The sequence below is a fragment of the Lonchura striata genome, chromosome 1 (assembly GCF_050655825.1).
Source record: "Lonchura striata isolate lonStrDom1 chromosome 1, ASM5065582v1, whole genome shotgun sequence".
NCBI classification, from domain to species: Eukaryota; Metazoa; Chordata; class Aves; order Passeriformes; family Estrildidae; genus Lonchura; species Lonchura striata.
This window is the reverse complement of record NC_140703.1, coordinates 62,517,510-62,578,457: the sequence shown is the minus strand read 5'-3', so window position 1 is coordinate 62,578,457 and position 60,948 is coordinate 62,517,510. Positions and strand designations below refer to the sequence as shown.

Sequence of the window (60,948 nt, the reverse complement as noted above, 5' to 3'; positions counted from 1 at the left end):
TGGAATAATTATTTGGAAGAAGTCACAGCTGCATCTGCTCCTGCTGAAGTAACAGTTTGTGCTGCTGTCTCCTAGACACCTTAAATTCCCACTCTGAAAGAAAGACCTTGCTTTTTAAAACCAAGGCTTAATTTCCATGCTGATTCAAAATGGGTGTAATTTCAAAGAGCAATGGGACTTATTAGTGGTTTAAGGACCAATGTAAGAAAACAGATTAACTGAACCAGTGGCTGTTGCAGTGACAGCCACTTTGGGAGGAACCAGAAGCGGCTGTTATGAAAAAATCAGCTCTGCACAGGTAACACCTCAGCCTTCATGCCATGTTTGAAAAGAACAGAAATGCCACATTTGTGTGAGATACTATTGTGGGTCACTACTTCCCATACATCTGCCAAAGCTGGAAGCATCAGAAAAATGCATTTCAGAGCTGGCACAACAATAGGGAGCTGCAATTGTGTTGCTCATCCATCTTTGTGAGCACATGAGAAACATTTGAAGAGTGTCTGAAAGACACTGCAGAATTTGTTAAGTTTTTTTCCCCCCAGCATATAAACCATTGCATGCAATTCATAAGGACAGGAAAACATATGCATGTCTTTTATTTGAGAATTAGGCAATTATGCAATTAGAAACTATATGCAATGCACACAAGGTGGGTGTGCACATGCACAGAAAGTTTTCAGATTCTGATTTTTAATGCTATATGACTCTTAAATCAACATGTGACTTGTAATTGGCTAGACAGAAATCATAACAAATTTACATTTCAGAAACAAAACAAGTCCCCAAGCTCCATTAACCCAGGACTCTTGGAATCTTCTGGAACTTTTAAAATCTTCTTTTATGTGAAAAACCCCCTTTTCTACTAGACAGAAATATATTAATGTTTCATCTCAGTGTTTCTTTCAAAAAAAAAAATTTCTATAATGCCATTTTGGTGCTATCAATATGATGCCATCAAAGCCCTAAATAAAACACATTTCTATTGCCATTGATTATTTGGGAAATGCATTTTATCCCAGGAAAGCCAACATGCACAGGACATCCACCAAAAATCAATTCTGCAATAGCAAAATCAGAAAATAACTCCACAAATAGTTGTTTACATTGGAAGAGCATAGACAGAGATTTTACCCAGGTATTACTGTATCACATTCTAACAAAATTTTCCATCTCAGACAGCATGGTAGCTCAACATATTTGTCCTGAAGAGACATACAGAGCAATCAGGAAGTTTTCTTGAAATGTCTATACAGCTCTTAGTTGTTACTTGGTAACAGCAAACTCAAAGATTGTTTTTTGGTTCCTTTCCCTTTCTGTTTTGTTACTAACATATAACGTTCCTTAAAATTCCTTTTAAACTCCCAATTTATCATATGCCTACCACAAAGCCTTCTTTTTATTGACTATACTATGAATTACACACCTATTTAACATTTCAGAAGAGGGAGACCTCACTTTTGAGCAGAAATGTTCAACACCAGTATAAATAAAGGACGCCTAAGCCAGCCCAAATCAAAGGCAATCACACTAAAATCTAGGCTGGTAGACTTTTACATCCAGGAAAACTTCTCTGACATTTTTTTTTTTTTTTTTACAAAACAGGATTTCCTGATATGCCTGGAGTCAGTATGGTGTGACATGGGCTGGCACTGCAGAATAGCAACAGCATAAATTAAATCCACGTTGAGAGCTGCTTACCAGAAACACTGCATAGTAATTATGGTGAAGATTCTCAGTGAAATAGATTCTGGTTTTTCAAATAAGATTCTGAAAAAAAACACCTCCTAACATTTCAGCAGAAAAGCTTTACAACTTGTCCAAATTGTAGAAGATGTCTCATCTTTTCCCATGAAAGCTTACAGAGCTTGTAATTTACTGAGTTAATGCTTGTTCTAATGACTATTTGAGGGGATGGCTTGGCATGAGTAAGAGATGAAGTTGTGTATGAATTCAGTTCAAAGGTTCATGCAATTTACACAAAGTAATGAAAAGCTTAACTTGAACTCTCAACAACTCCACTTTCCTCCACCTCAAGTTCATAACACTGATATCATCAAGTCTTTATGAAGCTGCCGCAGAGTGGGGGAAAAATAAGTCAAAAACAAGCTCCCAACTCGCACCAAGGCTACATGAACTAGAACCATGGGTCCCACAGATGGAAGAGTAGTGCACAATGGCAAAGGGGCTGCTGCACTCCTGTCAGGAGCGCCTCCTCTCAAACATGGCCTTGGATAGTGCAGGAGACCATGATGGGGCCAGGCAGGGCAGACAGCAAACAGCAGGGAGCCGACTGGATCTGGCCATCTGTGACCGCTCCTCCCACCTCAGTTTGGAGGAGAAGGGGCCAAAGAACAAAAGTCAAAACAGACAACAGAACAACAACGTTTTTATACAAGAAGCCCTCATCCTTGCTCCAGACTTTGAATGAGCAAGGACTGCACGATGCACTCATCAAGTAATTTTTTTTCAGCTGTGAAGAGTTAGCTAGTCATACCATGTTCACCCTGTCATCACTTTAGTTGCCTAAAAAAATCCCAGACATTTCTAATACTGCTTCTCCAATAAAGAAATCTACATTTGCTCAGAAAGTAGAATCTTAATGAGGCCTTGCTTGCTGAGTTAAAAAAAAGCATGAGGCAAGAGAAGTCTGTATTAGGGGAAGAAAAATACATAGCCCTTATTTAATCCTTCCTCTCACCTCAAAACAGAAGGCCCAGAAACTGAAACCTGATAAAAAGCAAACACAATACAAAATCAGTCTCTCTTTCTCCTGAAGGTAGCAGGTTTTTCAACTGGCAAAATAAATTGCCCATTAGAAAAAAAGTGGTATCTAAATGCATTCCACATAAGCAGTCATTTGCAACATTTTAAACTCTCCAAGACTGGGCAAAAGCACAGGTCTAATTGTAAATAATTAACACAGAATCACAGAATCATTTAGGTTGGAAAAGGCTTCTAAATCATTGACTCCGGCCTTTGACTGATGACACTGTGTAGACCAAGCATCGAGTGCTATATCCAGCTGTTTCTTGCACACCTTCAGGGACGCAGACTCCACCACCTCCTTGAGCGGCCCACTGCAAGGTTTAACAATCCTTTCTGCTGCTAACCCACAGAAGAGGTAAAGAATTCTAAACATGAATGTAGACTTTTTAAAATGTCAGATTTTTTTCCTTCCTTACAGAAGAGCTGTTCTGGTCTGCAAATTAATGGACGAAATAAGCCTTATTTTGAGTCTCACATTGTATGTGCTTAAAAAAAGATGGATTTCTGATGACAATCACTACAAATTGAAACTCAATTTTTCTCTTCTCATATTACTACCATGTTACAACTAACTCTGAAAATCTTGAGGTTTTACTACTCCTGCTACTCCTAGCACTTCCTGCTACAGTACAAAAACTATACTGCATACACATAAACCTGTATTTATGTATAGACATATCACAGAGATAAAAGCACTGGGCAAATGTAGAAGCTACTATTTGAGTTTATACTCCCCAGCAGAAGCTCCAGTCAAGCAATGTGCCACACACAAAAATGGGATTTTTATAAAATCCTGTAAAGAGGATTTTTCCATGGCCTTCAGGTCAGGCTCAGAAAGAGTATCTTAAGCATGACAGGAGAAAAAGGAAAACTGCCAACTCAATTACAAGATTAAATCTAGAGCTCCTTAAAAACTCACCTATTTTAATTAATTATTTTTAAGTGAACAACAAAAAAATATATGTATCAAAGTTTCAAAGTAGCAAATGTTTATTTTTTGTATATCAGGACTCTCCCTTTAGTTTAGTTTTAGTACAGATGATCCTCCCTAAGAGAGTATTTATAAGAGTATTTACAGACAAGGAAAAATAGTTAAACATCAGGATATTTATTTTGCATACAAATATTTACAGAAAAATACTTACAAAAATTAAGTATTCAAATTTTAATTGACTTCACTTCAAAAAAGCTCAGTGCTTTCATCTTATAAAAACATGTTGCCTTTACTGTGCTCAAATTTACTATTCAGATCTCTGGATTTTTTTATAAGAGCTTTCTTTTGTGCTTCATCAAAGCGATTGACTTTGAGATCCTGCTCTCGGTCAAATGGCCTTCTTTCCTGAGGTTTGCTCTTTTCTTCAGATGCTTTGCTCTTCAATTTTTTCTGGTGTATGTCCATGAGAGACTCTGACCTCTTTGACTCCTGGAAAAAATGGGGAGGAAGAGAAAGTAAAGTATTAAAGAATATCAACAACAACATACAGAAAATCCAAATGGAAAGACTGGAGTCAGGAAGGCTAAAAATTCCAGGAAAAGAAGACAGCTTAGCAACTGGATATAGAATGATAAATATAGCATACATGGAGTATAAAGTGTGAGCAATCTTGGCTAGGCTATAATACTAATAATTCACTGATGTAGACAGCCATAATGTTGTAGATAGCCATGATGTTGTTGAATCTCCACAGACAATGGAGATAAATTATAAACATAATGATAAAGAAATATAGAAGTTGCTCTGACATTATTGGCAGAACGAAGACACCATGTCAAAAGAAATACCTCAAAGTACAGGCCCAGTTTCCTATACACATCCCCTGAGCACCTGGATTTAGTCACTGCTAGGGGCAGGAACAAGTTAGACACCCTTTTAATCTTCCATGTACTACAGTGGGTTTTTAAATGTGTGCTCCTAACTTTTAATCATCTGTTGAAAGCCCACAGGACAAAGCCACAGGTTGGAGCTGGAGCATGTGTTTTGCCAGCTCAAGGGCTTTAGCTGCATTTCTTAGAGAGCATGATCCAGCTCAAACACAACATAAAACTTCTGCTTATTTCACACAAGAGCAGGATTAGCTCTCCCAAGACTATGAGGCCCCTCATTTACTCAGGTACAGTGCATTTGTGTATCTAAACCAATTTTCTGATCAAAAAGTGCAAAAGTTGAGCAGCTCTGTTTCCTCATGATTTTCCTTCACTTCCTGTGCAAACACTTAGTACATCACACATGCAAATAATAGCTTATGCATGAGTTAAGAAAAGATTCTTAAGGAAAACAGGCAATACTTATTCACGATGTAATGGTGTCAGCCTTGACAAAATTGCACCAGAGAACGTATGTTGTATCAGTATTGAAAGAAGAAACTACTTTAAGAATGAAATCAGTTCTAGTGAAGTATTCTTAGTAAATGTCAGTGGAGAAAGAAATAGGAAAGAATAGAGAGATAAACTTTAAAAGAAAAAGACCTACAACCTGAAAATACGTACCTGAAAATACCTACCTGAAAATCAGAGAAGAGCTGATTTAACAAAGAAGAAAAAACAGACAAAGCAACCCAAGAAACAGTGTTCTTAAACTTTAAGACAACTCCATACATCTTTGAAACAGCAAAGTGCTATGTATGTTTTATTCTACCAATGGCAGAGAGCAAAACAAATAGTTTTACATGAAAAATTATTCTACTATATTCATAGTGATAGTAGAAACAGACACTAAAAAGAATGTTAAGACAGAATTTTAATAGCTCTGGATTTGCAAGTCTCCAAGTCAGGAGAAACGTATGATTTAATGAACTACAAATAAATTATCAGAAGTTAAATTAATTATCAGATAAACATGTAAAATAAGCCAAAGCTGTGACTTTCAAGTCAATTGTCCTCTCAAGAGACTTCCGTAGGAGTTCAGGCCATACATCAGGGAAGAACTGGAAGTAAGAGCTGTAAGGCAGGCAGTGGTCCACACACTTTGAGGAACAGGGATGACTGACAGAAAAGTGAGAGGAAATTTGACATGGAGTTCAGATTTCTAGTAATCAACATCTGTCTGTCAACATTATTTGCTCCTATAGAGATTGAGAAAAACTACATGTGGTGAAGTTCCTGTAATGAGCAGTTAATGTAATTAATGACAAAGGATAATTAATGCGGTGACCTGCTTAGCCCATCAACCCTTTTTTAGGTTAGTGTATATGTTGGCCTAAAAGTTAAACCTGCATTGCTGTTTTATTCTTGGGATGTCAGTAATTGGGTGAAGCAAGCTAATATTTGAACTAAGGCCCCAGCAACCATGTCCTGGCATGAGGATGACTGAAGGAAAGCACCATCTAAAACGGGGGCAATATACACAAACCCAAATTCTGTCACTTCAGAGAGGGCTCAATCCTGCTCTTGTTGACGTTAATGCCTACTATTCTAATATCTTAAAACAGCAGTAGGTTTGGGCACTAAAAGGGAAAATTGTAGTGGCATCACCATGGAAACCAGCAGCACTAGAAATGAGAACCAGAAGAAGGGTGAGGAACTAAAGGAAATAGAGGAAGTATTTTGTGATTACACTTACATTGTATGAAGTCACCTGCTCAATAAGCCTCTTGTCCCTCCCAGATAATACCATTTCTTCATTATCTTTACTGCTTGACTTTTTTGCCTCTTCTCTTTCCTGATGAGTAGAAGGAAATCACATGCTATAGTAGTCAGAATGTCTGAAGAAAAAAGCAAGCAAATCTATATCTACTTTAATTAAATCTGGAGGGTAAAGGCCATCAGACACTTTCTGCTCAGCTTGATGGAAGAACAAACTGGACATGCTAATTGGAAAGCCAATGAGCTGATACAGAGTATCTGACTACTGCAAAAAAGGAGCAGAAATAAATGTACGTCAATTATATTTAATGTTACTTCATTGCCTTTATCTTTAAGCTTGAATTAGTAAATTTTAATAACAAAGAAAAATCTGGGAAAGAAAATTTCACCGAGTAACCCACAGTATCTTTACTTTGTTTTCACAGAACACCAGTAACACCTACTGCCTGCAAGTGTATATGAATGAATAAATAAATGCTCACCTTAGCTTTTCTCTCTCTGTCAGCTGGAGTATCTGTCCAAATAGATCTATCACCTGATTTGTCATCAGCTCGTCTCTTGAATGTTCTTGGGCCAAATCCAAAGCTTTTCAACTCAGGTGGAAGCTCTGTCATCCATGATTCCCTGGTAACTTGTTTGGGTTCATCCTTTGGAAAAAAAGTAGGGGTGGAGGGAAGAGTGAAAAAAGCATAATCAAAAATTACTGTCTGAATCTCTTGGCTTCCAGCAGAAATCATAGACTTTTTTTCTTTAAGACCTGCATACACATAGCATCCCAAGTAGAACTGCAACTAGGTTTACAGAGAAATAGGCAAAAAGAAAGACAAATACACTCCAGCAACAAAATACTAGAAATTAAGAAATCCAACTTACACTGTCTGTTGAAGTAAGCTTTTCTTTCATTCTCTGAGCTCTGCGTTCAAACTCTTCAGCCACATCAGACTCCACTGGTCCTTTTGCAGGCATTGGGCCTATTAAATTGTCTTCATCGTCACTACTATCTGTCAGCTTCCAAAAATAAAACATTTCATTCAAACACATGCTCAGAGCATCAAGGAACACTTTAGCTTTATAGAATTAGAATGACTTTGTCTAGAAGAGCACATAAACCTAATGCAACGCACGTCCCAGGCAACAAAGACCTGGATTAAAACTCCAGATTAGAGCAGTTCCAGCACTTGAACACGGATACTTTGTCTACATTTTGCCAGAAGCAGCATCTCTCGTCTGAGGCAAGACTGCTGGTAAAGGCAGTGGCAGCACACAAAGCCCTGCTACTTTACATTGCTCTGCACACAGCCACGCAGCCTCTGTGGCTGTGGGTGAATTTGAACGCACAAGCATACAACATTCATATTTTGGGCTTTACCATCACCAGCAATATTTGGATGCATTTCCCTAATAAGGATCACAATTTCACACTGCAAGAACTATCTCAAGCTCAGATTCCATAAGGATGTCAGAAAGAATAAAGTGCAAGGTAAGGGTACTGGTGGCATGCATGGTACTATGCCCCTGTGAGTATAGCATGTCCAACTAGTCCCTTGGCTCTGTCATTCACTTCTTCGATCCCTCATGGATCCCTTCAGGAAGAATTTCTTCACTGCAAGGGTTATCAAGAATTGGAACAGGCTGCCAAGGAAGTGGTGGAATCACCATTCCTGGAAGTGTTCAGAAAATGACTGGATGTGGCCCTTAGTGCCATGGTCTAGTTGAGAAGGTGGTGATGGGTCAAAGGTTGGACTCAATGATCCTGGAAGTCTTTTCCAACCTAAAAATTCCATGATTTTGACATCACATTCTAAGCAATTTTTTGGAGAAGGGCTAAAAAAATAAAATTGCTAGGGACTAGATGTCAGTAAAAATCTTCCTACTTGCCAGGGGTTGTACAGAAAGCTCACTGGTGCCTCCCTCCAAGTTCAAACAGTACAGATGCGTATGGAAGCAAAACTAGACAGAAAATGGTGATGCCACAGTGCCCTGGGAACAAAGCTAAGGTGTCCAATACCTACAAAAGTGCAAAGATTTTGCTACAGTCTGACTGTGTGTGATAAAGCAATGGGAGTAGGATGACAAGGCTGTGTAGCCAGGAAGCACAAAGCATTACTTGAGAATTACCAAGGTGTTGAATCATTAGATTCACTAAAGCAAAGTGAAGAGTCAGCATGCCTCTAAAAATGTACTTGAATACAAAATAATTAAATAAAATTTTTAAAAAGTCAACAAGAAATTACTCATATTAAAAAATAAGAAAAAGAGTATTATTAGGAAGAGGTAATAAAAAGATAACTATTAGGAAGAGAAAGAAGGCAAATTCTCTAATACCTGCAAAAAAGCTGATGCTAGAAGATGTATTTATGAGAAGAGAGACTTTTTTGTTTGCAAAATATAAAAGCAGACAGCAGACATTTCTGCCTCAAGAGATTTGTCACTATGATAAATTGCTTAATCATTATTTGGAGTTATAAGACGATGAGTACCTCAGAAATGCCAGATAATGTTTCTGCACGATGAATTACAACACCACTCACTGTAGGAGGCTGGAGAATTATATGCTTTGCAACCACTAAGCAAAAAAGTGAAGATTCAGAGCAGCCTTTGAATCCTTCCTTCCTAGCGTGTCTAGCATCTCCCATAATGTCTGGGAGATAAATGTAAAAAGGTAAGTATTTTTAAAATAAGCAGAATAACCATTAATTCTCCCAAGGAATTAATATTCAGTTTATCACAGCATGAGAGAGATTCACGTGCCTAAGAGCTGGTATCCAGCACCATTTTCTGGCTGACTTAAGAAGTGCTGCTCAAGAAGGGCACAACCTTCTCTAAATGTGCTGCTCCCTACCTGCCAGGCCCTCCCACAGGCAATTTGGATCCCTCAGAACGGCCCATGTTTAGGGAGTTTAACCTTCCCCATAGCCGTATTTTATCACATACCTTGTTCCCGAATGTTCTTTAGTAGCACATGCATTATTTTGCAACCAGGGAGGGCAGACCACAGAACTTCTACCTAGTTTTTACCTAACATTACCAGAGAAGTCAAAAAACGTGAAACAAAAAGGTAGGTCAGTGTTACTGTCCTGCACCTCACTCCCAGTTACAGGTATCATCCTGCAATTGCTAAGAACAATTTAGTGAATTGTAATGCCATTCTTGATTGTATTCTTTTGGATAAACTTATTTAAAGGTTGTAGCCACTAATAAACATCTGCCTGCAGTTTAGGATGCCAAGATTGCTTGTGTTCAGTGAGTGCACCGTCTATTTAACAACAAAAGCACAACAAACCAGGCCAGTCTTTTTGGTTTTTTAAGGCTTATTTATGCTCCAGTATTTGACTCCAGCAAAAATATGCCAGATGCTTTCTGGTCCAAAATTAAACTGTCATCCTGAGACGTGTCTGGCAGTCTCTTTCAGGATGCAACTTGTTTAACCATTTCAGATAGCTTGTGCTAAAACAAAAGGCTTCCCTTTGCACAAACCTGGGGATGGGATTCTGATGAAACAGATGGTCCTATGAAACTTCTGCTACTCCTGGTGTCCTCTGAAGTTTTCCTAAAGCCAGGTGGTAGTGCAGGACCTATAATGGGCCTTGACAGCAGAGGAAAAAAAAATTGTTTTTTCAGTTGAGGGGGAAAAATATAACAGATCAATAAAATAAAAATAAAAATAAAAAATTGATGAGAAGTATGACTTTCCTTCCTCCCCACGCCAAGTGTGCCCCTGTGCACACATACTATAGAAATAACTGAGTAAGAGTGTCTCCATTTTCTAGGAGGACCTGTGCTGACAGTTTTGACACAAAAAACCCAGGAAAGTTGCAGCATGTAGTCATGGAAATCCACTTTTTTCTTCCCTAGCTTCCTTCACCAGATTCAAGAGCAATGAAAAGTGATAAGACAAATATACACTCCTTCACAATCAACAAACTCAATTTCGTTCTTCTTGTCTTGCACTTCAGTTTCACTGTCCTTTAATAAGCAGAAACAGTGAACTGCTCTGATTTTATGTTACCTTGAAGTGGGAAAGAGAGAAGAAAAGTTTTGTGAGTCCAGGTCACTTCATGGATTGGTTTGTAAGCAGCAGCTCTGCAAGAAATGTTAATCAGCTGTCTCCACAAACACAGAAAGGTGAAATCTCTTTTCAGTGGTGAAAAGAATACTACAAACTGAGATCAAAGAAACTGTGCTTGCTGTATTGAAAGTCTTTTGAATGGAGTTCCTCTTAATAATCCACCATAATATTCTTTAATGCTAATAAAAAATAATTAAAAACTTAAACAACTGTCACCTGAAGATATATCCAGGTGACAGTATTCTCACACTTTAAGAGCATACTGTTTATTATGACCCTCAGTTGTGAGATTTAGGTTATTAAATGTAACAACACCTGAATTTAATTTAGTAATTATGACCTTTACTCAGTAATCTCACTTAATCTAATTAGTACAGCCCAGCTGTAGTGATATTTTGCCAGGGTTTAAAGAGGGGAAATAAAAGACACAAAGTCTTGCTGAAGAACCAACCATGGATACACAGATATGAGCAATAAATATGAGTTCAGGCCAGGACAAGGGCACTGGTGAGGTTTTAAACACAGGCAAGAAGTCTGGGTTAATTTTGAAGTTCCACCTCCACCTAGCTGCTAGAATTGTATGTTCCTTCCTTCCTACTTTCTTGTTAAGACCATGTTTTAAATTCCTAATGTAATTTAAAGAGTTTAAACTTATACAGACACAGCCAAAAAAACCTTATATTTTAGTATACAAATACCTTTATTCTGCACAGAGAGACAGATAAATAAACTATAAAAAAGCTCTCAACTGAAAATAGATATATGAACATTTCTCATGTATCTCTGCAGCCTGTGAAAAAGAACCGATCTCAAATGCTCTGTCTTGATTCTGTCACAGCTCAAAGGCTCTTTAGGGAACAGAAAAGTAGTTCTCATATTCATCCTTCCCATGCTTTCCATTTCTTTTGCTTTTTGTTTTCTCTCACATGAATATCTCTTCAGTCTTTTCTTGGCAGTACGCAGGTGATGTGATCCTTGACAGTTTCCTGGATGTCCAAAGGGTCTCTGAACAGGTGAATTGAATCTAAACACTACTAATATTTTAACTCTGATAATATATTTACTCTAATAATATATTAACTACTAATAAATAACTGGAAAACGTATTTTATTACTGTAGGCAACTTCTGTACCTGTACATGTCAAAAATACCCCCCAAACTGATAGACTAAGTATTAATTTAAGAATTATTGCATTTCATATATGGCAAAGGTTGTTCTCCTGTTGTTGGACTTGGAAGTCCTTGCTAATGCACATTTTGAGATGGGTGTTTCAGCATTCTTCTGATGTATAACATAAATATTTTTAAGATCACCTTTGCTCTTAACCTTGATGTGTGAACACTTCAGAAATATTTATGAGTGGTGCACTTCTATCTAAAATTGATAAACAGTAATATAATCTTCAAAGTTGAAGGAAATATTTTCACATATATATATATGTTATGCTGGAATGATTCAAAACATTTTCAACAAGCTGTAGATTGCCACATGAGCTGCCCCTAATCATGAACATATTGCTTTGACAAGTCTGGAAAAGATGTAAGAGAATAAAAGCTTTCCTAAAAGAATGAATATGTCACACAGAACTGATAAACAGCCTGTCCATACACTGAAACAAACGACCTGCATTTCTTTCAATTATTCATGGCTCAGTTGGCAGCTGGCAATCTGCTCAAGGCTAAGGGCAAAGCAGCAGGCAGACAGCAGCATTGTGTCTGTGCCCTGCATAGCTCCCACGCCTCCCAGACTCCCAGGTGTGCGGGGGTGGAAGATAGACAAGGCTCTTCCCACACATCTCACTGTTCCCACCTAGTCAGGGAATCGGGCTGGGTGCAAAGCAGCTCTCCTCAATCTGCTTTCTCAGAGTGTGCTAGGAGCAATTGTGTGGTGAGGTAGGAAAAAACAATACAGTGAGTGCCAAGTGCCTTCGACTGCTTTAATCTATCACAGACACAGAGCACACTCTTGCCTCAATGTCACAGAATATTCTGGGTTGGAAGGGAACCACAAGAATCATCAAGTGCAACTCGAGTGAATGGCCCCTTCCTCTTCCATTTTATCACAAGTATTCATGTCAAAAATCCAGAAAGTAAGAAGGCTGCTTCTGCTGATATTAGAAGTTACAAATATTTTTTTTTAATAGATAACACATTATTTTAATGACCTGCTAAATTTTATAATTAAAATAATACTTAGTGCATATAGAACACAAGAAAAAGGAAAACAAATTGTTTGTGGGAGCATCTAAGCACCAAATGATCCCACTGAGTATGATACCCACAACTAGAAGAGTTTTTTGATTACAGCAAAGTGTAACCAAATGTACATGAGAAAGATACTTCCAAATAACCTTAGTTACATAAATTCTTGCTTAGTTACATAAATTTTATGCTGCCAAGCATCATAGAAATGTATGCAAACTAAAAATAAAAAAATTAACTTCGAAATTTATTTTGAGATGGTGTATTACACACACAGCTCAACAGTAAATTGAGTCACTTTTCTGGAACTGAAAACTCATACCTGACAGGCAAATATTATTTATCTACCAATTCTTATTGCTCTGAGAAAGATAAAAGTGATCAAGAGACTTTTGTACTTCTTATCAGGAAGTATCCCCTAGAAAGCACCAATTCTACTATGGTCTATAATCTCAAATTATACAAGAAGTGCCCAGACTGATGTAAAGACTAAAAGGCTGTGAGACACGGTTGAGTTCTGTATAGAAAATCCATATAATATTTTGAGGGGGGGAAGTATTTTATAATTGTAAGCAATCAAATGGAAAGCTTCGTGATGGAGACCATAAATAATGTTTATTTGTGTAGACCTGACAGCCTCTTTTCTAGAAACCTGCAGTGCTCAGAGTAGTTTTGTACCTGGAAACACGTAAATAATAATCCTTGATGCATTAGCAAAGGACATGGTATTGCACCACACATGAGGTAACTGCCCCAGGCCTTCACAGACCTGAAGGAACTACAGAACTACAGGGTCCTTGTACCTGTAATTTGTTTTTTCTCCACTGATCTATCAAAAGCTATCAAAAGAAATGAAGGAAATTTGACATTCAAAATACATCTCAGAAAATTTACATTAGTTCTTTTACTCTCCTTCCAACCTGGTCTAAGAGGGCTGGTCGTCTGTTTCAAGGGAATGCTTTTCTTGTTCTCACAATGCGGACGAAGCATTACCTCTAATCATCTCAATTTCAAGTGCACAACTGAAATGTTCTGTAATAGTGACACAAAATATTTAATCTAAAATAATTGTGTTTTAAGGAAAAGAATCTGAATATATTCCATTTTAATTACCTCTCTGGAGAATCATCCTGTTTTTTAAATCCAGGGGGAAGAGCTGGCCCAAAAAAGCCATCATCATCATCATCATTGTCTTCATGAATTCTTTTTGGCTTTCTGCAAATACAGATTTCACTTAATAATTACCTTGACAAGCATAGCAATTATCTACATTTTAAAAAGGAAAAAAAACGACATAAAATTATTTCATAGGGTCTTCTGTACTAAATATCCTGCCGTTACCACGGAAACAGTGCAAAAGGATCCAAAATGATTTGAGGCAATTAAAAAATTGGGAGTATAAGATTCACTTCAAAATGTTCTGACATTTAAAAAAGAAAAAAAAATAAAAAACAACATTAAGAATGCTTCTGCTGTAGAAAGAAGTTTAGTATTATGTTGAAATACCATTTTCTAGTCACAAAGTAATTTAAAATTCAGTACTTCTTTCTCCATTTTTATACACTCTCTGCATTTTGAGTAGTATTTTTCCCTTTCAATTCTAATTAGCTGAAAAACTGTTGACTAAGAAAACAAGAAAAAATTGAATAAAAATTACTCTAGCACTCATTAAGATGGCATAATGGCCATCAAGTCTCTTATAAGAGGCTTAGAGCAAACACACACAAATTCTTAACACAGCAATTGTGAGTAATCAACCCAACAAATGAGAGTATCTGCAGACTGCTGTTACTTGCTAAACAATTCAGGTTTTTCTCATTAGAGTTGACTTAATTGAATGCATAAATTCATGTCCATAAACAGGTCTTAAGGCCTCTCAAAGAGAGTTAGTATACCAAAACCAGGGCAAAAACTCAAGTACCAGATACTTATGTACATGATAAGTGGTGTCTGTCCTTAGCATAAACATGCAAATTTGCAGAACTAAAATAATACATATAAATGCAGAGATCTGACTGCCCCAAATAATTTAATTCCACCCTAGGGTGTCAAACAGGTCAGCTGAACATTCTTGGCCATGAAGAACATGCAGAACATGTAATCAAAAGTTTTACACAGGTACAGAGTTTACCTTTTTTTATACAACATTATCCCTTATTCATAGGTTAGACACATTACATTTGCAATACAATTTGTAAATATACAAATAACAAAAAAACATACTCACTTGGGTGCTGGATCTCCTTCTGTCTCCTCTTCAGAATCTCTATTTGTGTCTCTGGGTAGAGGAAGACATTCTGAATCGTCATCACTGTCAGGAGTTCCTGAGCTACAGCTGCTTTTGTAGTCTGGAGGAAGTGCTGGTCCTGCAACTGAACATCCAGAGTTATTTGGGATCATAAACTCACAGAACGGTATGGATTGGAAGGGACCTTAAAGATGATCTAGCTCCAATCCCCCTGCCATGGGCAGGGAACCTTCTACTGGACCAGGTTTAATAAGGATACCTACCAAATGTTTCAAATGAGTAGGGTCTATCATGTCATTTCCAAAATACATATTTACTTGGAATTAAGCTTATTTAATCACTGTTCTCTCTAGCATTTAGAGAAGATATCTAAACAAATTTCTAGTAGTTACTTCTTTCAGCACCTTATTTCCGTCAACAACCTACCCTGAACTGTTCTGACTTAGGACATTACTAATCCTTTACTATGTGAGCATCCTCTGGAACAGAATTAGAAAGCCCCGTTTTGTGTAACAATTAATGTACAATGGATGTGGCATAAACCAGTATATTTAAAATAAATACTTTGATAAAGAATTTGAAGCTTACTAGTGGAGAAACACATCATCTGTACATACCCAGCGTGGGAGACCATAAATTATTAAATGGGACCATTTGCAACGATAAACTATTAAATTAATTGCCAGCCTGCTTTGGGAATGGTTTAATAATTAAGGTTATTCCCAGTACAGCTAAATGTGAACAGCACAGACAGATTTAAATACTCTGCTGAAAAAGGGATGATTTAGGCATTTAGAGAATGAATTCAAAGAATTTTTGCTGTCAGAAGGCCAGGGCAGTGGATGGAGCCCTCATGCCCCAGTAAAACCTTCATACTCTGGGGTAATACCTCAGCAAAATTAAAATTCAGACACTAACACTGCTAACAGGCCTGAGCTGCTTCTGGCACTGTGCCCACCAGCAGACATTGATCTTTATAGATTTATTTGGCTACAGTACCATGTGCAGTGGGTCCAGAAGCAGCTTAGCCATTGACCCTAACAGCAAATGCCCTCCAAACAGGACCCCTAAGACAGATACCCTCACAGGCTCGACCAACAAGGAGTCAGCTGGAACAAGCAAAACCCAGCAGTGGTCCCAAGGTAAGAGGCCTTCCCAATCCAGAGCAAGGCACCCATTTACACTAACACAGTACGAACAGCCCATGTTCCCATGTAATGGAGATTTGATTCTACTGATGATTTAGCATCCTGAGACACAGACACCACTCCTCCTCTTAATATCTCCAGCACTGAGTACAAGACTTGCAGGACAGAGAGGTGCTTTGGTGTGGAAAAGACATTGTTCCCTTTATGAATAGTCAAGGGTCAGATGAAAAGATAAATGGTACCAGGAAATTAGATCTCCACTTGAAGAACTACAACTTTTTGATAGTACAAAACACAACCTGATGCATTTAATGGTTCCATTGTTAGCTGACAAAGGCTAGGCAGAACTCAAATCCTTCAATTGAGCATCACAAAGCTTTTAATCATCTTTAACACAAAACAGTCCACTAGTTACAAAGCATCCAGATAGATCTGCCACTTCTTTGTTTCCTGTTTTAATGGAAAAGACTTTAACCGGGACATACAAATCCATTTCAGCACTAGGAAGGAAAAAAACCAACCAACAAACCACTTCTCTCACACCGAAAAAACCCAAACACAACGCCCTAGCCTATAAAGGTAAAATAAGTTCAAGATGAAAGGAAACAAACAGATGAATGATAAATAGGGATAAAAACTGCTATCAAGAAGTCTCCTCTTCTGGTACAAAAAGCACCACTTGAATAAAAGCACTTAAAACCCAGACAAAACCTGCACAACTGCTTTCTTCAGCCACCTGGCACCCTGACATCATGCAAGCAGACTTCATTTGCTCTAAATGCAAAAGAAAAGGAGTGGAAGGAACAAACTCAGAGATAATTTGATGAGTCTGATACTAGAGAGGGAGGGAGAAATTAGGGGAAGTTTTGTGAGCTGCACAGAACTAGTAAAACCAAAACTACTTAAGGAAGGAGACTGGTCCCACTGGTATGTAGTTCAACACCAGGGCTAACACAGATACTTTTATTCCAATTCCTCTCCATTATGTTGGCAAAACTGCTTGCATGGGCTATGCAATAAGCTGGATCAGGGAACTTAAAAGGCATAAAATTAACACTGCAAACCACAGCACTCCCCTGAAAGAACTGTTTGTTAGTGGAACTGCATCCTAACCAGGACAAACAGAAATTAAACAGAGACTGAGACTGACTAATGAAGGGAAAATGGCATTTAAAGCCTAAGGAAGAAAAAGTCATTGGACACAGTGAAAAGAAATGCAGGGGAGACTTGGGATTAAAAATTAATATGATCATGGTACTGACTGAGGCTAACAATCAGCACAGGCAAATATACAGCTGTGGATTAGGATGGTTTGGGGAGCCACAAGAAAGAGCAGAAAGGTAGGAATGGAAATTGTTAAGTGTAAATTCTGGGAGCAAAGAAAGAAAAGGGTAAGGAGGGAGTCCAAGATCTAATCAGAAGTCTGTGAAATTCCCCAAAAGCCACAGAAAAGTGGAAAAATACAGATGAAAGGAGGAACAGAGGAGAGCTCAGAGTCAGGAAACTAAACCTAATGAGGTGAGGAGGATAAATGGATGTAGCAACGGCAGAGCAACAGAAAAATGACAAAGTAACCAGAGCTCAGAACAATGGGATAAAAATGTATGAGAAGAAAATGCTGGGGATAGCGAGGAGAGAAACAGGACCAAGTGAGACTGAAGTGAATGTTTCACAGCTACTAGAAGTGATCATCCTACTAATGAAGTGGCTCTGGAGAATATCTGCCTGAAACTTAAGTCAACTCAGAAACCAAATTAAAAGCTACTTTTTGTTTTGTTATGGTTATTTCTGCTGTGTTTGGGGATTTTAAGCAAACTACCACACCATCACACATGTACTGGGAAGCTCTCAAGGACAGGCAAGGCCTTTCAGCTCCAGCACAGTGGTAGATCAAGACATATCAGTACATCTGTATGTGGCCTCAATGCTGAAACAGACAAAAAGCCCTTCTCTGGTTATTTTTAGCCATTCCCTAGCACTTTTTTCCTGCTGGCACAAGGACAGCCCAGAGGCAGGGACAAATGGGCCAAAGGAAGTAGAATTCTCCCAGCAGGAGCACAGTTAGTCCAGCTTCAAAGCAGCATCATGAAGTGAAGAATCAGGAAATGAGCACATCCCATGGGCTGGACAAGCTGAAGAACATAAAGGATTTACTAGGGATTTTGGGTCTGTCCAGCTACCATTTGCTTCCATCCCCTTCCCAACTGAGGGTCACAGAAGTATTATTAGCATCACTTCTCTGACACCATAGGCAACGTGGTTTATCTCCTGGTAAGAACACCAGTGGGTATTGTGAGACAAAGTGTCTGGATGTTTGTATCCAGAGGGGCGGTGGGAGTGGGGCTCAAAGGGGCTGAGATATTTGCTATTGACTGTGGTGCACATCAGCCTGCAAAATACTGCTGGAAACTGGGCCAACTAGTCTCCCAAGGCTGCAGACAGCTCGCAGGTGGATTTTTTCCAGAAGGAATGTATTAGCAATAAGTCTAATCATAATCATAAACAGTCACTATCCTATTTCTTGTGTCTGTCTGACAGCTTTCTCTTGTGCCTGAGAGTCTTCTCTGCCACTGCCTGCTCAAAGTCCTACTTTCTTGCTGTTGGGAGACAGAAACTATGAAAGTAGACTAAAAAAGCAAGTGCTCTTCAAGAAAAGCAATAAGCAGCTCAAATATCAGTGCAACTACTGATATTTGACATGAAAAATATTGGAAAAGCTGTTCAGCTTTAAAAGGTGAAGCATTTCTTAGAATAGTTAGAAAACACAAGGGAAATTGTTACAGAACAAATTCTAGGCCCATTTGACTCAAGACCCAGCAAGTGTTGCAGCACAGAAGGCGCTGGTGGCAGCCACACTGTGTGGTTTTTGTCACTCCAGGTGCAGGGCTCCAGATGGAGCTGTAGTTCTGTACAGCAAAGTGTGTTATGCCAAAATACTTGCTCTCCTTTCTTCCTCTGCACTGCAGCAGTTTGCCTCATGGGGTGAGCAGGGACAGTAAGCTGCTGTAAGTCAAAGTCAGAAAAAGTTTGTGAAAATTATAAAAACAATCTGCCAGTGTTTGGAGTTTTTGTTTGTTTTCAAAGGCAAATAAATTCCTTCACCCACTTCACACAGAAATTTCCAAACAGATCTTGGATCAGTTGCCAGTGCAACTGTAATACCATGGAACTGATTTACACTGGGACAGTTGAGTAACCTAGACTATACACTTCTGAAAAACCCAATGTCACAAACCAATGGCCTAAGGATAAGTTTAACTTGTTTTTTTCATACACGATACAGATAATTGCAGCATGCATCAGTATGTTGATGGAAAGTGAATAAGCCATTAACACAGATACAGCCAGGAAAGGCAGCACCAGCTCGTGCAGTCAGGGCTCCTGCAAAGCCGAGACCCAGACACAGAGCTTGACGTTGCCATGGTGTCAGATAATGCAGCAGCTTTGTCCCGCTTGCTTTTGCTCCCTCTTCTGGATTAAAAATTTAGAGAGCAGGCAAGCACAACAAACCTTTCCCACCAGAGCTGCTTTCTCTGGAGTAACTGAACAGTCAGTGACATTCTGCTAGAAACTGAATATACAAACTAGTGCCTTGAACCTGGATTAAAGGCAAGGAGTACAAACGCTCAAAATGCTGCTTCCAGAGATACTACTGACAGAGAACATGCAAGAATTTTAGTGGGGAAACTGAGCTGCACTGCAGAAGAGCCAGCCTGGCAGTCAGCTGGTCTCGGTGGGATCCCACTTCTGATGTGACGGCTCTCGCCAAGAGAGACCTTGGCAGGCAAGGCACCACAGCTCCACTGACCTGCCTGCTCCCCATCCTGAGCTACACTGCCTGGAAAACCACAGCCGATGAAGCGCCTTGGCTTGGCAAAGGAAAGCACGCTGCACAGGCCCAGCCTCCTCCCTTTCTACCCGCTAATTTCACACTTGGAGCTGCTGGAGAGCACAGGCTTCAAAGCGCACGCAAGACTTGAGCAGGATAAAACTAAGTGACTGAAAGCAGTGTTTTTGTAAAAGGAGTTTTGGAGCGTTTAGTCTGTAGCATTCCGTCGCACATGGCGCTTGTTTTTATTTTTTTCTTTTTCCTGAAAAAGTGACTGTAGTGACTCTCCCGGGGAATTCAGCTCCATCCCGGTGCCGCACTGGGCACAACCCCGCGCTGTGACACACTGGGCTGCGGAGCTCCGCCATCCCACCCACGGAGCATCCCGCGCTGTGGAACACGGCTGCAGAGCCGCTCCATCCCGCTCACAGAGCATCTCACGCCATGGCACAGCGGCCACAGGCCCCGCTCAGCCGCACGGAGCGGCCGTGCTGCGGCACAAGCCCGCAGAGCCGCGCTCGCCCGGCCCCGTGCTCTCACCCTGGCTGAAGTCCTCGCCCGGCTCGGCCTCGGCGCGGCGCGGGAAGCCGGGCGGCAGCGCGGGGCCGATCAGCTGGCGGGCCATGGCGGGGCCGTCCGCGGGCAGCCCGGCCCGCTCCGCTCCGCTCCCCTGCCCCGCCCCCGCGGCGCTCCCGGCTGACGCCACGGCCGCCGGGAAGGAGGGAGCGAGGGCGGGTTCGCCTTCCTCAGCCCGGACGTGACGCGTTCCGCGGCCGCCGCCGGCCGGCCCCACGTGGTGGTGCGGGAGCGTCGCGGAGCGGGGTCTGCACACCCGGGCGGCCTCTCCGGGCCCGACATGAACCCCTTCGCCTGGTACCCGCCGCCCCCGCCGGGGCTGCCTCCGCCGGGCATCCCCCCGCCCTTCTTCTGCCCGCCGCCCTCCTGGGACACGAGCTTCTGGGCTGCCCCCGTGCCCTACCCGCCGCCCGACGGCGCCTACGCGTCCGCCGACACCTACTCGCAGCCCAAGAGCTACTCCCAGCCCGCCGAGTCCTACTCGCAGCCCGCCGACAGCTACTCGGATCCCGCCCAGAGCATCCCTCCCGCCGACAGCTACTCCCAGCCCGCCGAGGGCTACCCGGCGGCTCAGAGCTACCCGCAGCCCGAGGGCTTCCTTCCCCCTCCCGGCTACACCGCGCCCGCCGCCTGGTTCCCGCCGGCCTACGGAGCGCGCCCGCCGGGCCCGCACCACGGTGAGGGGCAGGGCAGAAACCCTCTCGGTCCGTGCGCTCCTTCCCATCCCATGCAGGCAGGGGCTCCGGGGCTGTCCTGAGCCCCTGGGGCAGTCCTGAACCCTTGGGGCAGTCCTGAACCTTTGGGGCAGTCCTGAGCCCTTGGGGCAGTCCTGAGCCCTTGGGGCCGTCCTGAGCCCCTGGGGCAGTCCTGAACCCTTGGGGCAGTCCTGAACCCTTGGGGCAGTCCTGAGCCCCTGGGGCAGTCCTGAGCCCCTGGGGCCGTCCTGAGCCCCTGGGGCAGTCCTGAGCCCTTGGGGCAGCCCTGAGCCCTTGGGGCAGTCCTGAGCCCCTGGGGCCGTCCTGAGCCCCTGGGGCAGTCCTGAGCCCCTGGGGCAGTCCTGAGCCCCTGGGGCCGTCCTGAGCCCCTGGGGCAGTCCTGAGCCCTTGGGGCAGTCCTGAGCCCTTGGGGCAGTCCTGAGCCCCTGGGGCCGTCCTGAGCCCCTGGGGCCGTCCTGAGCCCCTGGGGCAGTCCTGAGCCCCTGGGGCAGTCCTGAACCCTTGGGGCAGTCCCGAACCCTTGGGGCCGTCCTGAGCCCTTGGGGCAGTCCTGAGCCCCTGGGGCCGTCCTGAGCCCCTGGGGCTGCAGGACTCTCCTCCAAGCATATTGGCCATGCAGCCCTCTCTTACCTCTTCCCTAGATCCTTCTCTGTTGCCCACCGAGGTAGGAGTGGGGAGGGTTTTAACTGTGAATGGCTCATTCTTTTTTTTTTTTTTTTTCCTCTGTTCTGAAGGCGGGAATGGTAATTTCTCCCAGAAACGGCAGGGCAAGCAAGCGCCTACATTTAGTAAACATTGTCCGGAAGAAAATAACAAGCCAAAGGTATGGATTGGGGTCCCTAGTGCAAGAGCGCCATGTATGTGTTGGCATGGATCCGGGAAAAGGCCACGAAAGTGATTAGGGGGTGGAGCACCTCTCCTGTGAAAGCTGAGAGCTGGGGTTGTTCAGCCTGGAGAAGAGAAGGCTTCAAGCAGAACCCTGCATCATCTTTTCAGTACTTTGAGGGAACTTAGGAGAAAGGGACAGACTTCATAGTACAGCCTGCAGTGATAGAACAAGGAGTAATGGTTTTAAACTAAAGCAGAGTAGATTTAGATTTGACATAAGGAAGACTTTTTTTATTACAAAGAGGATGAGATACTGGCACACATTGCCCAGAGAAGCTGTGACTGGCCTGTCCCTGGAAGTGCTGAAGGCCATATTGAATGGGGCTTTGAATAGCCTGGTCTAGTCAGAGATTGTCCCTGGTGGGGGGATTGGAACCAGATGATCTTGGAAGGTCCCTTCCCACTCAAAACCATTCTGTGATGGTGTCAGTCTTATGGGACTTGTCCCAAGGCACTATAGAGATCCCATAATCCTGTTGGACTTGCTTGCCCTTAGAAGAGAGCAAATAGTAACAGTCTGTAACTCTTGAAAGATATGTGTAAACCAAATTCCTACACAAGTTTATGTCATTTAGTGTGGTGATGCCCAACTGCCTAAATTACACTAGTGCTCTGTTAGATGGTCAAGTTCAGCCCAGATGACACTGATGTGTGTAGTGAGAGAAGGCAGGGTCTGTGCTGCCCTCTGAACTTGTACCTGTCATGGTAGAATGGTCATGGTCTGGCTTGGTAGGGGAGAGACACAGGGCTTCAGCCTAAATCTCACAGCCCTTGTGAAGTCTGTGCCAGCAGACTCGTGTGTTTGCAGAAGCAGTAATTGATTGAAAGGTGGTAGTGGGAAGAGCTGTGTGCAGGGCACTGTTTAGAAGATAAGTAATTGAAACTTAACTTACATATTATGTTAGCTTGTCTTTGAAACTTTTGAAACATGTAACTGCTTTATTAACAAAAATACAAATAGTGTTTCATAACTAAAAACAGGAATATCTTATAACTGCAATCCTGAGATTATTTCTTCTTCTTTTTTTTTTTTTTTTCAGACCAGAAAAAAAAAAGAGCCAGTTTTCTCTCATTACTGTGATACCTGTGACCGTGGCTATAAAAACCAGGAGAAGTATGATGAACACATTTCACAGCATAAACAGGTTAAGAAGTTTGGCTTCTTTTATTCACACTTGGATTTTTAAATTTCGGCCTGACAAGCAGTTAGCTGTAGTTACTCTTTGAACAGAAGACACAGAAAAGAGATTCCAGAGCTAGTCAAGTGTTACTGGGGGATTTTTTTCTGAATGCTATACATAGGGCAGGCTTCAGTTGTATTTTTGGTTTTATTACTGGAGCATTTTAAACTGTTTTTCTTGCAAAGTATTACTAAGTCATAGGAATTAATTAATTGACACCACTATAGCATGTACAGGTTTTGTGCAGAAACATTTTGAAAATTTCCTTTATTGAAAAGTATGAAAATTTGCAAGTATCAAAATTGAAGAGTCTTGCAAATCTTTATTTTAGATAAACTTTGCTTTCTTTTCAGTTGTCAGATATGTTGCCTACACTGGTTATTCTAAAACCAGATAAAATTTAAAAGTACTTTATTCCTGCTTGCTGTTTTTACAATCACTTTTGTTAGCAAACAGGGTAACTTACACAGCCTGTGCAAAAACTGTACAAGCAACTGGCACTGAATTTATTTGAAGTGTGCTCAAAAGCCTGTTTATAACTTACGTAAACTGTTCTATGTTTTATGTTCACCCTCTTATCTTGCAGTGCTCAGAAGAAGGTTGCAATTTCAGTGCCCATGAGAAGATCGTTCAGATACACTGGAAGAATGTAGGTAACCCTCTGGCCCCGAAATATGAGTCTGTGCCATCTTTACCATAGCCCCTTTTCTTATTCTTCAGTGGTTTCTTTTCTCGTCTGGAAAGAAAATGTATCACCTCTGAGGAAAATTTGTTTCAAGGCAATTTTGTGAATGAAAATGTGTTAAATACTGTGGGGTTTTCTTAATGGATTCACTTTATCATCTCTGTGTGGAGTCTCACCAGTTTTGGAGATGAAAGCAGTGTTGATACCACTATACCTGACATAATGATGTTTTCTTTTTTAACTTGTGGTTTTTCCTTCCCCTTTTAAATACCTCTGAAATACTTTTTCCTTAGGCACATGCACCTGGTGCTAAAAGAATAAAATTAGATAGTCCAGAAGAGATTGCTAGATGGAGAGAAGAAAGAAAAAGGTAAGACTTGTGGCCTGTGGATTTTACTGTATTTTCCCTGTGGGAGCATGAGATGACAACTGAAGGTCAGGAGCAGCACATAACTTGCTGTTTCTGCTGTTCCATTGACCCTGCAAAACTCCTGCAGCAGTGATCTGTATCAGAATGCTTGAGCCAGAAGAGTGTGAGCTTCAGAGATTATAATAATTTAGAAGATTATAATAGAAGGCAAGGTATCAGCTGAGAAGGAAGCAGCTTTCCAAGATGTTTGATGTGGTATCCCAGGTTAGGTGAATGTCTCATTCCTTTTAGCCTCATCACAGATCACATTTTAGCTCAGGAGTGTTTGTGTGGTGGTTTTTAATAGTTTAAAAATCTGGAACTGTGGTTTTTAATAGTTTAAAAATCTGGAACTGTTGTACTGATTATAACTGTAATACTGTGTGCAGATTTCCCCAGCTTAAGTTGTCCCAGTAGACCACACCAGGGAGTTTTCCTAATTTTTTAAGGGCTTTCTGTGTTGCTTGATGCTTTTCTAGTGAAAGAGAACAGAAACCATGAATGATACATTCTCAGGCAGTCTATCTTGCATTGTATGCAGGATGCAAGATAAAATTCTCCTATAAGCAGTATTTCTTGCTATTTCTTATCCTGTGATGTAACAGAGTGTAACTTTTGTCTTGACTGGGATTCAAGTATTTATCTCTCAGATTTGTTTCTTTTTCCTTCAGAGTTCAATGGATTAAAATCCACATTTTCCCTGCAGGAGAAAGATGCTGCAGGCTTTCCTTACATATATTGATAATTTAGAATATAGTTCTGGAAGTGATCAGGGCGTGAGTTCTGTTTCCACGAGCAAGAGTCCTATGTGTGGAATGGGAAATGATATAAATTTAATTTTGAGATCAGTGGTGATGAGCTAGGGCAGTGTACTAGTCACGTGGATTTTTTTTAGTGAAAATAAACCCCAGTGGTCTGATGGAATCCTACTGATGTATCCACCTTGCATCCACATCAGAAGGCATTGCTAATGTGTTCTTGATTTGAACTTCACTTCCCTTAATATGTTTTTACACTGTTTTGTTGAAAAAGAAAAATGAATGGAATTTATTGCAGAATTTTTTAACTGCCTCCCACCCATTTTTTCCTGTGTGGAGAAGCAAAATTTCTCCCCATATAATTTAATTCTTGGAGGTTTCAATTTTTCTTTGGTCATGGTTTCAGCTTTTTCTCAAATTTCAGCAAATCTCCAAAAGGCAAAAGGAAATCTTACCACTGTGTCAGCACATCATAGCAGTCAACTGTTGCACCTGCTTTTCATTTTTTACAAATCTAAATAATCCATATGTTCTTTAAAAAAAACAAAACTTTTTTTGATACAGAAACAGTTTTGAAATGCCTTCATTAACTGGACAAAAATTGGTTGTGATCTGTGCAAATATAAGTTTGGTGCTAGATTAGGCAAGTTTTGGTGCTAGATTAGTTTTCCTTCCATGGTTTCCTTTTATTCAAAAGATGCTTGGTTTTTATTTATATATTCCTGTTGTGATGTGGTTTTTTCTTTTATGACCTGATTTTCTAATGGTGACCTCAAGGAAGACGATCCATATTCATAGCCAGTCTCTGAGAGAGTCTTTGCTACTCATTTTCAACTATTTATACACTTCTCTGCTTTGGGAAGTACTGAGGAGAGTTCCTGTCTAGCAACTGATGCTGAGGTTTTAAGTGTTGAAATGGTGTTTAAGGTGTATATGTCAGTATGTGCTCTACTGGAACATTAGGGAAGTGGGAATGGAACTTAAAATTATAGATAATTTTTGTGTGGAGTGGGTGCTGCAAATCACATCAGCCTTTATCTGCAATTAATTGTAAGGGTGATGCTGAGGTGCTGAAGGATCTCGTGTTGGTTCTATAGGTGAATATGATTAGGCTGTGATACAGCATTGCTGAAAGACTTTGCTCTCTGCGGCACCGTAAAATCAAAGGACATGAAGTCTCCTGGTCACAGCCACCAACCAGAAAAGAGGGAATGGGATTAGGAGTGTCTGAGCCAAGGCCACTAGATGGAGTAGTGCCTTATCTTGGTACTTCAGGCCTTCTGTGGGCATCGTATTTAGCTGTGATGGATGGGTGTAGAATGACTACCTGGGTGGCTTTTGTTACTCTTTGTACAGTGAAGAAGCTCTATGAGCATCCTTCTTTTTTTAATTAAAAAAAAGGGGGTGGGAGGCAGGCAGAGAGAGAAAGCCAGCTGGAACTTTTGTGCAGCATTAATTGGGTCACCAGCAAAGCGTCAGTTTAGTACTGAAGATCTGCTGTTGATTCACAGTAAACACTGCATTGTACAGAAAAAAGGGACACCAGAGGGAGTCTTAGCTATTAAGCAGTTTTGGTTTATGGTGACAGGAAAAAACCTTTTTCTTTCTAGAAGTTCCAATCAGAGCTAAGAATGAATCTTTTTAGGTCATTAATAGTTTGTTCCTAATTAGGTTGCAGTGATTTAATATGTGTTTCCATGCTGCATCCTGTCTTGCTTGTTCTTTCAGCCATTATAAATAATTACTTGCAGAGTTGAGATTTTTCTTTTTAATTAGCTGCTGTGTTGCTCAGTTGTGTATCCTGCTTAAAATCTTCAAGAAAGAGCTTGTGTTTAAAATGTAGCCTTACTCTCACAGAGGAAAGAGGAGGAGGAGAGCTGGTAAGGAGTATGTCTGGATGAAGCATGCTGGATTGGAATGCTGTTTTCCTGTTGAACCTGCTGAGCCAAGAAATCTAATTAAGTTGAAGTTCCATGGGATCTCAGGGTTTCCCTATGTTTTGCAGACAGATGGTTGTGAAGTCTGACATCAGCTTTTCTTGTTTTGATTTGTCCTGTCCCTTCCAAGTGTTGAGAAATGTGCTGTCTTCAGCATATTTTTTCTTTAACATGAGCTTAAAGAGAATTATCTGCAATGCATTTTCTTAATGTGTCAGAATGAGGTATTGCTGTCTTCCCTACTCCACAAGTGAGATCTGGGTCCTGCCAGCCCATCTGTTTCTCACCAACATTTCTTGAGCAATGCTTATTAGTAAGAATGTGGCAAGGCTGCTTTAGCCTTAAAGGGAATCATTAAATTTATTTTTGCTTAGCTTCTAATATAACATTGGGGGGTTTTCTTGAGGTTGTGTGTTGTAAATTATCCCCTTTCTGGCCCGCTTTCTTTATTTTCTTGGCATTGGTTTGTTCAGATAGGAATTGTCCATTTTATTTCCTTGCAATACATCTCACAGGCTGAGCATGTGCTAGGTGCTTGAAGTCCAGTACTGTTAAGCACACCACTTTTAATTAATTTGTGGTTTTCTAGTTGCATAATGATAATCCTAGAGTAGATGGGAATCCTCCCTGGTGTTGTGTTAATAGTAGTGAAGAATAGCAGATGGAAAATAATTCTTGTGACTTGGTAAAGGAGAGAAGACAAAGCAAAGTAGAAGGGATGTGCCAGCAGGTCAAGGTAAACATAGATACAATAAAGTTTACTCTGATCTTTTGGGATAGATTAGCAATGAAACTACCTCAGCTAACATATGGTTAAATCAGATGTAGGAAAGTTAAGCCAAGATTTTATCAGCTCTGTTGGGTCATTTTTGTTCCCTTTGGGCTATCATGTCTCCTTTGCTGTTGGCTGTGTATATGCAATTAAGACCAGCTCAAGAAATTTTTGAGGCATTTTGCTCATAGTGCTGTTCCTATTAAAATGATGAACTTGTATAACTCTTGACTCAGGAATTCATTGTATAAACTGCTATAGAAACAGGTCTCTTTTCTGTTAGAAGTTTGCAAAGCTCTGTTTCTTCACTCACTAAGAGCTACTTTACTTCAATGTTTATGAGAGCAAGATGAAGTATGCTAGCCTGTAAAAAAATGCATGGCTGTGGCTAGTGTGCTCATTTATTAAAAAAAAAAAATCTATTCACTAAGACACATGTGTTATTGATTATGCTCAGTGTCACTGTTCCCTGTCTCTAGAAGCTTTAGGGTATCCTTTCCCTTCATGTCTCATTTTGTTGGGATATATTTAATATACTCATTTTAGCCTGAAAAGCAATTGTCTGATAGTATCGATTTATTTTGAAAAACTTTGGACTGTAGAAGTTTGTACTGTTGGGAGCTGCAACTGCTATGAAAGAGGGCTGCCTTCTCAGGCTGTACTGGCTTCATGAAGTCTGCTGTGCCAGACTATCACATCCTAGTTTAACTCTCCCTTTTGCAGTATGTTGCTTAGGTTTATAAAGCCCTGTGGGGACTGATGAAGCTGTTTCTATTCAAGCTATGACAAGTTGTTTGGAAGGCGTAAGTGCTGGGGTACTTCTGCTTCAGTGGTGTTTGTAGGTAACATTTTAGGAACATCATTTTCTTAGGAGAGGTGGAAGGCTTGCCATCTTAGAAGGGTGCAAACCCAAGTCAGCTCTTGGGATTTAAGCATATCACCTTTTATGTGGAGTGGCTCAGTCAGGAAAGACATGAGGTAAAGGCAGTGAGTAAAATGCCATTTAACATTTGAGAAGAGCTGGAGAAAATAAACACAGCTACTACAGATGCCTTCAGATGTGCTTCTGCAGGCATACTGGGACTTGTGACTTGAGCTCTTGCCAGCTGTCAGTTACTGCCTGTGTCAGCTGGAAGGGTGGTTTAGGAGAAATCTGTCAGTCTTGGCAGTTAAATGGAACTGAGAGCCTTGGTGCAGTCCATTACGGTGGCTCATGGAGGGAGTGGTAACGCGCAGGAATGAAAGTGGGAGGCATTCATGTCTCAAATCATGTTGAGAGAGCATGTCTGAATATGTCCTTAATCAGCATAAGTGCTGGAGCATTTGAAGAGTCCTTTGCTCTAGTATTTAGGGTCTTCCTGTATATTCAAAACACCCTCCCCCCCTGCAATCTCTACAATAAGCCTGGGGATGTTTTCAGCATAACTACTTGTTTTATGGCTTGCTGTCCTCCTGGGAGCCTTTGTGTTTGAAGGAAAGCACCTTCTCCTAAAACTGCAGGGCATAGGGGTCTTTGTCAGTGCAAAGCTTTTGAGATTAAAGAGTTCATTGCACATTTGCTAGGTGCTGAGAGTGTTGTAACATGGATGAATAAATCTAACTAACAGGGAGGAGCAGAGGTAAAACATCACATCCCTGTGCTCACTTGAGCTGTATGGCAGATTTCTGGGAGAAATCCAAAGAAAATAGATGTTGACAGCTCATGTTCAAATCCTCTTAAAGGAGACAAGTTCTGTAGTATGTTTAGATTTGTCTTGTAGAAAATGTTTCTCTTTTTCCCTTGGTATGTGGTTGAAGCTGTCTTGAATCAATGTGACACTTAGCATTCATTCTGTAATATGGGGAAAATGCATGTGATAAGATTAAATATTTAAAGAAAGATACATGTCTTTTTTGATAGCTATTTTTAGTGAGAAGCTGTTCTATGTTTCTCTTTACTCCATTTTAATAGGCATAAAGTATTTATTCTTCATGTTTCTATCCAGAAGATGGGGGAGCATGTGCATGGGTTTCTCATTTACTACCTTTATCTCAAAGCATTGACATTGAGTTAACTGATGTTTACAGAGCAAGGAGTGTAGCCATTTCTGGGCTTTGATGGTAAAAAGCGTGCTGCCCAGGCTCTGCGTGTTAGAACCAGCGAGGCATTTGTCTGGATGGAAGTATGTTAAGGGAGGTGGGGAATTGAAGAGATGCGATGGTTTGGGAGATGATTGTAACAGTAGATTTCTTTTCATCTGCATGATTTGGCAATTTTTCTTGAACCTGGAATTAAAAAGGGGCAGTAATTCTGGTGAACTTGGTCAGTGTGCAAGCACAATGCTAAATATGACTCAAGAAGGAATTTCTGTGCTTTTCTCTGTTACATTAAGGAATCTTGTGCACCCAGAAGCTCTTCATATAACCTTTAATTTTTTTAAGTTTACAAGAACTGATCAGTTAGTTTGCTAAAAACATGTCATTCAAATAATCCAATTGAAGCTCCATAAAATAATATAGGAGGACTAAATCATGCTGTTACGTGCTAGGGAAAAAGGAGTGTCCATGACTATAAACAAACTGTGTCTGTACCATGTTGTTTGGTGGTATGGTAAATCTAAGAATGCTAATGTGATAGATTTTTAGTTTTTGAATTTTGTTTTTGTTTTATTCATTGCATCTGGATATGTAAGTCTAAATGTACTCATGTTTCTTTTCCTCACTAATGCCTTTTTAAGAAAGAAGCAGTCAGTTGAACTTCCTTGAAACTTTCTTAAAATCTGTAATGTTTATAGAGGAAGCTGATTTGGTAAAGGGGGAATTGAGAAACTACAGTGAATCCTTTAAGTGCCAGTTGAAACTATTTTTTTCTTCTAGAAATTTTCCTACTTTGGCAAACATTGAAAGGAAGAAGGAAATGCAGACACAGAAGGAGGAAAGGGGAGAAGTGCTGACTACCCAGCAGTTTGGGTAAGTGTTTTGAACCAAGCCTGTTGCTTTCCTCCCACTGAGTTCAAAAGTATGCTCTCTTACTGTGGACTCCCAGAACTTGCTGCTTCCACTATATTCAGAATCTGGCTGCCCTTTAAGAGAGGATAGGCCATTTGGCAAACTGCTGATGTAATATTCTTTTGTTTACTTCATGGTGCTCCAAAGTCCACTTCAGTTAAATGAAACAATAACTACATTAAAAATCTGGTATTCTGGCTTGTTTGAGAAAACCACTTTTCTGGTGGCCATTCATTAGATCAGCATAACATTGGTCTCTGAAGTAGTAATGGGGACAAAAGTCATGCAACATAATGATTCCAAATGATTTAATACTTTATTACCTGAAAATGGCCAACAGAGGTTTTATTCTTACCTTTTCTCCTTTCTGTTATTAAATCAGTAGTCAAGTTAAGAAGGGAAAAAGATAAAAATGATGGAGGGTAGAAAAAAGAAGCAGCACTACATAAGTTATAACGAAAACTATATTAAAATAAAGTTTAATCTATCTGCTACCATTGTACTGAGTTAGTGCTTACTCATCTTGGATTTCTATCTGTTCATTGCCTTATGAATTATTTTCCAGCATGGTTTTTTGTTCTTCTCTCTCAGTTTCATTGTTAGGTTGAACCAGCTAACTTCATTAGCTCTGCTTTAGGATCTGTGGGAAGATTGTGTTTTTTTAAAAAGATGTTATAATGAGCCACACTCTTAAAATATCATTTGTTTAAACTAGTATGACTGAGCTGGAAGGCAGGAACAGACTTGGTCCAAAGGGGCTTTTGCTAAATGCTGTTTTCTGATGCATGGAAGTGCAGCTGGGGTTTGCCTAGCTTTTGTGTAGGGGATGAGAGCAAACAAAACAAAACTTGCACCATAGTAAAATGGTTGAGTTAGTGCAGAATAAGAAGTTAGTGTAATTTATTAAATATGGACAGTGCAAATTACCTTGTTGCAGCATGTTCTTTAGAACATCCAGCGCTTGCCTGCCCCCACTCAACCAGTTGCCTTTCATGACTGAAAGGTTTATAGAAGACTGAAGTAAAACTCCCTTTAAAGGATATAAAGTTGCAGGAGTGCTTTGCACCCAAGGAACCAAACCTAGGCATTGAAACTAAAGTTGCAAACTTTTTATTGTATATATATGTGGATATATATTATGACATTTCTTTGTCACAGTAACAAAGTACAGGTTTTATTTGCTGACTTTTGTGACTGTGAGGCAGATGCATCAAGTAAGTCTTAAATTTCCATCAGCAATTCCATGCTGTTACATTTATTAGTAGGTTTATATCTGGAAAACTGGAAAAAAAAGCCCTCAAAATTGCAGGTTCTTTACTTCTGCATAGCAACTTTTTATTCTAGTTCATTCTAGAAACCTCTTCTTCCCTCCCTCCCCTTAGCACTCTAGACTGGGTGAACTGTCCATAATCTGTTGTTTCTGCTTTGTATATCAGCAGTAAAGATTCTGGAATTGGTACTTATCTGGCAAATTTACTGATGTGTGAGGAAAAAATAGAATACAGCCTGTTCCCTGCAATCTGCACTATTAAATAGCTAAGTAAGATTTAGAAAGGATTAGATGCTTAACACTTCCATTGTGCTTTCCATTTGTGGTTGTTGAAAGTGCTTTGCAACTCCTCTGTCTCAGCATCCCTGATGAGAGATGCAGGAGGAGCGCTTTGGAAGCCTGTCTGTCTCACAACACTTGAATAATAATGCACAGCTCTCCATGCCCTCTGAATGGAGAGTGAAGAGCAGGATGTCTTCCAAGGGAATGGCAGAAGGCAGATACCAGGCTGATGTCTGTTGGCACCTGTTTTTGACCTTGGGGTTGCTTTCTGGGTGTTTGAGGTCCCAAAGAATTTAGAAAGTAGTTTTTAACTCTTGGTCAAGGACAACAGCTTTAATTAAGCCTGTATTTGCTCAATATCTTCTAGGTTGTACAACATGTTGAATTTAGAGCATGGTTGTACAAATTGAGAAATGCAGTTTTCTTTCTTCTTGGAGTTGAATCATAGGAGATAATATTAGCCTTCTTTTGTGGGTGAGGGACTGATGCACAGGAAGGCAGTGGTTTGCCACTTGTGCCACAGGAACACTGTCGTGGGTGATGCCGTCAGGGATGAGCAATCAGTGTTAGACACTGTCGAAAAATGAAATTGAGAATGAAATTAAAAATGTTTTGTTGTGATATAAAGTCATCCTGAGTGCTATGACAGGCGCTGTTCTCTTCTAAAGGACTTGATGAAGCCAGAAAAACATGGAAGAGAGGAATGCTGGTAATGGAAAAATTTCTGAACAAACAAAGTAGTGGGTGGCTTGAAATGACTGTGTGATGGAGGCCTAGAAAGATTGCATAGGTGGAAGAGGTGAATAAAGTGTAATTAATTATATGCTGTTTCTTGTAACTCAAGAAGGATGGGGTACTAAATGACTTGTTTAGACCTCAGAATTAAGACAAACAAATAGAAGTCCTTTGTCATGAAATATTAGCACCTTGCTGTGAGATTTTAGCAATGCGAGACATAAACATAGCATCCCACATGAGAGATGATAGGATCTCAGCCATTCTGTAAGTGAGGCTGAGACAGGGAGGACTGATCAGAACCAACCATGGGGCTCATTCAGAACAGGAGATCTTGTATAGTTTTTGCTGTTGTAATGTACTGATGATTAGTTACAGTCCTGTTTTGCTGAATTAAGTTTCTGTTCCTTGGAAATAAATATTTCCAGGAAGCTTCAACTGTCCCTTCCATATTTGCTTTTCTCTCTGGGTCACATTTATTCTTGTATCTATAGAATTCAACCAGAGTTTGTTAAGCTTTCCAGGTATATTCCTATCAACATGTGTTTATAGGATAACCTGGAAGATAACAGAGCTGTGAAAGATAAGTGGAACCAGCATGCTGTGCTCTTCCTGTACTTCAGGACTTGTTTTGTTTCACGTTTTGAAAAATGCATTATTTTAATGGACATTTCTTTTATTTCTTTTACTTGGAATGGAAAAGATGAATGGCATGTTGGTTGGAGGCGGGAGTAGGTAGTCATTGCAGCTGATGGTGTCAGATGGCTGAATGGATTTGGTGCAGCAAGATACTTCTCAGAACTCTAAGAAAAAAAGACTTCAGCAGTGAAAGAATGTTTCTAGTAGATGCTTTCCTTTTAACTTCATGTTGCCACTGGTTTGAATGACTTTAATGCTTAAGTTAAGAGAGTATTTGTTGACTTTATCTGAAATTAAAATGCCACATCCTCACACTGCAGGTTATTGAGGAACTTTCTTACCCTTGTACCCTTGGCCTTGTTGAAAACTAAAAACTAAAAGTCATGAGCTTCAAACTGTTCATTCAGTTCTTGCTTTGACCCATTGCCCTGCCTGAGATGAGGTGTGACTGATTTTATGGTCTGTCACCTTGTGTGTATCTGAACTGGTGTAAGTTCTGGCATCATTCTGTGTTGCTGAACCTTAAACAAGGGCCTGAGCTTTTTGGTTACATCAGTTGTTTTTATTGTCATGGCTTATCATCTGTATGAGCTTTCTGTTTCTATTCTCCAGCAAAATGAAGGGGATGTGGAAACCTCCAGAAAATGGAGAGGCTCTTGGGCATCAACGAAGACACAGGAGAAGACAATGGCGCCCATTCTGGAAGAAATTTAAGAAAAATGGTGGTGATTATCATGGACCTAGACCTCAAAATGAAGCCAATGGACCAGAAAACAGCACATGTGAAAAGGAACAGGAAAAGCAAAATGCTTTGGCAGACCAAGCATATGAGAAAGACATGGACCCTCTTGGTCTCCTGGCAAATGGAGATGTCGGTAAGATGAAGGAACTTTAAGAAGTTGTATTTTAAACAGTTGTTTTAAGTTTAGATGCTGAGACTTCGTGCTTGCTAGTCATCATTTTGGAAGTATGACATGAAATTTGTGTGCAGCGTTACATGTTCTGATGTAAATATTGTACAGTAGTCTAAAGGCCATTGCAGAACCAACTTAGGTTGCTAAATTAAAATGTGAGATAAGAAAATATTTATGATACCAAAAACTGAAGTATTTCAACAGCGAAATTATTTTAAAAGTCTGTTAAATATCCATTTGTGGTTTTGAAACAAACAGTATTTAGAAAGTGAAAACAAATGGATTTCCTTGTACGAGTTAAGTGAAATTACTTAAAATGTTGGTATTTTAATTCTGTTCTTTGCTGTATTATTACCCTTGATATTTTCCATATGTGTGTGTTCTCTGAAGTATTCCTGCTTGTTTTTTGGGGGTTTGGTTTGGGTTTTTTTTTTTTTTTTGTTTGTTTGTTTTTTTCATGAGCATGTCTTGTTTCCTCATGCTGGCAGCAATATAAATCCTTCAGATCTAACTATTTATAATATAGTCAGCAGTGATGCAGTACTCCTAGAATATGACATGTAAGCTGGTTTACACTCTGGTTATTTTTAATAACAAGGGTAGAATAGATTCCCTGGAAAGATAGTCTCATGCTGCATTTTTCCTCTTGAAAACATAATCTTCAATTAGTGAGAAGAACTCAACATACCTATGCAATTTATTTATTCCAATTATCTTTGAGTGTTGGGAAACTTAAGTATGCTTAAATATATCTATATTTCCCTGTAGCATCTGTTTTACTTAATGATAAAAGGTCTAATTATGCCAAAGTACAGCTAGTGACCTCTGTTATAGTAGGTAGAAAAGGAATGTGGTACTCTCTTATTACACAATATTAAAGCTAGTTGCAACTTTTTATACAATTGAGAAATATAGCCAGAACAAATAATGACAAACACAATATAACTAAGTAGAATAAAAAAATACCGCCCAAATCAATGATTTTGCTGTATAGATGCATCTTTTTAATTCTCTTTTTTTTTTTTAATTCCCCCTGATTGGCTTCTAAATTCTTCTCCTCCATCTCAGAACTAAATCCAGCAAGACTTCAAAACATATTATGAAATGCTCTTTCTCTTTACCTACACTTGATAACAAAACTTTTAATTATATTTGTATATATATTGTATGCAAAGAAGGAAGCAGAAAGCTCAAGCTTGTGTTCAGGAAACTTTTTGTTTCAGTGGCTTTGCTGGCAGGACTATAAACAGTGGAGGCACCAGTTTGTCACCACTTATCTGTAGAGGGTAGACAAGTGGGGGGGTTTTCCATCAGTCCAGCATTGAGCAATGGTGCCCAACATCAGGTTGTGTGGTGCTGAGCTGGGGATATGGTGGCAAGGCTGGCTTGTTGGCAGGATTGATGGGAAAAATCCCTCTTGCCTTTTCTTTGCCTGCAGAATCTGACAAGGATGAGGCAGCTGAGGAAGATGGCAGACTGGGAAGGACGGTTGTCCCCAGGCAGGTGACCTCTGCCCTTAGCGCACTGTCGGTCAACTATGGCAGCGCATCCGACAGCGAGCCCGAAGGTGTGTAGAAACAACTTCTGCCCTTCTCCTCTCCCCTTCTTCCCTGTGTCACACTGCAGTGACAGGGACTACTAGCAGGACTGTGGCTGTTTTTGCTGTCCTTTTCTCAGCAACATGTCCTGGGTTGAGAAAGGAGGCATAAAATGTCTTTGATTAAGTTGTGTGTCATCAGATTTCCCAAGCCTTTTCTCTCCTAGTTGGGGGAAAATAAGGAACCTGTTTTCAGTCTTACTTCAAATCATGTTTGAATAGTACCAGGAAAAAGCTGGTATTGTCAATCCATGAACTAATTTCCACATCCTTAAGGGATTTTTCCATAGATGGCTGCTGGGTGTTGCAGTAGGATTTGAAGTCTCTGTTACTTGGATTTTGTGCTTCTCTCAAGTGTATGCATCAGTGTGTGGTGAGGAATTGCTGCTGCTGCTTGTTTTTCTGAATATTTACTATGTCTTACTTGCCGTGGGTGGCCTACCCAAAGTTAGAGAGCATCTAGCAGACAGTGAATTGAGCCTGCGTATCCTCTGCCCTAACTTTATCATGATTTTCTGAGCAGCCAAATTTGCAGCAAACTATAATGTGAAGCAATGTACTTCTTAAGCGATAAGAAGGCAGAGGTTTGAAATTCTCAATTACTTTTATTTTTGTTTTTGTGCTGTAGAATTGTTTTCTACAGCACAAAAATACCTTGTTTTCCTTTCTGTGAATGTTTATAGATTATTCTTTGTATTCAAAAAGAAAACCCAAGCTAAACAAAACCCTCCCTTCCTCCAAGTAAACACTGAACATCTTCATGTCAGGTTGTGTGAGCAAGAATAGTACTAATGAACTGCCAGTGCATAGGGATATGAGCATGTTGAAGAGGCTTTTAAGTTTGAGATGAAAGTGTGTTCTTTTTCTTTAAGAAATCCCTGTCAAGACTGCAACAAAAGCTGAGAAAAACCAGGCTGTGCTCAGGAATACACCTCAAACTACTCCTGCTCCTCAGAGTCGGAAACCAAATCAAAATCACCCAGAATGCGCAGGCACAACGTTAAGGAGCTCGAATTCAAATGCACGTCCCCCCAGAAGGCCTGATAAGCGGGGCAGGAAAACATTACCTCGCCTTCCCAAGCGCCGTCCAACTCTGCTGGAAATGGTAAGAGGCTAAAATAATGCCTCCTGTGCAAGAGTAGAACTATTTGTGAATGTTTCTCTTCTTTCCTGTAGGAAGTTAGAGCAGTCTGTTAGCACAGGGCCTGGCTTAAAAGTGGGCGTTTAACTTAGAGAAGCTGAAGATGCTTTAATAGACAAATAGAAATACCCTGGCATGCATTCAGGTAACAACTGACTTTTGTCTGAAATGAGCTGCACAAGGAACAAGCCCTTTGTTCCTGTCTCTTACCTTCCCTGTGGCAGTATTTATAGGTTTTGATAATGAATAATTGCAGCAGCCATGATCTGATCCTTTTGTTCCCAGCTTTGCTCTTCACACCTTCCTCTGCTGGAGGAGCACACAGATCTTTTTGCACATGCAAAGAGATCTTGTTGAGAAGTGTGTTGGTGACTTAAAATACAGAGTGGTGTTTAGCCGCAGCCTGCTTGCAGAAGGAGTTTCTTCTCTAGGCATATTTAGATCAATCTGAGGAAGGGACAGCACTTTGAAGAGCAAAGCTTGGTGTCTTTCTTTAGAAAGCTCTAACAAAACCTTGGAGCTTTTATTGTATTTATTACTCAAAAGCAGTACTACTCTTGTGAGTCTATAAATGACATAAAGCTCCTCCATCAAGGGAAAACTTGCAGTGGCAAAACACAGGAGAAAGCAGGGTGCCACTGACATCAGAGCTCTGAAATAGCACAGGATGTTTCAGCAAGAGATACCTGATAAGGTATGTCCCGAGCTGCTGATGATGGGAGAAATCCCTCAGTAGTCTTTTTAACACATAGCACCATTGTTGCCAAGAATTAAAGTTCTAGTGACTGAAAAGGAAATATTTGTCCTTTGTGTAGCTCCCTAAGCATGCAGTTGCCTTTATCACTTGCTCTTCAAAGTTTTTGGTGATCAAAGCAGTGATGACTCTGGAAGAAAGTCAGATCAAGTCCCACATGCTGAGAGAAGCTGGCAGTACATAGGAAACCTAAGTTGAAGCTTGCCAGTGTAGTCCATTTTTAAAATTGCATTTTAGTGAGGTTTTTTTGCCTTTTCAAATTGCTCAGAGTTGTTTTTAAAGAATGTGTACTGTGGCTGTGCATCACAGAGGAGGGCCTGAGGTTTGCAGGTAGGCTTCCACTGTCATCAGAAACCGTTAGTGTACAAAAACCTTGAGAGAGAGCAAGATGGAAATTTTACAGAATAAATCCAGAAAGTGCATTAGAATGCTAAAAAAGGTTGTTGTATCAATGAAATGATGTTTTAAAAAAAAACAAAAGGAGTTAGGAGAATAGCTGCAGGTATCTCCTGGCAGTCATTAAGCAATGAGCTTGGGCGCTACTAAAACACGCTTATCATAGACATGTAAACATTAATGTGTATTTAGTCATTCTCTGTGCTGACAAAATCAAGAGCTTGTGTGCTGTCACTCCACTGATACCCATCCCTGCATTAAAAGATGAAATACAAAGATACAGTTTTTGATAGGGTGATCTCTGCAGCCCAGCTGGGCCTTAATTTGGCCATTTGGGAATTCACCAGCTTCTCCCAGTCAAACAAAGAGAACATTACTATGCTGTCCCTTGTCTGCCCTGAAGTACATCTCCTAGTCCACATAGAAAGTTCCTTAAGGCTCATTTTAGGTGTCAGCTGCTTGTAACATATTTTAGCAACTGATCTAAGTAGAAATATTCAGACTTAAAAGTGGCTGGTTAAACTACTGTTGAAACTTATAACAACAAAAAAACTTCCTGGTGACATTACAAGCAAAACGTAGCCAGATCTCCTGCAGTGTGTAATACAGCTCTCCTGTAAATGATCAGGTAGTTACAGGTTTAGCCTCTTGGCTCAGATTGTGTTTGCTCATGCTACCAGTTCTGCTGACACTTGCAATGAAAAAGGTTCATGCAGCTCCTCTGGCTGATAGGTTTCTTTTTCCTACTACCAAAGTGAACCTCAATTAAGTTAAAGTCAATAAGGAAGGCCTCTAGCACATTGATTAAGCTACTAGAATTAGGTTGGTGTATGTATTATAGCCCAGACCAGTTACTGCTGTTTAAATCCATGGTCTGGTACCTGATGAAAGATGCCCTTTCCTTCTATTTATCTTTTACTCATTTGGGGTTTAAATTAAAAATGCATGGGATATTAAATTGTAGATACAGTATAACTCAGAAAGTGTAAAAAATGATAATAGACCTACTACCCTGATGTACTGGAATGCATGGCCCAGTATTACAGTCCATGATATGAGAACATCATTGCCTCTGGTATGGCAGTCTCCAGCCCCTTGTGTCCAGGACCTGTGTGAGAGAGCCACCTGTTTAACTTGAAAGATGTTGGAAATTACTGAGTAGATCAATATATGTTGCTGTGCTTGTATCAGCTACAGAGCAATGGAGGGAAATGTGCATCATCTTCTCTTTTTTTTAATTTCCAGTTACTGGCCCAGGACATCCGACATGAAAGGAATGTGATTTTGCAGTGTGTTCGATACCTCATCAGAAATAACATGTTTGGACTTCATTTTAAAACAGAACCACAGGCTGAAGCAGAAACAGAACAGTCTTCTACAGCTAAAGCAGAGCCTTCTATGGAAAAACCTGATGAATCTAATTGTTCTTGTAGCTCTGACCTTCAGTTAGAAGGAGGACAAGAAGATGCATTATTAATAGCCCAGGGTGAGAAAGAACCTGTGGATCAGACTTCACAGATGGCTCAGTTGGCAGATGAGGACACGTGGGAAACCCCATCAATTCAGTGTGAAGGAGCACCATAGAGGATGTCTGTTATGGACAGTAAAGGCTCACATTTTCTACCCAACTGATGCTTTTTGAAAGTCATCAGTGTAACAAAGTCATTAAAGTACATACTGAGAACTGTTAAAACCACTTTACTGATCTGTTCTGCCCTAGGTGGCCATTTCCTTGGAAAACATGTCGAGTAATTCCATTTCCACATGGCACAAAGGCATCAGTGGCACAAAGTATGACCTTCCCTAGAGCAGATGCAGATCCCTGCTCTAGAGCTTCAGAGTTCCAAGTGTCTTCTTATGAAATGTGTGTGAGTCCAGCCCCAGAGCCAAGTAGGATGGATTTTCTTCATGTGAAGTTATGGACTGGTGTGTGTAGAGTATATTGAGTGTCCAGAAGTATTTCAGTGTAGTTTGAAAATAGTAATTCAGTGCACACATTGTTTCACTTCAGCTGTCATAAGATACATCTAATATAAATCTAAAATAGCTAGTGTAAAATATGGAAGATATAATTGACCTAGCTGAAAAAGTACTGCTTGTCCCTGAATTAAGTTGCTAATTGAGCAGAGGAATTTAAATGAGGGTGCAGGTTTTATTTATTTATTAAAAAAAAACCAAACAACAACTTGCATCAGTGCTGGGTTGCTGGTTGAGCTCAGGTGTCCAATACTGAGCTTTAACTTCTGTTACAGTTATTGCCTGACAAGTTAACTGCTGAAGCAAACCCTCAATATAATTATCAAAGTTTAGAAAGCTTTACCAAGAGTTACTGGTTACCTTTTGCATATACATTGGGAATTTATTAGTTGGCCTTCTGGAAGAATGCCTTGGTATGTTGTTACGATGCTCCTACAGCACCCAGCAATTGATTTTCTTCATGGGTTTGTGCATACATCCGTAGTGTTGTGAGCACTAAAAAATAAGCATCAGCCAAGGTTTAGAAACTAAATTTAGTCTTTTGATTATATTGTGTGTTTGTTTGTCAGAATGCTTCTTATCAAGGGCAGGTATTAGTTTGTCCCATTGACACTGAAAACACTCCACAAAAATAATCTATTCTCGAAACCTCCACTTTAGAATCTGCACTTTGTCTTTTAGTCATGGTTAAATGTTGCAGTTAACTCTCAGGGACTGGCTTTATTTTCTTTTTCTTTGCTAGAAGTCTAGCCTTCCATTCCACCACCTGAAAGAAGGATACTCATATGGGGCTTTTTTATTGCCTAATAGCTATATTTTCTTTTCTGTAGTTCCTTAACTTGTGCCACACATCTCATTTGTGGAGTATAGGAAACAAGAAGTAGTTGAAAATTCTATCCTGCTGCTCTGCTATTTATAACTACAACTGCATATTGTGTTTGTAATGCACTGTCTAAATTTATGGAATTATATAAATACCAACACCCTTGTAAAAGTTGTGTGTCTCAAGGATATATGTGCAGAATAGAAGCAGTGATCATAAACATTTATATTTCCAAGGCAGATGATTCATTCTTCCCATGATGATCTCACGAGCCATCTCAATCTCACTGACTTGCCTCTGGCTCTTACAGCTTTACTGCAATGAAAATACCAACAAAGAACACTCAGCCACGGAGATCTGGCACTTGAGCAGAACCTGGTCTCGGAGTGGAGTGGTACCAGTGCTGTTGAAAGCATAAGTGACAGCTGCGGGAAAAGAAATGGATGTCTTAAATTTGCTATTAAATTGCACTTTAAACAACCCTGTGTCCTATCAAGGTGATGGCAGAGCTTTCTTTGACTGTACCCCTAGACTTTGTGTTTAAAAAGATAGAACCTTTACCAAGAATTCTTTATACTGTTGTCTTTATGACTTAAGACTATTAAACTTTCACACAAAACCAAAAACTGTCAGAAGAAAAATCTTTTTAAAAGTCTGTTTCATATAGATGGAAAGAAATAGGTTTCTTGATAAAGAGATCTGTACATGGCATAAACCAGAAGTTTTAACCTGGGACTTGTTGCATACATTAAGAACTGCTATTTTTCTCGTAACAAGCCATTTCTGCCAACTCATGTAGCAGCCATGTGGAGACAGATACTGCAGTGATGTCAAACACTGAATTGCAGTCTTGGTCAATGGTAGGAGGTCTCTGTCCCTTTCTTTTCCCCCACTTTTCTTTTTGTGTTCTTCCAGATCACATTCAGACTTCACATACCCCTTCCTGCCCATGAAGGATGTGCTTTCTTAGTACTTTGGATTCAGCCTTTGTACAGGAAAGGTGCCATAATGACCTTCTCTGGTACTCTCAAATGCCTGCAGGCTTTTCTGGTCCCTGCAGTTTTATCTGCTCTGGGTTAGCAGAGGTGGGTTTTGTTCACTTGAATAGAATACCTCTCTGTGTCTGTAAGAAGAGCTTGTTGTTTCTGGCATGCTGCTGGAGCCAGTGTTTTGTGTAGCTTTTAGCTTTCTCATTGTCTTGATTTGGGGTGGTAGTTACTGAAAGTTTTTGGTTTTTTTACAGTGTTATTAAGAAAAAAAGTCCTACTGCTCAGTCTTTGTGACTCACTTTAGATAAAAATATTCCAGTGACAACCTTCACACTTAGGAAATTTTATTTTTTATCTTTCTTCTTTTATAACTTAGCTACTGAAAATGTAGTTGTAGGCGTCTAGTTTAAATTCAGTTCCCTTGGGCTTTGCTGGTTTTTGTTTGTTTTAAACCCATCTCACCTACTGAGCTAGAAGAGTGGAGAGAGGGAAAAAAAAATCAAGACTACTCATTTGTGGAGGTGCAGCTTAGGCAATTTAGGCTTGCCTGTGAACAAAATCCTTTGTGATACAGCACAGCTGGTTCGGTGAGGGTAAGGAAAACAAGTGATGTGTGCTTTTCTAATCTGTGTGATTCCTTGGTCAGTGAGGGCTTTTGCAACTGATTTTACGTGTTGATGTTGCAATCCTTGCACTGAAAGCACGGGAGAGGGGGTGATTTGATTAGCCCTGCACCAAAGGGAGGTGCTGTCCCTGCTGCCAACACTGGTCCTCTGTGTAACAACTTGGTGTCCCTCGGGTTTCCCCTTGTTCCTGTGACTGCTAATCCAAGTCATGTGGTGCAGTCATTATTCAGAATGACAGTCATGCAGTCCTAGCAGATCTTAGATGTTTGAAAAATGCTGAGGAATAAATACAGGCTCTTTGTGCTGGTTGTTCTGTCAAAGGCAGAAGTCTGCACTGGAATGCTACATTCCCCAAGCTGTCTATCCAGCATACTGCATTGTTCTGACTATCTGTGAAAGCAAAAAACAATTGGAGAAAGTTCATGAGGACTAGAAAGAAAACAAGTATGAGTTCAGGAGGATCTCAGGCCCTACACAGGCTCATCAGCTTCACCTTTACCCCAGAGAAGGTGGAACAAATAAGCCTAGAAACTATTTCCAGACGTAATAAAGAAGTTACAGAACAATAGAGTGGTAGAGGGTTGGAGGGGGCCTTAACAATCAAGTGGTTCCAACCCTCTGCCATGGCAGAGAGGCCTTCCACTAGACCATGTTGCTCAAAGCACCATCTAAGCCGGACTTGATCATTTCCAGGGATGGAGCATTCACAGCTCTTCTGTGCAAACTATTCTAATGCACACCACCCACACAGTCAAGAATTTCTTCCTAGTATCTATCATACAAGAAGGTGTTTGGGTTTAGCCAGCAGTTTTATGAAGGAGGAATGCTTTATGGATTGGCTAGTCTTTTACAGAGAGATTACTTGCTAGATTGGCTGAGGAGAGGGATATTGCTCATTGTAAATTGACAAGGTTTTAGATGCTGTGTCCTATGGAATACTTATTGGTGAGGTACAGACTGGGTAGGTGGATGATGAGGTAGATTGAACACTTGCTGAAGTGCCAGGCTGAAAGGGCTGTGATCAGTCACCAGCAGGTTGAAAGAAGTGATCCTTTCTCTCTGTTCAGCACTGGTGAGATCCATCTGGAGTGCTGGGTCCTGTGCTTGGCTGCCCAGTGTGGTAGAGACATGGACATAGTGCAAATCTAGTGCAGGGCCACAAAGATGATGAAGGGATTGGAGCATCTTCGTTATGGGGAGAAGCTGAGAGTGTCTGGAGAAAGTTCAGGGGGCTTTTATCCATGTGGATAGACACCTGATGGGGGTAGCAAAGGTGTAGTCAGGATTTCCTCTGTAAGTGCCCAAGACAAGACTTGACAAAAGCACCCCTAATGGAAGGAAATACAGGAAATTTATTTTAAATATCTGAAGAAATGTTTTTACTGTGAGAGGGGTCAAACACCGTCACAGATTGCTCAGAGATGTTGTGGCATGTCCATCCTTGGGGATATATTCAGAACCTGACAGGATGCAGCCCTGAGCAGGCTGCTGTGGGTGAGAGTTGGGAGGGATGATCTCCAGAGGTGCTCACCAGCCTCAGCTGTGCTGGGACTGTGCAGGCTGAAGTGGATGTGCTGCTCAGATTTGCTTGTTGGTGCAAAACACTTGCTGTGAAGGCACTGTCCCTAATGAAATGACAGAGCAGACAGATTCTATGGGCTGCCCTGCCTGCACAAGGCTGATGGACTGCATCAAGTATTGAAGAGAAGGTCCAAGCTCAGCACCCACGACAGCTGACACGACTCCATTGCCTACATTTGTCCCTAGTGTTTGCCCTTGTGCAACCTTGAACTGCAGCTCTGTGCATCAATTTGCAGAGAGGGATGCTAAATCCAACACTTTAACTCTCCCTGCAGTGCAATTTGAGATGGATGAATGAAAAATGCTGTGTAAGTGTTGGGTTTTGCTGTTACTTGGTGAGGTGAAAAAGAGTCGTGTTGGTCTGGGTATTCACTGGCATAGTCTGGGAGTGCTCAATACCTGAAAGAAACTCCCACTCTCCCTACTCTTCATTACTCTTCTGGCTTATGTTGTGTGACTCTCTTCCTAAATTGTCCTCTGATTTCTAAATATACCCTTCAGGGGGTGGCTCCTGTTTGGCAAGGCAGCTTTCTTGGCAGGGCATAATTTTTCCATCTTTTTTGTATACATAAAGGAAGCTGTATAGACTATGCATGAGCATGGGCTCTTGTATGAAAGCAATACCAACTCAGTAAAATAAAACTTTGTGTGCTGAGGAGTATCTGACATATTGAAACCCCTAAGTTGTCATAGGAGCAGTTGTTTTGGGTGAGGGGAAATCCAGGGTAGATTTAATTTTATTTCAAGTTTACTAAAAGTCTTAATGAAAACACTGGTATGGGTACTTGTTGGGGAAAGAGAAACAAGAAATTGGAAGCAGTGCAATTTGTAATTGGAGGGAAACAACAAGTTTGTTTTCTATTTGTCACAGCAAGTGAGTTGTTAAACCTACTTCCCTCTCCAGTCTCACCATCTTGCTTTCTAAACACAGGCTGATGTGCTTGAATGATGTAAGTATACCATTGGCATTGGGGAAGATGAAAGAAAATTGCACCAATGTTTGTCTATACTGATCCACACTCTCTTGACTAGTGGATATCTGTTCAGAGCTGGGTGCCTTTTGAATTCTATTTCCTTGGCAAACAGGTGGGGTGAAATAACTAGATTTCCCACTGGATTGACTCATGGATGGATCTGGGCAAAAAGGATATTTTTTCAGTTCCAGAAATTACTGAAACATGCCGAAGTACACCTGTTTATGATAATTTCAAAAGACATTTCTTTCTTATTTTTGTCCAGAGTATAACATTTGTGAAACACTGGTTTTAGGTTGGTGAAAACTGTGATTTCACTTGGGACAAAAGCATTCTGTTTCTGTTAAATAAATAGAAATGATGAAACCAGAGCAGATCTTCCTCAGTGTGGGAGAAGGTAACTCCCCACTCCCAGGCTCCCAAGAGAGGCCTGCTTTAGTGGCCCTCTTGGAGCATGCAGGACTGGCTGATCCCATCTCCTGCCTCTCTGTGGCTCCACTTGGCCAGAATGTGTCTCCTGGTGGAGAGAGAACCAGGATGCTTTGCTGAGGGGCTGCATCTCTCGGCTGGGAGGCTAGACCTCTGCAAAATGGACTTTAAAAAAACAAAGCCAGAGGATGCTGAAGAGAGGCAAGGTGCTGGTTGGAGTATTCTTGGTCAGGGACCCATGGAGGCTTCATGTCTTTGTGATGCCCATCTTCTGAGCAAGTACTTTTATTAATTTTCTTGTTAATCAAAGCTGTCTGCTTCCTCACCTCCTCCTCCTCCTCTTCCTCCTCCTCCTCCTCCTCCTCCTCCTCCTCCTTCTCCTGCTCCTTCTCTGCTGGGGATAGAAAGTTTAGTCCATGCTCTCTCTCATTTGCTGGAGCTACTAAGTAAACCCAACCTGAATAGGAAAATAGCAGTGGGATTACTTAAAACCACATTTCTCAGCAAGTTCATGGTTTGTAAAACTCTTAATTCTGCTGTGCTTAAATTTAAACCCTCTTTATTTTCTTTTGGGCCCTTAGCAAAGAGATTTTGACTTTCAAGGGCAAGATGTCAGTATTGTACCAGGCAACACTGGAGGGAAGCTGATTGCATCATATAGTGGCCAAATGTTATTGCAGATTTCCAAAAGTAGAGCTGTTCTCCCCACCCTTCTAAAATTCATTCTGAATTTTGGTGCCTGTCTGGTCTTTTGTGTTTTTAGGTGATACTGTTGATAGATATTTTCTCACAAGAGAGAATGAAATTTGTCTGCCCTTGCACCATGGAGAGAAAATAACAATATGGGAAAAAGAATCTTCTTTTATTGTCATCTGGTTTCATGGCCAGGAGCACAATTTCCATCTCAGTTTCAGATGACCCTTTCAGAGCTGGTGTCTGAGCTTCTGTGACACCTGAGAAAACCCCAAGGTGACCAGAATCAAAGTCTGGTGCTCTCCAAGAACAAAGGTGTGTGGAGGGAGCAACATTTAGCTTCCTGCATGTATTTATTTTTTAAAGTGGACATAAACAGTATTTGGGTATTGTAGTTGAACATATATATTGGTAAAATAAAGTAGATTTCCAATATTTATGAGATTCATATCCTCATGTTGGTGGTTCCAGGATCATGCCAGGCAGGAACCCCCATACTCTTTGCCTGCAGGAGTGCTCCTCACTTTCCATCATGGAAAATACTGGGGGAACCCTGGCATAAGCATCTTGCTGGCGCCTCTGCTATGCAGTCAGGTGTGGCATAAAAGCAGCAGTAATGTGAAAAGTGAGTCTCCTCTTTGGGAAATGACTGATTCATTGTCATTAAAGTTAGAGGCAACATAGAGCACAGACTGTTCTGGGTGGAGGATTACAAGATTCTGTTGGGATTTAGAAATGGAAATACATGCAGGATTTCCTTTAAAAAGCCATGTACTTGAGTAGTTGTTTTGTTGCTACACTAAAAACTAAAATCCTTAGGCTAGTGGGCCACTTTGTGAATTTTTGGGGTGTTTTGGCTTACCCTGCATCACATCAATAGTGCCACATCAAGTTCTAAAAATACAGCTCTATATTGGAGATTCTTGATGAGGGTGCTGCAATGGTGTTCTTAATTGAAGTACCACAGAATGCACAGATAAAAAAAGTGAGGGTAAGTCACCTGTGGAGGAAAATGCAGGCTACTGGTACCTACCTCCTGCCACTCTGGTTCAAGGGGACAAGAGCACTGGCTGCATGCAAGCAGCTCAAGGTTTTGGTGGAAGTGCAGGTGATTATGCTCCATCCCATTAAGCAAAGCAAGCCATCAGCCCACTGACCCATCTGTGTCTCAAGGCCAAGTCAACATCCCTCTGACCCACTTTGAATTTACCACTTAATTCATCTTCTCCAGTGCTATAAATAATTCAGCCCAAGGCAGTCAATGGTAATAAATAGGACAATAAACCTGGTGCTGCAGTGAAGGCTACAAAGAGAGCAACACTTTTAATTGACTGTTGCACAGTGACTGGGGAAAGCAGAGAAAACTCACTCAAAGCACTGCACACAAACATCACCAATGAGCACAAGTTCTTTGATGGCTTTGAAGTTTCCTGGAGTAATTCAGCCCTCGTCAAAGCACCACGTCTCACATAATGTTGGGGATTTGAACCAGGAGATTATGTGTGATTCCAAAGTCTTCACACAAACAAATTTAACCTTGTGGGACCACTGTGAAGGTCCTGTTTTATTTCTGGTAGAGTCTCTCCTTGGTCTCCTTCCTTCCCTCTGCCCCCATGAGAGCCTGATAAAAGCCAAAGGCTGTTGGTGGGGACAGTTCTTGCTGCCGAGCCCTGTGCTTAGACTGCTGCACAAGACGCCCTCAGTTAAAAGATGCCTTCTTTACACTGTTAGTCGAGTGTCCTTACTGCCTCAGTGAGAGACAAAAGCAGGAGTGACATCAGTGGCTTCACAAGAGGTTGCCCTGGTGACATCAGCTGTTCAAAAGCTGTCCAAAAAGCTGCTCGTCCTGCTCATCACTGACTGCCACCAACACTCCTGGTCTCGAGGGAAATGAATTGTTCTGTCCTTTGGGCTACCAAACAGGAGCAGCAATGAAAGCAGGAATGAGTCTTCAGAGTTTGGAAAGGGTAACACATCCCTAGGATGCTGTGTGAACTTGCACATGTCTGAGCGTGGAAAATAACCAGGCATGAAGGAAGCTGGGTCTTCTTGGCAACAAAGCAGAGACACAGCATCCTCCCTGTGGTTCTGGGGAGATGTGCTTAAAGCTTCCTGTCTCACTAGAGCTGCAGTTGCAGCGTCTGAAGAACATCCCATGTGCTGGGATTTTCTGCTCCCTGATGAATTAGGCACAGAGCTTTAGAGTCACTGTTTTTGATGTGTGCCTATATTTAGTTTAATTTTAATGGTCTGCTAGACTTCTCTGTAGTTAGCTAACAAGATCTGGTTCAATAGGTTACTGTGCTATATCTGTGTCCAGTTTGACTCACAGCTATGAGAAAAACTGGGACTAGGGAGTCTTGGAGCCTGTATTTGTACACTGCTTTTTCTGCACTGCTCCCAGAGCAGATATGTCTCTGCTCTTTTCCCTGATCCCATCCAAGCATGGAGTCCCAGCATGACTCATGGGAAAGGCCTGTTTAATTTTATAAGCCTGGGATTTCTGCTTAGGGTCACAGGTGGTGGGGATGTAACTGGAGAGGAGCTGAGATCCAGCAAAAACACTCTTAGCTATTAACAGCTCCAGGGAGTAATGACAGAAAAGGCTTCTCCAGCCTGCATCTCATGCTCCTCTGGGAACTGGGATTGCTGAGTAGTCTGAAATTCTGTCACCTGCAGCAGCATCTTGGCCACGACTAAGAGAAGCATTATAGGGTATGATGTGGAAGAGGAGGGGAGGGAAAACAAGAAGATGACACAGCCTCCAGGGCAAGACCAGCTCTGATAGATGGCTTTGGGAATGTGTTGCCCTATTAAGGGCAAGTGAATGAGAGAGCAATCACTTATAAATACCCACTATATCTTGGAAGAAAAGACACAAGAGACAGTTGTACAACCAGCCATCAGCTTCTGGACTCAAGAAGATGCTGTTGACAGCAGCAGCATCTAAATATGCATCTGAATCCCTAAACTCCAGCAGTAAGCATCAAAAGGGTTAACTATTATAAAACCGTAGCTTGGCAGTGTATCTTTCCACTGAAAGTCACTGAAGGAGAGAGTTTCACTCTGGCCCATGTAGTTGAGTTCATTTCACTTGGAGGTCTTTCTAAATTCAGACCAGCATCCTCCCAAGACAGTGTGGATGTTTTCTTATAGCTTTTTCAAATTAGCATTAAAAAGTGCTGTACCTGAAGCCATTTTGCTCAACTGATATTAGCTGCTTTCCAAAAAAGAGAGTAAGGTTGCATCCCACCTAATCCTGGTAAAGTGAGACAGTTTTCTCTTTCTCCATGGTTTTAGCTGCACACCCTTCATTATTGCTTCAGCTACATGTAGCAGTACATCAGAGGAGGGGCATAAATTCAGCAGGCGAACAGGGACAAAGGGTCATGGAAGCAGACCTTGGCAGATAATCTGATGCATGGACCTGCTCAGTACCTGGGTGGGTAATACATCACTGCTGCTGCAGAGAGAGAAGCCACCCTCTACTGCAGCTGAAATGGAAACCCCTGCAGTAACAGAGTTTGTCCCAGGGATGGAGGTGGAGGGGGAGGTAGATATGGGAGGGTCAGCTGTAGGTACTTGCAAGTGGATGGATGGAGGAGGCAGTGCCTCTGCAATTTTTTCACTCAGGTGAAGCTAATCCCTAAAATTTCCTCCTGATCCCAGCTAGAGACACTAAATTCAGTATTGATCTTCAAATAATTTGCTGCCCTCAGTGGATGAGGTTTGGCTTCCAGAAAGTAGGACCTGTTTCTCTTTGGGACAGAAAACCTCAGTGTAAGAAACCAACTCCCTGAAAGAAGCCATTAGCCTGGTCCTTTCTCCCTAACAAAGCAAGTGTCACACTTTGTGTTTTGTATGTAGGAGGTATGCTCAACTCGCATACACCTTCAGGGGACAGTGTGTGTTCCTTTGAGGACCTTGACCTTGAACTCCTAACAGAGCTGCTTTGGCTCTCTAAACAAGGGTTCCTTCTTTTGCTTGTGAGTGTTATGACCTTAGAGCTCTTGCATTTATGGGTTCTCAGAAATTAAGCTGGTGATTGCTCTGTCAGCACCATTGTAGTCAAGAAGGTCTGATGGGATGGTGTTGATGTAATTTGTAATCAATCACATCATTTGCAAGTGGCTGTGTAGTGTTTGCATGAGTTATGGCACTGAGACATTGCTTGAAAAATGTATCCTTGGGTCTCTTTCTGGGTGTCTTCAAGCAGTGTCTGTCAGGAAAGCTCATGTTGCCCTCCACAGATGTTTAAGGCTACAACTGAGTGCTGGGTCTGGTTTGCAGGTAGCAGGATCCCAAAAACTCAGGAAATTGTCTTGAAGGCCTTGATCAATGCTGGTGGGAGTTTTTTGTCTCAAGGTAGTGGAGACTGGAGAACAGAGCAAATGCTATCAGGCAGCCAGGTTTGGAGGGGAAGGGATTCAGGGCAATGAAAGACACTCCTGGCTTAGAATGCACTGAACCTGCAAAGCAGTCCATCAGCTCCTGCAGGGCCATAGCAAGGTGCACTCTGCACCAGCACCTTTCTCTAGGAGACCCTGAGAGCAGAAGGAGTTCAAACTCTTGTGCCTGAGTGTTAGACTAGAAAATTACTCCATGCAGCCCAAATCAAAGACAGCTTTATAAGTGGGAAGGATTCTTAGGAAGGCCCTAGGAGGGCTGTGGCTTCCTCCTCCTTTTCCTCTGCTGACACTTTCCAGTGCAGCAAGCATTCATGCAAGAGCTGCCACGTGCCACCTTCCTCCTTCCTTCCCCCATCAGCACTGCAGTTGTGTCCAACATTGTACCTTCCCATAATACCAGCTATAACCAGCCCTGCAAATCAGCTCTGTAATTATGGGGCCCAGTGTGGAGTAACAGGATGAATGTTTTGGTCAGCAGCCACTTTGAGGGAAGCTGTACAGATACACCAAGGGGGCCCCATAGGTGCTGAAAACAGTTTGTACTAAAATCCTGACTATCCTGACAGTTTGTCTTAGTGGTGATTTGTGCTTTTGCTGTCTCCAGATGTAGGAGAGCATCATCTCCCTCTGTCTCCTCTGTAAAAGTTCTCAAAAGGCAATTGCAACAACAACTGCACAGTGAGACATGTCTCTTTACAAAAAAGATAGGAAAATAAAACAGCAGGCAAGGCTTCAGTTTTCCTCTCTGTCCTCTATCACAGACATTTGCAGAACTGTCCTGATTAAGGCCCTGGTCTGATGCAGAGTACTGGTGTTGTGCCTGAGATCCCAAACTTTGTGTTTTTAGGCTTTTAGTCATCAATAAACAGAGTGATTACATGCTCCTTCTGGATGTGCTCCCTCTCCTGCAGTGAAATTGTTTGTTGCCATGGATATTGCTTTGTCTTGAGAGACACATAACCAAAATGAATTTAAACAGATGTTTGTGGGTCAATATTTCCAGAGGAGCAAATGCACAGCTTGAGGCTTCCTTGTATTATTTTACTTGTCCCTGATGCAAAGAGAATGAAGAACCCAGAGGTTCAGCTGGAGAGGTAATGGGTACTCCTTAATTGTAAGGAAAGACATATAAATTCTGTAAATCATTTTACCCAAACCCAGAAAGGTAAAGGAACTTCTCTGATCTCAGCAGTCAAAAAGATCAGGTAGAAGTTTCTCTATTGTTTCTTCTTGACAACTTGAAACTATTTTTTCTTGCCAGTCCTAATCTTTTTTTTTTTTTTTAAGTGCCTTTCAGTCTGGGGTTTCCAAGATGTGTCATATTGCAGCTCATAAATGGACTTGTGTTCTGAGTGAACAATAGTTGTTACTGTTTAATGCAGAGGTTTGATAAAATTTGCTAATGACTGCTACAGAAAATGGGCAGATCAAGTGAAGAGAAGTTTTCGGTTTCTACCCAGGAGCAAAACTCCCACTCCCTGACTTATGAATTTCATTAGGTGGAACTAATTAAAGGGATGTTTCTTATTACCAAGATGAGAAGCAGTCCAAGAGGAGTCCAGGGAGGTTTGTACTCCACAGCACAACTGCTCCGCTTTTAAATCCTGCGAAAGCATTGCGTCCTATTTAATTTGACATTCCTTGTGTTTGTTTCTCTTCGTGACTCATAGCACAACACTGGCAGCAGGCCTAGGAAGTAGGTTTTGGGATCTGGCGTGGAGACACTGGTGGATTGTATTCCAAGTGCTGTGCTTACATTGCACCACCAGCCATGAGAGCATCCAGCAAACTGTGTTCATGCTGCCCAGCAAGCTGGTGGCTGCAAAAATCAGACTCACAGCTGCAGTGGCGGGTCAAGGCAGGCTTGACTTTGCATTTAATTTGCCACATCTATTAGCCTAGCTTGTTTAATGTGAAGCAATTTCAGTCTGTGAATAAAAAAGCTCTGCAAAAATGCAGTTCTTCTAGCTGTGGCACTCTCTTTTTAAGCAATAGGTTGCTCCCTTCCAGCCTCTCACCTGTCCCCTGACAGCACTACAATCACCAGACCAGCACAAAAATGGGGTGATCGAGTAGTCGTTGATAAAAATTGCACAAAGGTTCTGATTTCACACACTGATGGGAAGTAAACACATTGTTTTTTTACACTGAGGGGGACTTGATGGTGAGGGGAGGTTATGGCAGGTGGCAGCAGCTCTGCCTCATCTCTTCAGCTCTCATTCTCCCTGGTATAGCCCCAGACCTCAGATCTCTGCTCCCTCTGGCTTAAACTAATTAAAAGGCAAGGGCGTCATGCTGCTCTTGTGGCCTCTGAAAGTGAAAGCGCTGGAAAGATGTCTGGAGAAAGACTGAGCGGCTTATCTAGCATTGCTCTACATTTGGTCTTCTGCAGAATAAAAAACTTACAGCAAAGCAAATAAAGTGCTTGGGAGGATATTTGAGCTTTGCACAGACATTTAACTACCAATAAAGCCAGCAAAGCACAAAATACAGCTGGATGGTAACTATGTCACACCATGCTTCTTTAACACAGCCACTCTCTGTAGGAGGATCAGAGTCAGGATTTAGGTTGTCTGTCTTTCTTTGCAAATTTCTTCTGAAAGAAGACAGATGACTTCTTGCAGTTTGGTGACAGGATAAGAGTAAGATTTGGGTAATGCACCATGAGACATGATCATTTGCAAGCAGAGGAAATAAAAGCATCATTGAAAGATATTTGCCTGTGGTGCCTATCAGTTGTGGTAGCAGCTTCTTGTGTCGCCAAAAATGCCGTGTGCATGCTTGTATGTGTTCTGCTGGATGCAGAGCTAAGACCTCAACTGAATTAAATTTAGTTTAGTTTTGTAAATTTATGGGAAATTTACAAAGTGGCAGGTCAAAGACAAGATTCAAGATTCAACTGCCTGACGAAGAGCTGAACAGCAACATTAATTTTGAGTGATTCTGGATTGATCTTTTTAAATATTAACCAGAATTCAGCTAAGCAATGGAGCAAAACAAAAACTATTCCTTACTGCCTTCCTTGGGACTTTTTTAAAAGAAAAGTTTCTCAAAAGCTGTCCTGGCCTTCAGAATGACCATCCTAAGATCATCAGGAGCAGTACAAACCCATCTTTTCTTCTACTGTGTAGCATCCAGGGCCATGAAGAAACAGGAGTGTGCTTGAGAATCTGAGGCAGCATATACTCATTTTCCCAGGTGTTCCTAGAAATGCTTATTTGCATTTTATTTTGCTTTCAGGCACTTAGGAAAAAAATTCAGAGAACAATAAATTCTTCCTGAAATGAAAATGAAATGTCTTTTTATGTAATTTTTTTTTTTTTACAAGCTGTAGGTGTAGAAGAGCAGAGTGTTATTTTATTTGCTGTTGTGAACTCACACCAGGGCTTTTGTACTTTTCCACAGTTACAGATCTCCTTTATTTAGAGTTACACAGTGAAACATTTCCAGGGCTGCACACATACTGGGATACATGAACAAAACTTAAATTAATCAAGCCATTAATGCATTATTTAGGTTTTGGGGTTTTTATGGTTATTGCATCTTGGAAACAAAGAAGAAAGCCAGCGCCTTGCCTTCAGCCAGCTGGAGATAGGCCAACACCTGGATACACACACACGTACACACTCTCATACTGTCTCCTTCTGCTTTTAAATTCTTGCACAAGATTTTTTTCAAGGCTCCCTGAACAGCTGCCTGTCCTCCCTTTTGGAGAGAGGAAATGGAAAACAGGAGCCATGACTGAGCTGTCAGAAGCGGTTGCAGACCAGCCGCAGTGGGCTTTCTGCCCAGGTGATGCAGGAAAAGAAGAGCCAGGAATGGCTTCATTGGGTGTCAGAGTCACAGGTCCTTCTTATCCAGGGGAGAGAGGCTGGAAAACAACAGATCATTGGAGACTTCCTCTAAATTTGTGGGTTTTATATATTACATGTTACAATGATAAACGTGGTGGAAGGGCAATTTTCTTGTAACTCTTCGGGTTGTAGGGCAGACTGAGCTCTGTAGATGTTGTTACTTTGATTTTCATGCAGTCCAAATCAGTTTAGCACTGGTAAAACATGGTTTTGTCCATGAAAAGTGATCTCTGTCTCCGGCCTGGGCTGTCAGCTCCTCAGTGTGCTCTCTTTCTCTGCAATAAATGTTCTTCTCCAAGGCTGTAATTTTCTATGATGGGAAGCATTAGATAGAGGTCTGATTTATCAATTATCCTGATAAAAATGATGTGGCTTCCCATGATAAATTGATACTATTTTTAGAATGACATTTTGCTACTCACTGAAATAATAAACACATTACAGCAATGACTTCAATTTTTTTAAACTTTGTGCACATTAAATCAATGAGTTATCCAAGTGAGAGGAATTGCTTATCTTCTTTCTTAGTCTCCCTTCCTCAAGCACTGCTTCTCCCACAGGGAAAGGTAGTGTGTCAGCAGGATGAGCATTAAAAATGTAAGTGCACTTTCTTCCTGAAATCTTGCAACATGCCATAAATATCCAAACGGAATAACCTGACTGTGAGGTTAACAACTGCAACCTGTGAAAACATCAACCTAAGTCCAGCATTGGTCACTTGACTATGAGAAACATATTGTGATAACAACTTCTGCTTCCCTGCTGAATAGTGTGTTTTAGAAATGTGTCTGTGAGACCATCTAATGATGCCCCATGCATCATTTCCCCCACCTCAGTGCTGGATGGCTACATGGGAGGAACAATAATTAGAATTTCCTCAGCTAGAAGACCCATCCATCTGCAGTCTTGCTGCTCCATCTTAAATAATGCACACGTCCTTATGTGCCTGTAATTTCTGCATCAGAACAGGATCTATAATAGCTAAGCAGTAAGCTCATAAGAAGCTCTGCCTCACCTGAAGGTATAATCCTTTATTTGTAACATCCCAACTAGTTGCCACTGGAAAGGATTATGGCTTCAAGAGAGAAATGGACAGAACTTGTGGAACCTAAGATGTTAAGAGATTATTTTTTTCCCCACACATTAAAATGTCTCTAAGATACATTTACTTAAAAAAAAGAGGGCACTTGGGTGCTTTGCCTGCAGAAATGCTCCTGAGTAAGTTTGCTCCTGGTATGTCTTGCTATGTCTGCCTGTGTTTTACTTTACTGCTGAAGAGAAATGGATAAACTATAGAAATTGTAATACAGGGAAAAATCTTAAATAACAAAAAGTACCCATGCTTTCATCCTGTGGAAGTAACAATGATGAATGTTGTCTGACATGATTTTACCAGTATAACAAAATGGGGGTGTTTTCACTAGAATCAAAACAGACAAAACAGCAAAGACTCGAGATCTGACCTGAATTTGGCACTGAGCAGTGTTGTCTGTCCCCTGCTGAGGCCCAGGCTTGCCCGAGGAGGGGGTGAGGTGTGCCCAGGGGCAGTGAGGGCACGTGTCTCCCCACCCAGCCCTTCTCTGAGGTGCAAACCTGTGGACTCAGCCCTGCAGGACTGTACATTGTCCCAGGGACCACTGAAATATCTTTACGTTTTTCAGGAAAGTGTAGCCTGCTCCAGGGACCTGGCCTCACTCACAGCTCATGTTTTAAGTACAGGCTTGTTTGTACTCATGGCCTGACACTGTCCTTGCAGTTTGTGCCTGAAGGGTTGGGGTAGAAATAGGATAGGGGGAGATTGCTTGCTAGGACAGGCACCAAAAATAAAAGGCATCCGAGCAACAAGTGGAATCACACAGATGCAGCTTGTGGTTGGCACTTTTATGTGATCTTTTCCTCTTCAGAACATATGTGGGAGGCTGATAATATTTAACCTGTGCAATTGTAACTGTGGCAATGAGGGGTCCCTGTCCCTGTGCTTGGAACCTGTGGAATGCACAGGGTGCTGGTGCTGTCATGGAGGGCTCTGCTGCTGGGCTCTGCCTTCCAGCAGCTTAGAGGAGGGAAAAGAGAAACTTGATGCTTTGAGGCTGGTGCTGCTTGTGTGGCACAAGTGATGGCACTATGTAAGGGCAGGAAACATTTGTCTTAATTTGGAATTGCAATACAGGGCTATTCTGTCTCTCTTCATCCTTGTTCCATCATGGCTTGCACGGAAATCCCAGTGTGCCCATGGCAGTGAATGGCTTGGACATGGTCTGTTCTAAAAAGTGCAGTGAAACATCATCACAAGGCCTGAATTGCCCCAATATATTCAAGACTGGACAAGCTTCTCCCGAAGCTCCTCCCACGCGGCTGCACAAAGGGCACACAAAAATTTGCCTGTGCCTCTCTCGCTGGGAATGCTACTTGTTGCTGTGAACAGCACTGCCAGATTAGGGGTGAAATTCAGTCTCTGCTGCTTTCCATGGCATGGTGGCTTCACTTACTGCACTGGGACCTGGATGGCCTGGGCATACTGGGAACGGGCTGCACCGTGAATGCCATGGGGCAGGTAATAAAGCAAATCAGGCCCTTTCCTTCCACATGTCAAAGCCCAGATTCTGTCTGGAGCTCATTTGTGCTTGAGAAATTAATTTTACCAATCCAAGCGGACTCCAGATTAGTTTCTGGTTACAGAGTCCAGGGAGAAGCCAATCAAGCCAGCAGGATGACCCAGCCCTCTGCCTGCTAACTCTGAGCCTGGAAGACGATACTACCAAGGAGTGGCTATTTACAGGAGGTTGTGACTTTGTACAACACCTGTAAAGTCCCCTGAAGCTTGAAAGTGAGGACAGGGAGATTTTGCTCCATGAATAACTCCTCAATTCAGCAGAACAGGCCAGGCAATAAAATAATGCTAAATGAAAAATTACAGGGTGAATTTGGCCTCATAATCACACACACAGATAATTTGGTGCTTAAACAGAGTCAGCTGAATATAAACAAGTCTACAATGTGCCTCATTAATTGGAGCTATTTTTCTAGCAAGCCCCATGGAAATATGAAGTGGTTTCACTCTGCAATTTGCAATAGAGTTTGCTATTAAACACGTTCAGTTTAATTGTGGCAATGCATCTCGTTTTGGAAGCTTTCACAGCCCCCATGTAAAAATAGCAGAAGATGGCAGAAGCCAGTTCCCTGGCACAGATGTCCTGCTCCATTTGCTGTGTGCTCTTAGAGCAGACAGGTGTGCTGGCTGAACCTGAGCTGCAAAGCACAATAACGCTGATGGTAGTGAGAGGCATTTTGGGACAAGTGGTTTTCCTCTAGCAGTTGCACCACACAGGGTAGGATGTCACAGGTCTGGCTGTCCGAACAGCCTGACCTTCATCCAACTTTGGCTTTCTATCGGTAATTGCAGTGACAGACCCATACATCTTCACCTAATGTTGATCATTTCTGACTGTTTTATGCTCTGATCCCATGACCTACCAAAGATGAGATCATTCTGGGCTGCCATATATCAAATGCTCAGATTAACCTCTTGTTGACTTTGGCCATATGTTGTCAGAGCAATGAAACAAGAACACTTCTAACCTTGACATGCCAGGGCTTAAGATACCAACGTAAAACATTTTTCCCTAATAGGGGTTATAAAGCCTTCTCTTTAAACGTGTGGTTTATTTTAATCTGTGTGCTTTAGGTTGAACAGAAACCTGTGAGTAAGTGAAGGCCAAAGCTGATTAGGAACCAGGTAAGCATACCAAGCCCAGAGCTCTTTCTTTCAATGGCAGAATACAGCTACTACATTCACAGCCATAAAAGACTATTGCCTGACACAACAAAAACTGAGTATTCAACTGGTTTGGTTTGTCAATCACACTGCACAGGTCTGGGTTCTCAGCAGTCTGAATATAACTAAAAAGGGATCATCCAAGAGCTCTGGAGTTGCTGCTGGAAGGTGACATGTGGCCAAAAAGAATTAATGGTAGCATGGTTTTGGGAGAATGAAAATAGCTGTCAAATATTTATCCATCACCTCTTTCATCCTTGCAGCCACTGCTAGTGGTGCATAATCACTGTGTTGTGCCTGATGCATCTTGTGGTTATTATGGAGCCTGTGACAGATGATGAAGCTGTGGCTTTACTTGCTGCCATGAGGAGGACAGGGGAAGCAGCAGTGCAGAGCTATCTGAAGCAGAAGGAGCCAGAAGTTTTATCTTCTTGCAAGTAAAGTTCAGTGGTGATCCACGAAGTCGGTGCCATGTGCAGCAGGGATCTTCCCCAGCCCATTGTCTGGTTTTGCCTCAGTGGGAAAGGCTTGTCTCTTCACCAAGACCTTCTGACTCCTGTCTCTGTACACGTGAGCAGCCCGTCTTGGAGAATGTCAGAGCAATTTCACAGTGCCGATTTTTCAGGGGCACGTACTGTGATGACACATGTCACCCAGTGTCATCTGCGGCTGAAAAAAATATAACATTCAGGAGTAAACACTTGGCAGAAACAACAGCACAGGCTCAAATTTAGACAGCAATAATTTATGCTGTGCAGACCCTGCCTTGCTGGAAGGGGGCACGCTCTCTGGAAGGCAGGCAGGAAAATGTGTTGCTAATTTTACTAGACAGCTTCTGCCCTCCCCTCCTTTTCCTTTTGTAGTTGCCAGCCTTCCTGGTTATTCTTAAAATAGAAACATCTGACGCCTTGTTTAACTTATTCTGGGGCTTGCAGGGAGGAGGAGGAGGAGGGGATAAATCCCCTCTCTGCACTGTGTCCATCAGACTCTTCTCCGCTGGGAATTGCATCTCGGTTTGCCACCTGCTGCCAGTTTCACACTTCCTCTCCGCTCTCCTTTTCCTGCCCCAACTTTGTGATGGCTTAGGGACTCTCCTGCCATTGTCCCACTGTCTCACATCACTCTGTGACTCCTCCTGTGTGGCAGCGTGCTGTGCAGCCATGATGCAGGTGACAGCTGGCACCTAACAGGGTCTGTGCCACACGGGCAGGGCACCAACTCCTGCGTCGGGGAGAGAAGCTAGAAATGGAGAAGGGTATTTCAGTGTGGTTCAAACGGAGCTCTCCTTGAATTTCAATGAGCCCATTATTGTTGCCTGCTTGCTCATAGTTAATCCCTCCATGTGGTATTAGCTTCGAGAGGGGTGACTCGGTCGTGTTGCTGTGCTACTGAGCACACTGAGCTAGCTGTGAGAGGGGCAGATTGGGCCTCCAAACAGTTTGAGGGCTTCCCAATCTGCCTAAGATGATCCCCATGTAAGATTTCAGTTCTGCTTATTTCTCCTTCCCATGGGAGATTGCCTTTCCCCCGACTACAGATGAGAAATCCAGTTTGAAATGTGAGTTTTTTTTCCTGAGAGAAATACATGGAGAAAACCTGCAGGAGGCTTCATGAAACACCCTCATGGGGAAGAATTTTTTGGCCCCTTTCTCTGGGGCAGATACAGACAATACTCAGAGGCAACGGAACCTTCAGTGGTGAAGAGCCAGTGTGCTTTTTTTGGGTGCAAAGCAGCAGAGCACCCGTCCCCAGAGGAGGCAGGAGTACAGCTGAGCACAGCAGAGGAGTTCCAGCCATAGGACTGTGAGTCCATGCCCACCTTCCCTGTAATCACCTTGCAGCTGCTTCTGCCCCATCACATTTGTCCCAGGGACAGCCACAGGACAGTTGTCCAGAAAGGATGCCCTGCTCCGCGTGATCTGGATGACTTTTTTTTTTTTTTTTTTTTTTTTCTGCAACGGAAGGGGTTGCAATGCAGCCAGGATGTCACTGGGCTAAACTCCATCCAAACCATGTCTTATAAAATTATCTACTCCTTGTTTCGATGCCAGATTAAAACTTGTCTCTTCTTCTAAAATCTTCAATCACAAAGCAATGAGAAATGTAATGGAGCATGGAAAATACCAGTGAGAAAAAGATTCAGATGAAAAAATAAGAAAATTTTCCTGGGAGAAACCTTTTGAACCCTGGAGGTGTAAGAAATTTCTCTCTTTGACTTCTCTCTTTTTTTATTGTTTAAACAGTCCCCACCCTCATGTTTGGTCTCAAGCTGCTCAGACCTTGGAACTGTGTATGTTGAGCCTCTGTTTTCTCATTTCTCTGTTTGCAGTGA

The 60,948-nt window shown here is 41.5% G+C and overlaps 2 protein-coding genes across 2 annotated transcripts; one reads left to right on the top strand and one right to left on the bottom strand.

The window, feature by feature from the left end:
* Positions 1-583: 583 nt before the first annotated feature.
* GPALPP1 (GPALPP motifs containing 1) lies at positions 584-20,525 on the bottom strand. Its single transcript, XM_021528466.4, has 8 exons — positions 20,389-20,525; positions 14,851-14,995; positions 13,737-13,838; positions 9,829-9,937; positions 7,225-7,359; positions 6,834-6,998; positions 6,329-6,427; positions 584-4,192 (listed from the first exon to the last, which is right to left on the bottom strand). Exons 1-8 carry the CDS (start codon positions 20,471-20,473, stop codon positions 3,974-3,976), a joined length of 1,059 nt encoding a protein of 352 aa, XP_021384141.3. The 5' UTR covers positions 20,474-20,525; the 3' UTR covers positions 584-3,973.
* A 98-nt stretch (positions 20,526-20,623) lies between these two features.
* On the top strand, positions 20,624-41,912 carry NUFIP1 (nuclear FMR1 interacting protein 1). Its single transcript, XM_021528467.3, has 10 exons — positions 20,624-21,101; positions 21,875-21,963; positions 23,069-23,173; positions 23,796-23,858; positions 24,188-24,264; positions 30,627-30,719; positions 34,297-34,559; positions 36,037-36,165; positions 37,068-37,300; positions 39,732-41,912. The coding sequence occupies exons 1-10, from the start codon at positions 20,705-20,707 to the stop codon at positions 40,068-40,070; spliced, it is 1,788 nt and encodes a 595-aa protein (XP_021384142.3). The 5' UTR covers positions 20,624-20,704; the 3' UTR covers positions 40,071-41,912.
* The last annotated feature ends 19,036 nt before the right edge of the window (positions 41,913-60,948 follow it).

Coding starts and splice junctions, on each gene's coding strand:
- GPALPP1 (XM_021528466.4), bottom strand. CDS start 20,473: ATGGCCCGCCAGCTGATCGGCCCCGCGCTGCCGCCCGGCTTCCCGCGC. Junction 9,938..13,736: donor CAGGATGATTCTCCAGAGAG/GTAATTAAAATG, acceptor TCTGCTGTCAAG/GCCCATTATAGGTCCTGCAC. Junction 4,193..6,328: donor AGCAGGTGACTTCATACAAT/GTAAGTGTAATC, acceptor CATTTTTTCCAG/GAGTCAAAGAGGTCAGAGTC.
- NUFIP1 (XM_021528467.3), top strand. CDS start 20,705: ATGAACCCCTTCGCCTGGTACCCGCCGCCCCCGCCGGGGCTGCCTCCG. Junction 23,859..24,187: donor TTCAGATACACTGGAAGAAT/GTAGGTAACCCT, acceptor CTTTTTCCTTAG/GCACATGCACCTGGTGCTAA. Junction 30,720..34,296: donor CTGACTACCCAGCAGTTTGG/GTAAGTGTTTTG, acceptor TCTATTCTCCAG/CAAAATGAAGGGGATGTGGA.